The sequence below is a fragment of the Macaca fascicularis genome, chromosome 15, assembly GCF_037993035.2.
Source record: "Macaca fascicularis isolate 582-1 chromosome 15, T2T-MFA8v1.1".
In the NCBI taxonomy this organism is placed as follows: Eukaryota; Metazoa; Chordata; class Mammalia; order Primates; family Cercopithecidae; genus Macaca; species Macaca fascicularis.
The window spans coordinates 40,034,703-40,095,650 of record NC_088389.1 but is presented as its reverse complement, the minus strand read 5'-3'; the positions used below and the strand labels follow the sequence as shown (position 1 = coordinate 40,095,650).

Sequence of the window (60,948 nt, the reverse complement as noted above, 5' to 3'; positions counted from 1 at the left end):
TATTTCCCAGCAATCTGATTCTCCAGAGTTAGTCCTCAGAGCAATCCTACTTATGTCTCTCACCCTCTCATTGATGAATTGATCATGTAAGATATGCCCTATTGATTTAAAGGAATAAGAATTGTTTGATGCATTTATTATTTTCAAAAATGTGTATGTTGTGGTTCAAAACTGATGTAATTACTATGTGCCAAGTACTCATCTAGGCATTAGGTATGTATAAGTGAACAAGCTAGAGCCCCTGCTCAGCACTGATAATAGAGTGGGCAGAGAGGGGTTAAATGCTCTGTGGTGAGGGCTATGAGAAGAGCAAGCACTGAATGCTAGGAAGGCACATGAGGGGCACATAAACTCAAGTGTACTGACATTTAAATTGTGACATACAATTTAAGGCTGAACTACCAGGAGGAAGGACTTTCCAGATGGAGAAATTGGCATGAGCACAGGTCTAGAGGTGAGGAGAAGCAGGGCCTATTCATATGGCATCACATATGTAATTCAATGGGGCAGGAGAATAGTGGGAGGTGGAGAACCAAATAGGGCCCAGATCAGGAAAGTCATCTGGTCACATTAGGGAATTTGAGTCCTGTTCTGGGGATCCCATGAAAGAGTTTAATCAGAGGAGTAGAGGGGCCATATTATGATTTTTAAAGAGACTGCCAAACAGCATTCTTCAAAGAAACATAATGCAAGCCACACATGCACGCTGCATATGTAACTTTAAATTTTCTTAAACATGTAACTTTAAATTTTCATAAACCACATTTCTTAAATAAAAAGAAAAAATAATTTAGTTATATTTTATTTAACATAATGCATCTAAAATATTATTTGAACATGAAATCAACACAAATTTGTTAATGAGGCATTTTACATTATTTTATTTGTTGTAAATCTTCGAAATCCAGTACATCTTTTGAGCTGACAGCACATCTCCATTTGAACTCATTACATTTCTAGTACTCAGTACTCATGTGTGGCTACAGGCTATGAGGCAGGGCAGGCCTACAGAGTGGCAGATAAAAAAGAATTTGGAGTACAGAATGGCTGAGAGTAGGGTAGGGCAAGACTTGAAGGAATTGTGAAATATAAGGCCCATTGTGGGACAGACTCAGGCCCGGGTAGGCTTACATTGAGTCCGTTCTGGGCCATAACTCCAGCTAGGAAGAAGCTCAGCTGCTGAGCAGGACAAAGTGTGGGGCGGGGATGGAAGTTAACAAGATGTTTTTGTAATGCCCACCTGAAACTTGCCTCAAGAAGGCTTCTTGTTACATTGTCATAGCAAAAAGAGGCAGCAAAGGAAGGAACAGGAATTAGTTGCAGAAGTAGGCAGGCAGGCAGGCAAGCAGGCAGCAGCTAGAAGGGCTATCAGAATAAAAAAAGAGCCAGGCAGGGGACTTTGTCTCAGGGCAGACCTTCAGATCCTAGATGGCAAGAATATGCCAGGGAATTATCTAGAAAGGAAAGAAAAAAAGGTAAGAAGCAAGGAGGGGAAAAAAAGTAATAAATTTTTTAAAAGATTAAGTATTTATGATGTGCCAAGTCATGCAACCAAAATATAACCAGATATAACTATGTGAAACCACTGGACTCTCCCTCCCCTAAGCCCTGTAAATTATCTTATATAAAGTTACCAGTTCCCCACTGAAGTCCGGCTATGGTTATTGGAAACCAAGCTGTTCACTGAGCTTGCAGCCCTCATTTTACTAAAGTGTAAATTCTGATTTCACAGGCCTTCGATGCTTTCAAACTCTCACCTTGCTGTGAAGGGAGAAGGGAACCACCATCTTTCCTCTGTGTTGTTTTCGGGTAGAGAAGACCGCACAGCAAAGTTGTACAGTGGCAAGGGAGTTGTAGTTAATACAACATCTCTTATTTGACAGGCACAGCCCTTTCCTTCCTGGTGGGCTCACATGGTAACAGCATGCCTTGGCAAGGGCAGGTTTAACTAAGAGTCACTACCCTCTTGGCAAAATCGCAGCTCTCCACCCACTTTCAGATTCTGTTACCCAATCTGGTTTCTCTTTCAAAATTCTTTCTTCCCTGAGGAATTTTTTCTCTCCGAAGATCCATAGTTCCTCCTTATGGTTTGCCTGTTTCCAGTGTATACCTTCCCCCACGCCCATTGGTTGTATTTGTAAACATTTCAGGGGACCCACAGCTTCCATGCAAATTGGTGGATCCAAAGAGAGGCTGCATGCCTGGAAGCTGCAGTAGGTCCCTCAATTTCAAGTGTCAAAATATTTTTAACCCCAGTTCTGCCACAATGAGAATACTGCATTTTTATTCATTTAGTTAACTCACGTTTTTCTTTTATGCATGAGAAAATGAAGGCTTGGGATTAACAGGTAATATATCTGTTGCTAAGGGGTGGCAGCGCCTTGATTCAAAACGCATTAGTTTCCTATTGGACAACTCTGTCTTGGTGTTTAGAAAACATGAAACAATCCAAGGATCCAGCCAGCAGAGCTGTGGCACACAATGCATAGAAAGTCTAAGCAGCTAATCCAAGGCTCAGATCAGCACTGTGCTTCAAGTCCAAGACAAAGAGAACAGTGACGGCGACACAGGATTTTGAATCTCAGAGTATTCAGCTGGAGTTTTATAACCGTCCTTCTACCCGCTGGAATGAAACGTAGCGGGATCATAATTTAGTAACATGGTAGTGAGGGTCTCAGCTGGCCTCAGATGCCAGACTCTCTGGATTTGAATCCTGGCTCCGCTATTTGCTGTGTGGACTGGGGACAAATGCTCAATCTCTCTGATCTTCAGTTTATTTGTAAATACGGATAAAATAGCACCTACTTTGCATACTTGAGAATATTTGTTAAAATTTTAGAAAAAAAAAATGGCCGAATGCTCGTGCGACACAATTCTAAAACAAAGGAACAAGAGTTAATACAGATTTTACAGGTTAAGGGCAGTCCTCCATAAGACTGCCCTTACTTTGGGCATCAGCCATAAGCTCGGGGATTGCCAGCTACCCATGTTTCTGACCAGCTGGCCATAAATTTAGAATTCTCATTACCCCTTCAGGATTGATAATTAGATAGAAGAACTCATAGAACTCAGGAAGCTCTATGGTTATGATTATGATTTTATCATAAAGTACCACAGGTCAGAACCAGCCAAATGAAAACATATATAGGGTGAGGTCTTCGAGAGCCCAAACACAAAGCTTCTTTGTCCTCAGAGTCCATCACCCCCCCGCATAGCAATGTGGAGCACCAATCAGGGAGCTCACTCAAATTTACGTAATCACAGGGTTGATCTTTCTGGCATGGCCAGCCCCCATCCTAAACCTATCTTGGGACTCACCATAAGTCACCTTGATAGTGTTTCCGGTATTGGTGGTTCTTGGTCTCGCTGACTTCAAGAATGAAGACCCGGACTTGAAGCGGTGAGTGTTACAGTTCTTAAAGACGGTAGTAGGGAGTTTGTTCCTTCAGATGTTCAGATGTGTCCGTAGTTTCTTCCTTCTGGTGGGTTCGTGGTCTGGTTGACTTCAGGAGTGAAGCTGCAGACCTTCACGGAGAATGTTACAGCTCTTAAAGTTGGAGTGGACCCAAACAGTGAGATGCAGCAAGATTTACCGCAAAAAAGCGAAAACAACAACCCTTCCACGTTGCAGAGGCGAACCCAACCGGCTTGCCGCTCGCTACTCCCGCAGCCTGCTTTTATTCCCTTATCTGGCCCCACCCACATCCTGCTGATGGGTCCATTTTACAGAGAGCTGATTGGACCGTCTTGACAGGGTGCTGATTGGTGCATTTACAATCGTTTAGCTAGACACAGCATACTAGACTGAAAAGTTCTCCAAGTCTCCACTAGGTTAGCTAGATACAGAGTATGGATTGGTGTATTTACAAACCTTGAGCTAGATACAGAGTACTGATTGGTGCATTTACAATCCTTTAGCTAGACATAAAAGTTCCCTAAGTCACCACTAGGTTAGGGGATATGCCATGGGGGACTGAAGTGCTCCTCAAGTGCCATGGACACTGAGGCTGAGAAGGCGCCCAGAGCGAGCGCTGGTAGCACATTGTCACCTCTCAGTAGCACATATTCAAAGTGGTCTGAGGAACCCACCATGAATAAATTCCAAGGGTTTAGAGGCTCTCTCCTAGAAACCAAGGACAAAGGCCAGCAAAATTCTTTATTATGTAACAGCCTGGTATCTGGTAAATGCTACGTGAATATTAATACAAACCAAGGTTTGACAAGCACTTTCTGTAAAGGACTAAATAGTAAATACATTTGGCTTTGTGGGCAAGATAGTCTCTATGACATTCTTTTTTTTTAAAAATGTAATTATATAAAATATAAAAAACATTCGTAACTCGTGCTGATCCTTAATATAAACAATTGTTAAGTTAATGTGTTATCAATTAATATGGTATAGTAACAATTGTTATATATGATACATATTTAATAAAAACGCATATAGTATATGATGAGTACTTTTATTATTACGGGATTTTTGTTGCTGTTGCTGCCATCATTACTATCAAAACATTAAAACAAAAGATGAGTTTTCAAATGATGTAGCAGTGAATCTTGCGAGAATTTAGCCAATAATCTCATTTCAACTATTGCAATATTTGTCATGTGGCACAAATCCAGCCACATGAAATTCTGGGTTACAGTCTGAGATAGACTACTTCTGCCATAGTTTAGAAATGAAATGTATAAGGAGAAACAATTTCTGTTTCATGCTTTGTCTGACATTTTATTGCTTGTCTTTTTGTGTTGGTTCACTGAGTAACTTCATCTAAAAGGGAATGACATTTTACAAGTACTGTCTATATTGTGATTTTTAAAAAAGTTATCTGATTACTACTTTGGCTGAGAGGTTCTTCCCTTCTGTCTTTATCATTTTCCAAGAATGCCTCTTTGGACTCACAGTTTCCTGCTGAAAGCCATTTTCCACTTCGCTCAGGTGAAAGGGGAGATAACCATACTGTTTCAGGCTTATGATTCCCAGGGGTAGAATTTGTGTGATAGGAGCACTAGTGATTGCTTACCTCAAGGTTCATATAAATTAGCATTAATAATGAAGAGGGAGAAAAAGTATGTCTTTGAGATTAAGGGACTGGTCAAAATTTTGACATGGGACTCTCTGCAATATTGACTAATGAGCAAGAACCAGGGAAATCATTTTAAAATTTTAAACCAGTTGTTTTTTAATTCATGTGAATGTCAGTCTCATTTCATTCTTAAATATTTGCCCTCCTTTTCAGGAGCAAGATTTGCTGCAGGAATGGACAAATTACGTGGCATTTGTCTAAAAGTGATAGGTCTAATTATCACTCTAAAATCCTAAAATGTTTTTGAGCTTCCACTAAAAAGTCAAAGGCAAATAATTCATACTGATTTTTAAATTGATTTGAGGCCCCATTTCTCTATGCTGAGCCTGGGAGTGGGAGGATAAAACAACTAAGCAAAAAGAAAAAGACTTTCCTTCACCAGGGCACCTCTGAGCTTCTGGCAGTTGGGCAAGAGAGTTGGAGACAAACAGAGAATGCAATATGGAAAATCAATGATTTTCAGAAAAAAAAAAAAAAAAGCAAAAATCACAGAGAATGGTTTGTACTCATTCTGATTAAGCAAGAAAGATATAGGTAGAACCTAAAAATAGGTGTTTCTGAAATCGCCTATATTTTGTAAATGCAGCTTAAAAACATGTTTAATGCAGGCAGTTCTTTCTTAACCCCAAGCATGTGATTCTATAGAAATGAGAGTAAGCATCATTTTAAAAGTGATGCTTTTAAAATGCTTTTGAGGCCTCATTCACATGTTTACTGCATTGAGTACATTCTGTGTTGAACCCTGTGGTGATATTTTTTGCATGGCATATGAATATTTTAAAATGTACAGAACCACTCTGGAGTTAATGTGGTTTATAAAAATGACTTTCTGTGAAGAAGGGATTTTTTAACCTGAGAAATAGCTGGATAGATATCACTGAAGACAAAACACCTAATGTTAGTTAGGATGAGGATGAACCAGGGCATGGAGTTGTGGGTGTAAAGTTGGTTAAATCAAAGGCAATTGAGAGCAAGGAGGATTTCTCAAATCTCTGTTGCCTGTGTATGGGCTGCTGTCTCTATCTGCAGTGTCCGTTTTCTCTCCATTTCCTCAGTCTATTGCTGGTCAACATAAACTCGTCCTTTAAGACTCATTTCAATACTCCCCTTTCAAGGCTTTTCCTACAGCCTCCAGCTGGATTTATACATCTTCCTTTTACTTTTACCTTCTGTTAACAATCAGTCCCTGCTTCTGTCATAGTGCTTACCACTGTATTGTATCTGTTGATTTTCTCATATTTCTCCTCTAGCCTGCTTTCAAGATTTTAACCAATTGTGCTATATAGTCAATGCTCAATAAATATTAGGTGAATGAATGAATGAATGAAGCACTAGATGGATGAAGAGATTCTCCTCCTCCTCCTCCTCCTCCTCCTCCTCCTCCTCCTCCTCCTCCTTCTCCTTCTCCTTCTCCTTCTCCTTCTCCTTCTCCTTCTCCTTCTTCTTCTTCTTCTTCTTCTTCTTCTTCTTCTTCTTCTTCTTCTTCTTCTTCTTCTTCTTCTTCTTCTTCTTCTTCTTTTTGTTTTGAGATGGAGTCTTGCTCTGTTGCCTAGGCTGGGGTGCAGTGGCTCACTGCAAGCTCTGCGTCCCAGGTTCACACTATTCTCCCGCCTCGGCCTCCCAAGTAGCTGGGACTACAGGCACCTGCCAGCACGCTCAGCTAATTTTTTTGTATTTTTAGTAGAGATGGGGTTTCACCATGTTAGCCAGGGTGGTCTCGATCTCCTGACCTCGTGATCTGCCTGCCTAGGTCTCCCAAAGTGCTGGGAATACAGGCCTGAACCACCGCGCCTGGCCAAGGATGAAGAGATTCTTCTAATGCCTTGGGTAGTAGTCTGAATTTTGGTAATATGAAAATAGTATTTCTACTAATGGGTTCATATATATATTCGTATATATACATGTATATATATGATAAAAAGTTTAAGTTTAAGGTGTATTGATTCTCAAGGTAATTGATCTGTATAACATTAAGAATGTGTTTTGGACAAACTGAATATTGATATAAGCAAAGTTTGTACTTCTCCATGTTTATTATTATTTTCTTGGTCCATCCATACAATTTGTACCATCCAGGCCTTCTTTTCCCTGTCAATGTCCACTTCTTAGCTTTCCAGAAGAGTTTTCTTTGTACTAGTGAATAATATAATGTCATGTTGCTGTTCTCAAATGTCTGAGTCACAAGAGTATGTTGACATTCTGAAGCCTATTTTCACATTCCTAGAGTTCTGGATGCCAGATAACACTAACTTTTTTTAAAACTCAGTAGAATATATCTATATAGAGTGTGTGTATGTATACACACTCATATCAGAACATATATACACACATACATACACACATGCACACACACACGTCTGATACTTTGTATTTGCTGAGATAGAAGTTTAGCAACAATTATGTAGTGTTGGAAGATGGGGGATTCAGTCTCTGAGACAACAGAAATGTTAAAGCTAGGCTGATCATGAATGCAGTTAGTAATGAGGGGATCAGGAGAGAGGATTCAAATATCAAGGCACCTGAAGGCATTTTCTGAATTTTCCTGCCTCCAAAAAGAGAAGAAAGAAAAAAAAAATAGTGGATAAATTTACAGGTCTATGGATATTGGATGGTAGGAGAATTCTCTTTAAAAAATAATATTTAATACTAACAGTTTTCTTCTCTTCACTGAGCCTCAATTATGTTATTTATAAAATGGGAATAAACACTTTTTTGTCTGGAGTAACTTATTGATTGAAGATGAGATCCAATAATGCATTTGAAATCATTTTGTAACCTGCTAGATGTTATATAGCTGTAACTGGTGGAATTATTTACTCAGTTCCTGCTCTCTGTCAAGAAAGCAATAACTGAAATTGTGTTCATATAATAATAGATTTCTGCTGTATTCATGTAATAATAGATGCCAGAGGGTTCACAAACAATATTGTTCCTAACACTAGGTAAGTCATGCAGGGCAAGTTGGATAAAATTAACAAAGCATCAATGTGAAATGAAGTGCTTAGAGACATGCTAAGCTATCTTGCTTTTTGTTCTTTGGTGATGTAGATAGGGAAGGGCGGAATTAAGCCTACTTCCAACTCCTGCTTCCAACTCCTGCTTCCTGATCTCTAAGAGACATCGACTACCTTTGAGTGTGAAATTTCCACAGCAAGAGAAAACTTAATTGAACAACCAGGGGAGAATCCTCCAATCCTTCTATCCCTTCCATCCCTAAATTGGAGTGAAATGTCAGAGGACAACGTTGAGATTCTGATTCAAGTTATGAGTTATTTACATCTCCCAAAACATCATCATATGTACAAATTTTTTCAGGTACTTTTAAGAAACTTGTAGGTTTCTTAGGGTCTTTGGAAACCAAACTAATAGGCTCTATATTCTATTATAACTAGACCTTTCACTTCTGATGAATGGAAGCCACAGTATATTTAGTGCTTCCTACATGCTATACTAAACATTTCCATGTATTATATCTCATATTATTCTCATAACAGACCTAACAGGTAGGTTCTATTATTTCTCCCAGTTTTCATGTGAGAAAACAGACTCAAAGCAGCACAGTGATTTATCCAGGATCACACAAATAGAAGGCTGGGAGTTGAACCAGAATTAATGTTTCTAAAGTGAACACATATAACCGGGGCATTTTCTGAAATTGTATTAAAATTCCACATTGCTACCAGAGTGGTATAAGTGGCCCCACCACAAGCAATGAACAGTGTAAGATGAAGTACCCTGTTGCCCTTGACTCGGGAAGACCTTAGAGTTACTGCCCTGCCCAGCCACACTGCCCACAGTAGCACCACCAGGCACAGATGTGGAGCCCTGCCCTGGCTCTCCCCTCCTTCAGCTATGAAAAGAGCTCAGGAATGCTACTGGCTTTATTAGTTGTTCCTCTCTAGGGATGCGTGACAGCCTGTAGAGTTGTGGCTATGGGTTGGGAGTGGCAAAGCAGTCAACCTCTGAATGAGGCGGGGGCAGCCCCTTTGTCTCTGAGGGGCCTGCAGGTTGCAGGTGGCACTAATTTCACATGAAAGCAAGGTGTTTGCCAAAGGAAAGACAGATGGTTCCAGTCACTAGTTATTTATTTCTATAATTAGTTGCATGCTGTGATCTCAGGTCTTGAAGAAATTGCCACTTCCTATGGAATTCCTCGCATTATTAGAAAGGAAATGGAAATTGTAAGCCGAGGAGCAGATATGTGTTAAATGGTAACTCCCCAAATCCCTGGGCTTGCAGCTATGCTGGGAGGAAGGGCATAGTCTGGAGAAATAATCTGAATGACCCAAAGAGACTGAGTTTTAAGTCCAACTCTAGCACGAACATGTGTTTTCACATAAAATTCATCTTTTCTGGTTTTTATGTTCTTCATCTAATAAAGAGGAATATTTTGGGAAGAAAGTTGAACTATGAATGTGATAGATTCCTGTTGGCTATATAATTGGACGCATGAAACATGTTAAGATTTCAAAAAATGATACTTGAATCCAATTTATTAGACAAAATATCTAACTAGCTTTGAACAAATGACTTTACCTTCTCTGTATCTGTGAAATGGAATAACTATGTCCACTGAACAGAGGTGTTATGAGAATGGAATGAGCATATACATGTAACTTTTCTAGGTCAGTGGTTGACCCAAAGTAGCCAGTCAATAAATGGGCTTAAATATTATTATTTTAATTCAGTGGAGGAGATGGAAATCTAAAAACAAAATATTTATTTAATGTGACAGAGAATAAGTCAAATGCTAAGTTGGTCTAGGGGCAATTCATTGAAGTCTGTTGATAGTCATTGATAGTATTGTCTGGTCATTGATAGCACTGTCTGGTCTATTTAGCATTGTCTGGTCTATTTCAAAATAATTGACTTTTGTTCTCTAGAAATTCTCTTGTAATGGTTCCAGATTTCTGTGACTAGCCTTGTGGATTCCTGCTTGGACCCAAATTTTCTTTTGCTGTATTCCTGAGCCTTGAATTCTCCTTTAAAAGTAGGATTAAGATGCAGAACACGTTAGTATCTGTATTTCTCATATGCTCTTCGGAATTAGCACCTCACGCACCCTGAATTAATCCACAGCATTTGTATATGTAGAGATAAATTGAGTGAAAAAAGACCATCTTCTTTTAATGCAAGCCAAGAAAGAGAAGATGGACTCGTAAGATAGCAAGAGCCTGTCTGTTCATGTATTTGTTGATCTTAATTGATATATTAAAGGCAGTTGTTCTCTTAAGGGCTTCAGGCACTCAGCATGTATTTCCTGCAAAATCTCCCATTAACTCTGTGTAGTGCAAGAGAACAAATATAGTCTTAGTAATAGCATCTTAAATATGTATTATATTCCATCATGCCATGTATATGTTCTCATTTAAATCACAAGAACCCAAAAAAGTGGGCACAGATACAGGAAGTAGAATATTATGATGATACAGATCATATCTTACCTCAAACTCACTATGCCTAAGTTCTAGCTACCCTTCTCCCTAAAATGTTCTGTGGCCCTACCTCAGTTAATAGCACTCCCAACCTTCTTATTGAGCAAGCAACACATTTAAGCCATCTTTGACATATATCTCTCCATCTATGATCACTCTGAGAACAGTTTGGAAAATGGATTGGAGAGAGGGCAAAGTAAATGGAGCTGGTGGGGAATGATCAAATAGGAGGGTATTGCAATGTGTAACAATGATTTAGATGAAAGGTATTAGCAATGGAGATGGAGACAAATGGATGGAATTGGGACATATTTGGAAAGCCTAAGTAGTGTTACATAGGATTCCAAAGCTAGGATATGACAAAACTTGGCATGTAACTTTAGTCTTTGAACCTAATTCCTGTGTAATTTATTCTTGCCTGCCTTTAACTGAAGGCATACTTTGACCAGAGACTTTTCTTTTTAGGTTTTTACATGAAAAGTGAGTCTTAATGATAGTATCCACCTCACTGAGTTAGTGTGAAGATTAAATTAGGTAAGACATATAACATGTTTGGAACTTTGCTCAAGGCATAAAAGCTTAACAAATACATGCATATAAGTATATATTTCTATTTATTATAATAGTAATAATAAATATAGGTTAAGAAGACAAAGCCGCAGAGGAAATAAGAGCTGCAAGATTTCTCCTGCCCTGCTGCATCTGCTTCATGCTGTCTCTCATTTCATTGAAGCCAGAACCCAGATCGTCTGAGTCTTCAGTCATTGCCTCCCACCTAACGCAGATGATGAGAGAATATAAAAGGTCTTCCATTCTGCTCAGTCCTCTAGGGGGTGTGTGCATGTGTGTGTGTATGTGTGTGTTTCAAATTAATTTTGAGAGATAAGCAGACATGCCGCCTTGATTCGTCCTTGGACAGAACCTTCCTTTTCTTGATTGAAGATTTATTTTTTACAGCCTAAATCAGCAGGTCAAAGAAATTTTTTGACAGGGAAAATACTTTGCTGTGACTCTCCATGAATCTTCTTCCTCCCCCTCCCCTACATCCCCTATCTCTTGCCCTGTGAATATCTGTCTTCACAACTTACTGAGGTCTCATATCTGTCTGCCCATGGCCTGTCACTGACCTGCCAGCCCCCTCTCTACGTCTCCCTTCTGCAGTTCCTTTGATTCTTATCCTGCTAGAATGTGGAGTCTGGCTCTGCATTTGCTTTCAGGTCTTGACCTCTCAAACCAAGATATGAGTACCCACTGGGAGAATTAGGGAGGTGTGCAAAAAACAGTGGGGACGTAAAGCCCAGGACACCTTGCCAGAATATCACACCGCTATAATTTAATAGCATTTAACTTGAAACATGCATATTTTTAGTGAAAGAAATTTAAAATGCCAAGTGTACCATTTACCAGTTGTGTGACCTTGAGATATGTCTTACCTATCTAATTGCAATCTTATTCTGCAATATACCTTCTGAAAGTAAATAAACGTGTGACGCACTTAGCACATTGCCTGGCACAGAGACTTGCTTAAGAAGTACTGAATTTTATTTCTATTGTAACATTTATCTAACAATTTGCCAATTACACATCAGTAAAATGAGGTTCAGAAAGGGGTATTTGCCCCAAATCATAACTGACAAACGACAGCCCAGGAACTTGAGTATCGTCTGGAACCTGGTTGTTCTAACTCCCAAAGTTATGATCCTGACCACCACTAAGCTATATATCAAATAAATGGCATGCTTGGGTAGTAGACACTTAGGGTTTTGCTCAAGATCCCCCTATATTATGGATTCACTCCTTTTGCTTTTAAGTGTATGCAGCCAAGGAATAACCTGATTTTTTTTTTTTTTTTTGAGATGGAGTCTTGCTCTGTCACCAGGCTGGAGTGCAGTGGCATGATCTCCGCTCACTACAACTCTGCCTCCTGGGTTCAAGTGATTCCCCTGCCTCAGTTTCCCAAGTAGCTGGGATTATAGGTGCGTGCCACCATGCCTGGCTAATTTTTTGTATTTTAGTAGATACAGGGTTTTACCATGTTGGCCAGGATGGTCTCGATCTCCTGACCTCATGATCCACTCACCTCAGCCTCCCTGAGTGCTGGGATTACAGGTGTGAGCCACTGCTCCCAGCTGGAATAACCTGATTTGTAATGTCTTGCTTCCTGTTTTCCTTCATGCAAGATTCTAGGTTAGTTAAGCCAAACAGCCATCTAAACAGAGGGCTTTCTGTGAGTCAACAGCCCTCCCAAACATGAGATTTGGTAAAGCAAACCCCTCCAAGCTCTGATCTCATGGTTTTACCTCTCATTCTTCTTTTGTTCACCATGGCACCCTTTTGTTAGCCCCCTCCAATCCTTTTATATTGCAACCCCCAGTTTTGTTTTTTCTTGTGTCTTCCCTTGATAAGCAACACACCCTCCTTTATTTACTGCTGTATTTCTATTTGTCCTGTCTGGAGCACTTCCCCTCCCGCCTAGAACTACCATTCCTTCTTCTTTCTATGCACTCCTCCTGCCTCCTAGAATTACCATCCCTTCTTCCTTTCTCTTACCTAGACACACAGTTTCTGCTTCACCATGAATGACACCTCTAGGGAGCTTCCTGTAATTTCTGTATCCTTACTACCGCCAACTAACTTATAGGCACAGTTAGGCTGGATTTTGTATCTGTCTATGTGCTCCTACCTCACTGACTTTCCTGAGTCTAGCAATTGTCCCTTTATATTATATCTGGTGACCAGTTTTTATTTCCAAATAACTTCTTGAGTCTAGTGATTGCATTTTATTCAAGATGAATTTCAGGCTACTAGCAAAATATCTGACATAGTAGGTCCTCAGCAAATTTTTCTTCAATAAATAATTTTAATATAATTACTATTAGCCAAAATCCTCCAAGAAGCAGACACGAAGATAGAATTAAATGTGGGAAAGGCAGAATGTGCTTGGCGAGCTATCAGACATGCTGCAAATCTAACCCCATGTGAAGGAGATAGAAAAGGAAACATCCCAGACTGCCACACAGCTTAACGGACGTTCAGACAAGGAGCCTCTTGCCTGTCACGAATGATCCAGCCTTAGCAGCCCTGCTGTGCATGGTCACTGGCTGGGAGCAGCCCATGGAAGGCTGGCCCAGGCAAGAATGCAGGGATGAGCCTCAGAGCATGGTTGCTAGGGCCTCTGTCAAATATTTTCCTTGAAGGTATTCTCATGGTGGCCACAGATACTAAACTGAGGTTATTATGCATTTAACCACATTCCTCTCAATTATGCTTTTATTCAACTAATATTTACTGCATGGATCTTTTATGTCAAGAATAATACTGTAGACAGGTGTATGGAAGTGAAATAAAAGGCACCTTCCCTTAAAGAATTTACATTCTAGCAGGACACTTACACGTACATACACATATTACTACGGTGCACTTCTCACTGTAGGATAGAGGTCACCCAGGGTTCTGTGGGAGCATGGAGGAGGAATGAACCATGCCAAGTTTGGGGGAGATGGAGAGAACAAGGTACAAGTGAAAGTGACACTTGTGGTGAGTCCTTCAAGGAGAATTTGGAATTCTGCAAGAGGCAGGCAGAAGAAGAGCATCCAGGCAGAGAAACAAATGAAGCCTCAAGAAGTCTCAGCTTCCTGGGAATGTAACTATGATATGACGACTATGGGCAGTGAAACTGGACACATGGTCAAGGGCCAGACTACAAAGGACCTACAACAAGCCAAACCCTGAGCTAGCCCTGGTGCCTGAGTCCATTTTGTGTTGCTATAAGAATACCAAAGACTGATTTGTTAAAAACACCAACTATATTTCTTATAATTCTAGAGGCTAGGAAGTTCAAAGCCTTCCACCTCGAGAAGACCTGTAGTCACCATGAGAATACCTTTGAGGAAAATATTTGACAGAGGCCCTAGCAACCATGCTCTGAAGCTCATTCCTGCATTCTTGCCTGGGCCAGCCTTCCATGGGCTGCTCCCAGCCAGTGACCATGCACAGCAGGCCTGCTAAGGCTGGATCATTCATGAGAGGCAAGAGGCTCCTCGTCTGAACCCCCATTAAACTGCATTGCAGTCAAGAGGCCATCTTACTGCATCATCCCATGGCAGAAAGTGGAAGAGCAAGAGAGCTTGAGAGAGCAAGAAAGCAAGAGAGATTCACTCACTTTTATAATAAGCCCACTCTCTCAATAACTAACCTACTGCCATGATAACCATAATAATCTATTCATCTGGGCAGAGGCTTCCTGACCTAATCACCTCTTCTTAGGTTCCACCTCCCTACACTGTTGCACTGGGGATTAAGTTTCTAACACATAAACTTTGGGGAACACATTCAAATCGTAACAGCTGGGGACACAGAAAATTCTCATCACTGACCTGAGACTTCAAGGTATTTACACTCTACTGAATGAGGCAGGCAGGCAGCTCTGTTAACAGATGGCAGCAAACCAATATCACAAATATACGAGAAGCAATGATATTTCCAAGGAGGGAATAATGATTGCTTCTTGTATGTTTATGATATTGGATTGAAATCCTGGACTGAGATAAAGAGAGGAGAAATCAGGAAAGGTTTGCGAAAACAAGAAGTGAAGTCCCAGATTTTATTTATTACCCTCCCCTTTGGAGCCTGAAATTCGGTCCTCTTTTATAGAGAAGAGAAAATTGTGTTACAGGTGCCAGATATCTTTGGTGGACCCCCAACTTTGTTTGGCACCATTGACATCAGATGTCACTGCCAGACATCAACTCACTATGTAGAGAAAAACATTCATGCCCTTAATCCTGACATTCACAGTCTCATATGGCCTGCCCCATGCCTACCACTCTATCCCATCCCACCCACTTCTCTTCCCTCTCTCCCTCTCCCTCTCCGCTTCGGACACACTGGCCATCTCTCAGAACCTCAAACACACAAAGTTCTTCTGACCCTAGGAATCTGACTGCAACCGCTGCCTCTGCCTGGGGTGTACCTTCCCCCATAACTTTGCAACAATGACTCCTTGAGATTAGGGTCTCAGTTTAAACAGAGGTCATTCATGACCACACCATGAAGAGTGGCCACCCAGTTTCTCTCCATTCCATCAGCCCAACTTATTTCTTATCATGACACATGACCTGCTAGTATGTTTTTTCTAAAATGTTTGTGTGTGTTTGATTATTGTCTACTCCTCTCACATGTAACTACTTCGAAAAATCTTATCCATCTTGTTCACAGCTATATCTGCAGTGCCTCGAAAATCACCTGACTCCTAGCAGGCAGTCACATACACTTACTGCATGGATAAAGGGATAAATACTGGAATCGATAGATGGAGAACTGTCCTGGTTTCCCAGGTCCTCTGCTCTTCATGCTGTTTCTAGGGGCTGCAAGGAGGAACAAAGCAATCACCAAAGCACACACTTGCTCATGAGAAAAAGCACACTTTGAAAAATGAAGTGTTCCCTGTCATTAGCTTTCAGTCAGGCTTCCCATCAGGAAACTTTTGCATCAGATGTGATTGGACCTTGAGGGGGGACGCCTGCCATGCAGGTCCTGGCCCTCCTGTGAGCTGGAACAGATGGTTCCTTCACACACATCTAAATAAAGCTGTAATGGTGCTGGCCCACAAACATGGCACAGGTGAACCTTTCTATACAAAAAGGAAAGTGTTTCTTGGATGTTATGTAAAAATCAATTTCTACAGCGCCACTGGTTTTCATTTTAGGCACAGTTTATCTTCTTTTTTGGATATCTCATCAATAGACTGCTGTTCTTCCTAGTCTAGGCTAGTACGAGTATATCTTTAGAATACCTCCCTGCCACCCCACAGAGATATCCGGCACACTCTATTAGGGTTATCGTCTTAGAACATCACTCCCATAATGCACCCCTCTCCCTCAATATCTGAGTAATGAGTCACCTTCGATTATCTGATCAAGATAGAGAATCACTCACAACATGTCTGTAATTAGGCTGTGTTCCGATTAGGGAGTTGAAGGCATAACCACAGCCAATGCCTTACACCACAGGAAATATCTTGGAGCGATAAGTCAACTCTTTAGGAAAAAACCCTCACAAGACAACAACAGCATAGGAAAGAAATGGAAAAGGTGGCACTGCACAGAAGAAGATACTATGATGTACGAAAATAAAGGGTAGATGTTTGTCTCTTCCCCACCACTGAAGTTGTGAGAATTCAAAGGAGTAATTTGTAGTACCCCAAGGGACCAAGAACACAGATAAGGATGTGTTAATGTTCTCCCAGCTCATTTAATTTTCTTTGTTTCTCCCTGGACTTAAGTTTCGGGAGCTTTGGAATTATGTCTCTATCCCCCTGTTTATATCCCCATCACTAAGCAGAAAGTGTAGGGCTTAACAAAAATTTTGAAATAATAAACATAATAAATAATGGAGGTGATGCTCAGGTGAAAATTCTGAGATAAGAAGGCAATAATGCCATGTCAAGAAGCACCATGTGGAGGGCAGTGGGAAAGATGCAAGGAGATGCTTCGCCTCTCAGCAGTGAGTGGCATGGATGCCTTTCAAAGGTGAGACTTGGGGAAAACAGAATTTTAGGTTTTTACCTTGCACTCATTGCAAAGACATTTTATGTAATTTTTATTTGTTGTTCGTTATAGGTTATGATTTTAGTAAGACCTTGGCAGTTCTGTGTCATTATATCCCTGGGGGAACTACAGGATGGCATGTGGAGGTGAGTGGGTTTAACGTATGACAATTAGGACATTATTTCATATCTTCATGTAAAATCATTACATTATTTTTATAAGGGAGGAAATTCCATTATTCGCAACAACATGGGTGAACCTGGAGGGTATTATCCTAAGTGAAATAAGCCAGCCACAGAAAGACAAAACCCACATGTTCTCACTTACACAATAGAGCTCATGGAAGCAAAAAATGGAATGGTGGTTACCAGAAGCTGGCAGAGGTGTAGGAGGAATGAGAAGATGTTGGTCAAAGTGTAGAAAGTTGCAGTTAGGAGAATAAACAAGATGTATTTAAGGTGATGAATATGTTAATTAGTTTGAGTGAATCATTCCATATTGTATACATACATCATAACTTTATTTTGTATCCCATAATTATATATAGTTACATATAAGTATAATCTATCAAAACTGACATTTTTTTCTTTTTTTAGAGATGCAGTCTCACTATGTTGGCCAGGTCAGTGTTGAGCTCTTGGCCTCAAGCAATTCTCCAGCCTCAGCCTCCCAAAGTGCTAGGATTACAAGTTTGAGCCACCATACCCGGCCCAAAAATAAATTTTAATTTAATTTTTAAAAAAGAAAAAACAAGTCAATATCACTAATCATCAGGGAAATACAAATTAAAACCATACACAAAGACATTCTATGCAAGTCTTATGCTTAGAGAACTTGTAGATGAATATTAACCCTTATATGAGAAAGAGGAGCTATTTTAGTAACTAGTATGTGTTGCACCCTAATGGATGGGTTAAATGTGTCAGTCTCATGCAATTCTCTCAGGAAATATGAGAAATAGGAACTAATTTTGCTATATTACAAAGGACAAATTTGGACCTCAGAGAAGTAAATTAACTCTTCCATAAACATACAGAAAGTACAGGTTGTATCTGAGACTAGAATATAGGTTTCCTCATTCCCAGAGAAGTACTATTTTTCTTCTCAATCTTACATCCAAAAAATATTACCAGTAGATGGAACCTAACATCCCCCTTCATATGTTACTCAACTATATTTTTATGGCCCTTACTGGCCCAGATTTTCCTGTCTTCCAAGGCACATTGACAGATATTTGAAACACAGATAGCAAATACCTGGTATGTGTTTTATTTCTCCTACCTACATAACAATTAATCATGGAGTGATGGAGTCTTACTATCAGGTTCAATGTAGCCTCAGAATCCTTCTTAGCACATAGAGCACCAAATTTTACTAACAATTAATAACAATTTGCACACCTAGATCAAATTTATTGGCTCCACTTGTTTGGATATTTCTGGGAGATAGTAAATATATTAGAAAAGGTATAAGGCTAGAAGTTAGAAAACCTAGCCGGGCACAGTGGCTCACACCGGTAATCCCAGCACTTTGGGAGCCTGAGGCAGGCAGATCACCTGGAATCAGGGGTTCGAGAACAGCCTGCACAACATGGTAAAACCCTGTGTCTACTGAAAATACAAAAATTAGCTGGGTACGGTGGCACGTGCCTGTAATCCCAGCTACTCAGGAGACTGAGGCACGAGAATCGCTTAAATCTGGGAGGCAGAGGTTGCAGTGAGCTGAGATTGTGCTACCACTGCACTCTATCCAGCCTGGGCGACAGAGAGAGACTCCGTCTCAAAAACAAAAACAAAAACCCTACATATTTCAAACCCACAAGTTACCACTCCTAACTGGCTTTAGACAAGTCACTCCATTTTCTCTGTTCTCCAGTTTCCTTATTTGTAGGAAGAAAGCTTGAAAAAACAACCTAAATTCCCTCTTTCCACCAACATTTTGGAAGAGACAGAAGTACTTAGCACAGTTTACTAGTCCTAGGAGGTTAGTTAACTTGATAAACTTATCACTGCTATATTTTTAATGAATCCCTCTACCAAATATGTTTGTTCTATTTGGCAACATTCTTATACTTCAAAAAGGTCTTCAAGAACATAATGAGTATACTCAAATAATGGGCTCTGAGGGTGGAATTTCAGTTTTATGGAGCGTGATACTCTGTGTAGGAAGGACATGGGGGTTCTTTTCTCTTTTCCTTCCAACATAAATTACAGAGAAGAGAGAGGGCTTCAGGGGTATGGGAATTCAGGTTTCATATCATGTGTTATCCTGTGAGCAAGAATGAAATGGACTCTGTTGACATTAGTGGACTGAGAGTTTTAACTCCAGTAATCTCCTCTTAATCCAAGAGTAAGGTGACTTTATACGTGTAGATAAGGGCAGATACTACTTAAGGAGGGCCTGTGTGAGCAGAGATAAAGAGCATCCTCAGAGCCATACCCACTTGTAAGTCCAAGCCCCAAAGTTAGCATTTATCTCTCTTAGACTCCTTGACTGCAGCCCACCCATTGGGAGACACTGAGGTTTGCAAGACTTGCATGCTTAATAGGTTAGCCAGAGAACACAAGTGGCTATTTAAATTTCAATTAATGAAAAATTAAATAAAATTAAAAATTCAATTCTTCCTCCACTTTAGCTGTATTTCAGATGCTCAAAAGTCAGTGGCTAGTGTCCATCATATTGGACAGCATAGATAGAGAAAAACGCCATCACTGCAGAAGGTTCTATTGGGCAGTGCTATTCTATGTGAAGACATATTTGTGATATTTTGGTGCATGAAAGTCCTGAAAACACTTTTTGCACTGGCAATAGAAGGTGGCTTCTTCCTCTCCAAGCTGTTGCTCAGTGCTGGATAGCTGAGTATGGGATGTGTAGAACAGAATAAAGTTAGTTTCCTGTCCCACTTCACCCTTGCTCATTCTTGAAACTGTACAGCAAGACTTAAGAAGCCTTAAATAAATATATCACACGTATATCCTCCTTTAAAATGATGTGCTTGTTCAGGCATCATTTTAAAGGATCATTATGTAGCTGAATGAATGATAATGTAGATTAAAGTTTTGCTTCTAATACTATTAACTAATACTATTAACTCATTATTTCTGTCAATTATCAATAAATGCCCATAAGCTTATATAACATTGTAAATAATCTCATTATCCACATTTATCCCCACATTTATCCTCACCTCTTACTAAACTAGTTGTAAGTTCATTTCATTTCTTCAGTAATATTTTGATCTAGAAAGACATTTAATATATTTTCAGGTTTTCTACTGGTTAGATACTGTGGGCACATTTCTTCCCATTTATATCTCATTTTCATTTTCAACCTGAACCATTTCTCCTTCAATGACCTCAGTCAGTGAGGTCTCCTATTTTTTTAGCAGCAGTGATAATAATAAAGCTGAAAATTCATTTGGAGGAACATATTCTGGACACTTGATCAATAGAGTAAAAGATTTTTGTTTACTATGTCTTTCCCCTTCTCCATGCACATTACAGCAGAAAAGAACAAAAATTGTAACTCTGATGTTACAATGATATTCCTTTCCAAGGCAATTCAACAAGACTATGAAGAAGCTCCTCTATGAGAAAGTTGTATTTTGAGTGAGCTGAGTCACTAACAAAGGCCAAGAGGAAAGGACTAGGGAGAGAGCTTTTACCAAGCACCATCATGTGTTAATGCTAAGAATAAACTAAATGCTTCAATCACTGAATAATGATGGAGGAGAGTGAGCCATTTGTATAGGCATAAGAAAAACCAGGGAGACTCTTGAAGTCCCATAGAAAATTGCAGTGAGTGGACCCAGACTTTCCAAAGCTTTAACTAGCTTTTGAGAAGTCAATTGTAAGTCTACGCTGCAGCATTCAGTGAAGAACTTTTTCTCTTTTAATCCAAATGTATTTTCATTTAAACTCCAAATCTTGGAAGGAAAAGATCTTATTAGCAAACTCCATGTTTTACTCACATTACCTAAATACTCTTCTTTCTCTCAAAACCTTGCTTCAATTTGATGCAGTCAATAACTCAGATAATTGCTTTAAGTAAAGAAAGTTTCAGAGATGCAGATTTCAGTTAACATGGTCACTGGTAAAGACAGCCAAATTCTTGTTAGCTAGGGAGCTTGAGTTATCATGAATTTTAATAAATAACATGGATAATAATACATATCAGACATCAGAAATGTTTGAATTTTTGTTGTTTTGCTATTTTCCCTTGCTTTTTCTGAACCTTGAATACAGTGGCTTATACTCCTCCCTTCAAAATACATCGCAATCAAAAAAAAAAAAAAAAAAAAAAAAGAAGTACATAGAAATCTTTGCTCTGTACAATGTCCTTCTCTTATATTATTTTATTTTGTATCTGTGTTTCTAAGACCACAAATTTCCCATGCCTCTTTACTCTCCTGCAGGCACCTGAGTTTTAATGCATCTTTATAAAATGCATCATGCTATATTATATATGATTATGTTTTAATTTATATAATTATAATGGTCTAAAATTAATTCATTTCATTAAGGAATGTTTTCATAATCAAGCCATGTTGTTATTGGTACATTTAGTTTATAGCCTCTATCTGCTTCATAACATCCCAAATTATTCACATTTTGTCTCTCTATTCTCTCAGTAATAGCCATCTAGGTCATAGCTTGCATTAATACAAACAACACCAAAATACATATCCTTGTACATGTCTGTTATGGACTTGTCTCTGTAATATTATTGTCTCTGTTAATTATGTTAATGTTAATGTCTCTGTTATGAAAATGTCTGTCTAATACATGCCAAGGAGGGAGATCTCTGAGTCACAGGACATATTTATACCCAATTTTATTAATTATAATCAGACTATTTTTGATAGCATTTTATATTCTCATCACTGGGAATTAATATGCCAGTCTTACCCTACGTTTGCTCACAATTGATATTATGTCCCTTTTTGCTTTTTTTCTGCCAATCTGATAGGCTTAAAGGAGTTTGTAAATGGAAGACAGAAAATTACATTAATTATGCATACAAATGTAAAAATTCAATGAAATATTGCTAACTTTATTTGAGTCACAATATATAAGTTAGAATTCTTTGGTTGCAATCAACAAATTGATTCTGGATAAGTTTTATTTTTAAAGTAATCAAAGTAGAAGCTGTGAAAATCAGTTTGAAAAATGATAGAAACTGAAGAGAAATCTAGAGATTGGGGTAACAGAAGACAATGGATAGCTTCTTTAGGATTCTCTTACCAGAAGGATGACCTCTCACTATTGCCAGTCTTAGGTTGGGTCACCACTCTAAGGAGTCATATCTCAAAGAGAAATTGATTGGCACATTTTGGGATATGTGCACAAGAATAGAGCCCTTTTATTGATGACACTATCAAGTCTGAACCCAATAGTACATGACTCAAGCAAAATTGGAGTACTACTACCAGAATAATAAGGAACAGATGACGGAGTTTTAAAAATAAAACACAAAGAATACATACAGCTTAAAGAGAATGTACAAATAATGCTTAAATGAGTTAAATGCAATTTACTGAGTGCCTACAAAAGTCTCTATGCTTTGAGAATTCAAGGTAGACAGTCTGATATCTGGAGAACTTAAGATCTTTTTGAGTGGCATGTAATATCTAATAAAACATGCTTGGTAAAGTGATATGATTCACCCAATCTAAGTTTTAATTTTGTAATAATGAGTTTATTAATAATTATTAATCAATGTTTTTGTATTATCACTATTAGGGAGGAACTGTGGGCTTCTTTTATTTGTGAAATAGCCTCTTTTTTGTAGATTGCCCACCCATATTTGACTTTAGTCATAAACTCTTTCCAACCAGAAGGGTGAATTTCACAAGTCTATATAGATTAGATGTTTATATGCTTCTCAGGACAACATGACGAAACAAAACATACAAACAAAATGAGCTTTGATTTAGACATTTGTTTAAAGACAAAGGGGAGCACAAGCTGTTACTAGACGGTTCTATTTGATTGATAGGCCATGAGCACCTAATCCTGAATAACAGAGGAAAATGATATAGGAACTGTGGCTTAATGATCTCTGAATCACCATCTCATAAATGGCATGCTCATCTCTGCTTTATTCATGAATCTCTTCCTAATCTAGGCAGACAACTGTTGATGAAGGTCCCAGGATCTGGTCAAATGAGTTATGTATCTGGAGTTAGAATAACTCTGTTATTTAGAGCAATGAGCCCTTGAAAAAGACACTTTACCTTCTTTACAAGCTCAGATTCTCTCCTGTGCTCTACCTTCACTGAGGGCTGCTGGGAGGTGCCAATGAGTTAAAGTGGTTTATTTTGCTGACAGAACAGCAAGGACTAATATTAGCTCTGACGATAAATGTGGGTTCTTAATAATGAATTCAAAGAGTTCCCAGTATGATTGGAGATCATGATGGTCACATGTGGCATAACACAAGTAGAATGCATGAATACAGGTCATTAAATGACATCCTGTAAATTATGAAAGACTTAAGAATTAGAAGAAGAAATAGTTGACCAGGCACAGTGGCTCAGGCCTGTAATCCCAGCACTTTGGGAGGCCGAGGGGGGCGGATCACGTGGTCAGGAGATCACGACCATCCTGGCTAACACGGTGAAACCCTGTCTCTACTAAAAACACAAAAAATTAGCCGGGTATGGTGGCGGGCGCCTGTAGTCCCAGCTACTCGGGAAGTTGAGGCAGGAGAATGGCGTGAACCCTTGAGGCTGAGCTTGCAATGAGCCAAGATGGCGCCACTGCACTCCAGCCTGGGCGACAGAGCGGGACTCCGTCTCAAAAAAAAAAAAAAAAAAAAAAAAAAAAAAAAAAAAAAAAAAAAGAAGAAGAAGAAAATAGTTGCAGCTGGATTAGATGAGATAACTCCTTGAGAGAAGGGATAATTGTATTAAGCCTTTAAATATTGAGCAAGATAAGACAGAAGGGGCAAAATAAGAGCAACGACGTGGGGCAGAGCTTGAGGATTTTTATGTCCATAGCTATTACAATTAACAGTTTATGTCAGCTGGTGAACATAGATGCTGTCTTTAGAAAGTATACTGTTTTCAGTTTATAAATGTCTCTCCTTTGTCTAGGAGAGGCATTTATAAATCCATGATCAGATAGAATAAATTCATATTCTCCTAAGAGAGCTTCTTTTCCCATCCTACTTATCACCTGAAGTTCTCATGAAAGCAAGGATAGAGGTGGGGGAGTGAGTTTTCTTTGTATTGTCAAATAGATACTTCCTGGTGGGTTAGTCACCTCAGACTGACCTTCTCCAAAACACTTGAAAAGAAGATTTGTAAGTCTGAACAGATTGCCTAGATTCTGGCAAACAGATTGCAGGAAAAAATAATATCTAGCCTTAAACTTAGAAGGGAAAGCTGGGCATGGTGGCACACCTGTACCACCAGCTACGCAGTAGGCAGAGGTGAGAGGATCACTTGAGGTCAGGAGTTTGAGTCTGCAGTGAGCTATGATTGCACCACAGCACTCCAGCCTCGGCAACAAAGTGAGGTCTTATCTCATAATAAAATAAGTGAGTAACTATGGTTATGATGAAACAAGAGTCAGCACCCTACATATGGTCCACAGGTCGAAACTCAAAATTCCATATTTGTATCATATGTAAGTGTGGAGTCTGAATTTGTATCATCCATGTCGTAGTAGAATACTGAGATCAGAAACTAACATTAAAAAATACTGGTTGAGGACCAATGAACACTTTGATCTTCAAAATAATCAAATGAAAACCACTTTATAGCCACCTCCAAAACCACTGTTCTTGGGCTTCCATGAAGAAAGATATTTTGGTGATGATAACAAAAAAAGAAAGAATATTGCAAATCAATCCCCTTAAAGGAAAGTAAAGAAAATAAAAATATTGGAGAAAGAGCATCTCATGAACTTGAGAAAAAAGAAAAATCTGAGAATGACTATAAGGTAAGTATAATTAAAATAAGCAGAGATAATAATGGAAACCACAATAAAATTACTGAAGTCTCTACAAAATGAAATCATTACATTGAAAGAGAAACAAATTTTGCCTTGAAGTGAACAATTTAGTCTTGAAATTATGAAAGCAATACACACAAAAATAAAATGTATAAATTTACTCACAAATTTTAAAATTATTTAAGCAATCCGTGAATATAAAGAATACTATATTTAGTGTGTAAGTTGTTTTAATCTTATATTTTGATCCATAGGTTATCACATTTAAAACACACGTGTGTGAAAGAGAGAGAGAGTTTTAAATATAATTTAATTTATGTCATATTAAGGTTTTATCTATACTTTGAAGTTTTTATGTAACAGCAATTGATAGTGAATACCTTCTGATATTAGCTCATATAACATTTGCTCATTTGTTTTAAAAATTGCACAATAATTTATTTGAATTTTCTTCTATTGATAAGCTGTTACTCCTTCTTGATATTATAAGCAATATTGCAAAGATTGCACAACCTTTTGTGCACACATTTTGCGCTTTGCTAAAGGCGAATATACTGGAAGAATAATTGTTTGTCAAAGAATATGCACCTTTAAGTTTTTGATACTTACAAATTATCCGCAAAAAAAGTCACTCATCCTACCTAGCTGAGGAAGATCCAGTTCATATCTGTCTTAATCAGGTTGATTCTGACTAAGCTTTTCTAAAAAAAAAAAAAAAAAAAAAGGAAAGGAAAAAGAAAAAACAAAGAAAAAGGATTCCAGGGCCCAAAGTAATTTGAGAAGATACCAAACCAAATAAACTTAAAGGCTTCCAGCTTTGGCAGAGTTGACGGTGATTGAAGAATGAAACCAGAAATCCACTCTTCTCTGCATCTCTGATTGAATATATGTTATTTAAAAAAACTACAAAGCAAGCTTTCTCAAAGGTGCCTTTTAGCATCTACCAGTTAATCTATCAGCCTCATGTCTTTGGACTTTTCTGCCACCTCCTGTGCTCTGCTCTGTTCAGTAAGCTCCAGAGAGCCTTCTCCCTGACCATTACTACCAATGTACTTTGAGTCACGCACCTGCATCTCCTTTTTCAGACACAAGGGACTCCTGCTTGGCCATTGTGGATGGTTTCACACTAGCTAAAGCCAACCAATATCCCTCTAAGGAGTAGGTCATCGAAGGTGGTTTAGGAACCAATAAAGGATGGCAAATCACTTTATGGAAATTAGCTATTAATTATTTATTCATTGACAGTTTGACTGCAATCCAGCAGGTGACTTGATAGGATGAAGATGATTCGATTAGTGGATTTTTTCCTTGTCTATAAGACACTTTCAGCATATCCCTCCCCAAATCCACCTGAAATTACCTAACTTAAAGTGGCTATGAGAAAGAACTAGTCCATCTCCTCCAGGATGGGCAATCTTGGGAAAAAATGTTGTTATTCCTTTATTCATGTATTGAATGATTCTCTTCCTCTGCTGATGAATTGTTTATGGAAGAAACAGGAAAAATGACTAATTAAAAAGAGAAAAAACATAAAATAATCTGATATGAGGTCGTACTTTAACCTTTCTTCCTTCACCGATTTCCTGGAAGGAAGGCAGTGTGGTATTATGAGAAAAATAAATAAATTTTGAGCAGGCTGACCTGGGTTTGAACTAAAATGCCACCAGTTCTTGGCTGTATGACCCCAACAAATCAATTAACCTCTCTAAACCTCAACTTCTTCGTATGCAAATATTGGGATATTAAAATGTTGAATGACATGAAGTGAAAATATAATGTGTGTGCCTGGAAAATTGTCAGATTTTATAAATGACAAAGAAGATGGTCATTATGCAGCAAACTGTTCTTTGAAGTATCCTAGAAAGCTAATCTCCCACTATCTGGGGTCTGAGGGCATTTGGCAGTTTACAAACTCTCCACAGGCCCATTTATATATTGTTTCACTGAAGAAGTTTGGAGTGATTAATTCAGAAACTACTCAATAACCTTATCAACCTCCCCCCAGTATTGAAAGTCTTCTTAAGTAAATGGACTGCAAATTCAAGTTTTAGAGACACAGAACTTGCCTCTTTTTCCTTTAACTTGATCATTGGAATCATGGACACGAATAAAATAAAATTGGGGGCCAGGCATGGTGGTTCATGCCTGTAATCCCAGCACTTTTGGAGGCCAAGCTGGGAGGATCACATGAGGTCAGGAGTTCTAAACTACCCTGAACAACATGGCAAAATCCCATCTCTCCAAAAAAAAAATACAAAGAGCCAGGTGTGGTGGCATGTGCCTGTAGTCCCAGCTACTTAGGAGGCTGAACCAGGAGAATTGCTTGAGCCCAGGAGGCGGAGGTTGCAGTAATCTGGGATCACACCACTGCACTCCAACCTGGGTGACAGAGTGAGACTCCATGTCAAAAAATAAATAAAATAAAATAGTGTATGTAAGAAATCCTTCCTAAGCTCTGAATTGCTCCTCAAATATAATTATGATAATAATAACATTCCAGCATCTTAGACTTGTAAGAATCTGATTATGACTAATTATTAAGTGTCTACACATAAGAAGTAAAGAAAACATGGGCAATAATACTCTAGCCCTTAGCTTGATATATTGGTTTCAGTTTATTCCCTAATTTAATATTTTACGTTCTACTACCAAAAAACCGGGTGGTGATGGTAAATACTTTTTCCTTTTTCTTTTTTCTCCACTATCTTTTTCTTCCTTCCATCCTTTTGATCTCCTTTTTCTTTCTCATGGAGTTGAAATTGTTTTGTTAAAATCCAAAAAGGGGCAAAAAGAACAAAATAATTCAGTAATTTTTGGCTTGTAAAACATTTCACACTCATTTTTGTTCATGATCTAACTTATTCCCATCTCTCTAGCCTAATCTTCCACCATTTTCCTATGCAGGCTATTTGATTTGCAAGGATAGAAAGTGTTCCTGGTCTATCAAACATTACATTGTAATAGATCCCTCCCAAGCTCTGAACTTATATAGGCAGTAAACTTCATTTCAGGTTCCCTGAATCTCATTAATGGTTAGTTCAATGTGAAACGCAACGTCCAGAAGGAGACAGCATCTGCGGACCCATGTAAAATCTGAGAGAAGAGAAAAGGCAATGTCAATCCCCAGAGTGGGGAGAAATTGTGAGAAATTTATACTGTTTAGTAGGGCACACGCTCCCACCCACCTCCTATGACGAATGAGGATTGGAGCCGAGAATACCTGCTCCCCTACTGTTCTTCCCACGTCTGAAACCTGTCCCATGTCTCCCTTGGGGAAAACAAAGGAATCTGAGATTTTCATAGAGAGGATAGACAGACGAGAGTGAGAGAGCAAGAAAGCAGAGAGAGAGAGTATCAAAAGAAAGCAATAAGAAGAGACATAATAATCAAGACAGAGAAAAGCAGGCAGAGAGAAAGAGAAGAGATGAAAAGCCAGAAAGAAAAGAAAATTCAGAGGGAGGGAGGGAGAGAGAGAGAAGAAGGGTGAGGGAGAGAGATCACAATATAAAATAAAGAAAAATAGAAGCATTTAGATTTTGGGGAAAGATGATAAGTGCTAATGTGAAGGGTCAAGGAAAATAATACTGTGTCAAACTTGACATCAGATTAAATTAGAAAACTTGGGAGGAAATCATGGTAAAATTAAACCTAATGGAATAGAAAGAGGAGGAGAAGAGAGGGAGGCACCAGACAGATGGTGATCGGGGCAGAGGGCAATGAGGGATTGAGGGGAAAAAAGCTAACAAAGGCACAGCCATGAACTTAAAACTGGAGAAGAGAAGCTCCTGAAGTCTCTGGAAATGCTTGTGTCTGAGACCCGAGAAGCAGTGTAAAAAGAAAGTAAAGTCAGATACACACCCTGGAGGGTCTTGGGGCTTGGACAATGTGTTTAGCTGCATCATGGGGTAAGGAGAAAGGAGATCTGAACTCTGAGACTGGTCCTCTCATTTATGAACAGTGTGACCAGGGAAGGTTGATAAACACTGGAGATCTTTGTTTCTTTGTCTGTGAAAAGTGATGGAGAGCCTAGGTAGGCTGAAATGGTTTTGAAATCTTGCAGCCTAGGTGGAGCATCCAAGATGGGTGGAAACTCAGGATGGGAGGAAGCTCAGGTTTGTAGACAGCATGATAAACTTAGCCGTGATAAGAGCCCTCATGTCTGGAAAGCCCTCGCCAAAAAGGGCTTTGTAGTTGACACTGGAATAGTGGAAAGAAAGCTGGACTCTCTGCTTTGGTCTCTGCCAGAAACTAGCTAGTCCCTTGACTGGACTTTGCCTCTCTTTCCTCATGCATGCAATGTACATATGGGTTTCTGTGTAGGGGTGAGGAAATGGGAAGTAGATGAGTTGAACCAAATCTTAATAGACTATTCAAATGCCTCTAGGGAAAAGGCAGCTTGTAGAGAGGCCAGGTGGGAACTGAGGAGAACCAGGAGTGTCATGCCCTTCCTCAAAGAGGTGGTTTATCTGACTGTTCCCAATAATATAGGTTCATGAGAGTCAAACGATACGAGATCTTTTAATGTTTTCAAGAGAAGCTTGAATACCTGATTTGCATGCAAAATGCAATGGCTAAACAAACCCACAGTGAGGATTTCAACCTAACAGAATATGACTGGAGCCACCAGGTTGCAGCATGCAACATCGAGAATACATACTATTCGACATGGCTATTCCACGTTCTCAGATTCTGGGATTCTGTAATATAGGGAACAGTGAATTCTTAGGTAAGAAAATATAAGAAACAAAAGTAAATGATAGAGGGAGTGAAGGAGGAAGATGCTTAATGCCATTTTCTCTTCTAGCTTTGCTTTTGCTTCCATGTTTAACGGGTTTCATCCTCCCAATTTCAGTCCAAAGCTACTAGAAGCAGTGCCCCTTTAATGCCACTCACGTCCCCTTCTCTTCTATCCTTGTCTACGTCCTTTCCCTCCTACAGCCTCTCCCCATCCCATTTTTAAGTCCATCACTGTTTCTCATTCTATCCGTCTGCATTTTGTCCTTGTACCTCCAGACTCGAAGCCCTGGGGTGGCACCACCCCTGGTATCTGAAGGCAAGTGAATTCCTACTATATGAGAAGTTAAAAGTATTTCTGTAGTGGGGATATTTAATCATTTGAATCCTTGATAGGAATAGTTCTTTTTATGTCTTCCAGCAATAAATCCAGACTGTATCTTATCACCAATCACAGAAGAGAAGAGAATTAACCAGCTGAGAGTGTGACTAGAAATGAAACCCACAGAAAAGGGAGCGAAAAAGAGACCACTTTATCTATGTGCGCACAAAGCATGGTAACACGGAATCAGTGAGCAATGGGGAAGAGCACTCTTCTTGAGCACTCCTTCCTCATCAATCTGCAACACCTCTGAAAATGCTTGAGCTTTGTCCTTTTTCTGAAATCATCTTATTTTTGCCCCTTTATCATTCTTACCCTCCCTCCATGGAACTTTTTGATTATTACCATCTTCTTGCTGAGACAGATCTCCTTAATCACGTTTTCTTGTTTTCTCGCTTTCTCTAGCTTCTGCTTCCCTCTCAAAATGTTTTGTTGTTGTTTTTTGCTTCTCCACTAGATAGTACACTATGTACAGTCAGAGGAGTGTGTGCCTCATTCACCACTGTATCCTCTGTGTTTATGGTATGCATGACACATAGTGGGTACTCAGTATTCTGCCTAAACTTGTCTCACTATCATACATACACAGGCAGAATAGTACATTGATGATCTTCTCACCTTTCTCTCTCAGCTTATCAAGAATATACTGTGCTTCTAAAAATGCTATATCTAACATACATGGCTTTCCCTTTCTAAGCCCTTTAAGGGCAGATGCCAAGCCCTACATTTCCTCTACTACACTGGAACAGTTGTTAATTTGTAATGGAGACTCAGTTTTATACTAAATTTCCTGGGATTAAAATTGCTTGGATTCTAACCCAAGCTGTTAACCTCTCATCATCTATGTTTGCTTGACCAAGGTATTACAGCTCTCTGAAGTTCAGTTTTCCCTTCTTCAACATGAAAGCCTAGATAATTGATATGGTTTGGCTGTGTCTCCTCCCAAGTCTCATATTGAATTGTAGTTCCCATAACCCCCATGTGTCATGGGAGGGACCAGGTGGACGAAATTGAATCAAGGGGATGGTTTTCCCATGCTGTTCTCATGATGATGAGTGAGTCTCAGAAGATCTTATGGGTATATAAGCATCTGGCATTTCCCCTGCTGGCACTCATTCTCTCTTGCCTGCTGCTAAGTAAGATGTGCCTTTGCTCTTCCTTTGCCTTCCACCATGATTGTAAGGCCTTCCCAGCAATGTGGAACTGTGAATACATTAAACTTCTTTTTCTTTATAAATTACCCATTCTTGGGTGTGTCTTTATTAGCAGCATGAGAACAGACTGGTACTATGACCTTTCAAATCTATTTACATCTTCAGGTTTTTTTTTTTTTTTTTTTTTTTGAGACAGAGTCTTACTCTGTTACCCAGGCTGGAGTGAAGTGGTGTGATCTCAGCTTACTGTAACCTCCACCTCCCTGGTTCAAGCAATTCTCCTGTCTCAGCTTCCCGAGTAGCTGGAACTACAGGTACATGCCACCACGCCAGGCTAATTTTTGCATTTTTAGTAGAGGTGAGGCTTTTACCATATTGGTCAGGCTGGTCTGGAACTCATGACTTCTGGTGATCCACCCGCCTTGGTGGGTGCTGGGATTACAGGCCTGAGCCACCCAGCCCAGCCCAGGTTTTCTAATTCTATTTGAATAAGTTTTAGTCTGAACTCCAGATAATTCCTTCTAAGAAAGCTAAAAGAACATATGGCTCTGCTCCATTGTTCAAAAGTGCATTGTTCTTAGGACCAGAAAGAGAAAACAAGCTTAAATGCAATGCACTATTAAGTCATGACATAACAGCAGTACCTCACATAAATATCCTACTGGGAAGAAATGCTGCCATAAGCAGCAGAGAAGGTGAAACTGTGGAGGGATGTAGGAGCTGAGAAGACATCAGAAACCAAATCTACGGCCTCTCTCGAATCATGTTCCTATTGTGGCATTCCGTCTTAAAGTGAAACCTTGAACAACAAACCTTGACAATTTTCTTTGGGATCAGACACTTTAGGATTGGACAAGAGCAGCTTCAGATGAGAAAGTATGAGTCCAAATTGGAGAAGAATTAAAAGTAAGTTATTTCGATATGGGCAACATAAAGTAAACTTTGTTGAAAAGGAGATTACAAGTTGGAGTTTCAACCTCCATCACCCAACACAAGAGTAAAAACCCTGCCTCCCTCCTTATCTGCACTTTTGTAAAACTCTTTTTCTTTTCCATACGTACATTTCTCTTTCTATTTTTCTTGTTTTCCTCTCCTCCTGTCTTGCAGAGACTTCAGCATGTTTATTTCTAATACTTGAAAAAAATGAATTTTTTTCAGATGCATATTCTCCTTTACTGTCAACACACTTAAAAGAATGTGTTCAGTACATCAAAGATACCAACTAATTTCAGAAAAAGATAATACAAAGTAGACAAATGCATCTTTCCAGATATGTTTTTCTTCTCTGATTAGAAAAAAAAATGCATATAAGTATGCAATGATGCATTTCAAACCCTACATCTCCTCAGTTATTTTTTCTTTCCCCAGTCAATATTATCTATTTTCAAAGTGACACTTCTTGTGATAGCAAGAAATCAAAATCCACTCAAATGGGTAAAAAGGTAGTTTTGCTATGGTCACACAATGGATTATTATATATCAACTAAAGCAAACAATAAACAATAAATAATATGCACTGCTTTGACTTATAAACTGCAAAATTTAATGAGATTTTACTCTGGTTTTTCCATCCTGCCCCAACTTTCCATTCCACCATAGCACTCAGCAGATCCTGTGAGAAAAATCAGCCTAGCATTTGGGGCACTTCTAGATTCTGTTCCCTCATGCTAACCCATGTGACTGTAAAAAGTTCCACTGCTTTTTTTTTTTTTTTTTTTTTTCCTATACTTAGAAAGGTCTCTCTGCCTACTGCAAGCTTTATGCCCAGCCTGTGCATAGACTCAAAAAATGTCCTCAGTGAACAATGCAGCAAGTCTACTCACTTAAGAAGAGCTCTTTTCTGTTTGGATTTTAGTTCTTCCATACTCCTTACCTAAACACATTTCTGATCACTTTTTAAAAATATATTACTTTTGTAGCATTTGTCTCCCACACCCAAGTGGTTCCAGCAAGAACAATAGTTTGCTGCTACTTTCTACTCCTTAACCAGAAGTAGAAGTATTATCAGGTTTGAGTTTCAGTTCTTCCACTTACTAGCTCTATAAACTTGGGCAAAAATCTATGAACCTCAGTTCCTCATCTTGAAAACTGAGATGGTGAGCACACCTCCTCCACAGGGCTAGTAGGAAGTTCAGTGCAATACTGTATGCAATAGCTTCTCAATGATGGCTGGCATATGATAATAATTTTTTAAAATGTCATCTATAGACTTATTGAGACAACCTAAAAACTTATTATACAACCGAAAAACTCTAGAAGTTTAGGAGCCTGCTCTAAAGTGAGAGCACAAAATTGCAAACATCAAATACAGAATAATAATATACAGTTAGAAAAAAAAAAAAGAACTCATAATCAACTCAAATTTTTAGAGTCTCCAAATCGAGAAAACAATGTAAATCTGTTTTACAAAATAATTAACTTTCTGACATACTTCTGTAATAACTTTTTCTTATTTTTTTCTTTTGACTTCATTTGATCATGTCTTTTTATGACAATGCTATTATAATATTCTCTAAAGACAGAATAAAAGTAATTTGATCTTTTCTCCAATAATGTTGCTTACAACTTATTTTTCATTAAAGATAGTTGAGAGAAATGCCTTTGGGAACTTTCACTAATTATTGTAATAGCATGTAAATTTTGTTAAGATTGTGGTCAAATTTGTGCAAATCTTTAGAAAGTTTTTTCATATATGAGCTATGAAATTTAAAAGAATTTTAGATTGCTTTTTAAAGAACTTAATCTATATCTTTTGAGTTTACAACATTAAGAACATTCCTGAAAGCCATTTCTACACTAGAATGACTAGAGATAACTTATATATGTACAAAAGTGTCTCTAAACCATGTAAATGTATTTTACTTAAAGCCAATCACTGTGTATCCCCAACTCAACTTCCCATTATCCAGATTCCAGAAATGTTCATGCTACACGTCATCATCTGTCTTAGTCTGCTTGGGTTGCTATAACAAAAATATTGTAAGCTGGGTGGTCTATAATCAACAGATTTTATATATATATAAATAGATATATATAATTCCAGAAGCTGGGAAGTCCAAGATCAAGGCACCAACAAATGTGGTGTCTAGAAGCAGCCTGTTCCCCCTAGATGGCACCTTCTAGCTGACTCCTCATATGGTGAAAATGACAAGGCAGCTCTCTGAAGCCTCTTTTATAAGGGTTTTACCCTCATGACCTCATCGCCTCCCAAAGGCCCCACCTCCTAATGCCATCACCTTGTGGGTTAGGATTTCAACATGTGGATTTTGAAAGGACACAAATATTCAGACCAGAGCACCAGCCAACATGAGAGGATACCTTACATAATGAAAGTCAGAGTGGAAAGGGCTCTTTGAAACAACTATTGTTACATTTTACTCTTGAAAATTTTACAGTGAAATATATGACCATGTGAAAAATGCACAGAGCCTTAGCTGAACTCATGCAAGAGTGCAGCACTGAAATTTAAGCTTCGGGAGCTTCTCAGTGAACCCACTTTGCTTAGCCACTGTCATTCATGACATTTTCTTCCCTGAGGGAAGCAAACAGATCTTCTCACGCCTGCTTCACCCAACCTATTCAGACCCTGCCAGCTTCTGGTTTTTTTTTTTTTTTTTTTTTGCTCTGCTGTTTGTACTGCTGCAGTATTTTCTGACGTGTGTTTCCTGAAACACTAGTCTCTAGATCTGTATTGTCCAATGTGATAGTAACTAGCCACATGTGGCTATTTAAACTTACATCGGAAATTAATTTGAATAAAATTTAAACTAGTTTTTTAGTTGTGCTAGCCAATTTTCATGGGTCTAGTAGCCACATGTGGCTGGTGATCATTATGTAAGTTAGAGCAGATATAGAACATACTTATCACCACGGAAATTGGGAAGTTCTATAGGACAGTGCCACTCTAGATACATCCAGCAAATATGAGTTCCAATATTGGTACTGCATTGGGAGGTACTGCATTCAATATATTCCTGTGATATTAAAACATGAAAAAAACCCATGTAAGTCAGCTTTTCCTAAAGCTACTGAATGATTGGATTCTTCTTACCCTCTGTCACCCAGGCTGGAGTGCAGTGGCATGATCTCAGCTTGCTGCAACCTCCGCCTCCCAGATTCAAGTGATTCTTCTGCCTCAGCCTCCTGAGTAGCTGGGACTACAGGCGCCCACCACCATGCCCGGCTAATATTTGTATTTTTAGTAGAGATGGGGTTTCACCATATTGGCCAGACTGGTCTTGAACTCCTGACCTCATGATCCGCCCACCTCGGGCTCCCAAAGTGCTGGGATTACAGGTGTGAGCCACCACGCCCAGCCCTTCTCACCTTCTTTTGTATTTTTATTTTTGTTTCGCTTCTTTGTCATACTGCCTACTGCCTTGCCTCGCAACATGAACATAAACATAAATGAAAGGAAATCTGTTAAATGACTTCCTGGAATAAAACTGTTTACATTCATTATATCATGTAGTCCTCAACATAATTCTATATAGATAAGGTAATACTTGTTTTTTACACAAGAGGAAATAGGGTTTTCTGAGTTAAGAAACTTGCTTAAGTTCACACAACAAATAAGCAACAGAACTGGAACCTGCCCCCTGCGTCCTTGGCAACTCCCTACTCTTCTTTCTTTCGTGATTGACTAAGTCTTAGTGTGGATACTGTTGTAGGCCATACAATCAATCTGGTGGGTGGCATCTATGTTTTGGAGCGGCCTCACGGAGCCCCAAACCAGGTCTTGATGGTTTTCTTGGTGGTGGTGGTGGTGGTAGGGTAGACAGGAGGAAAAGAGGTAGTTTTGGAACAAATTTAATGTTACTAACACATTCTTACTCTTTTTAAATGTTTTACAATTTATAAAGTATGTGTGCTTCCAGATGTAATAGCATTGGATCCAATTTTATGCAGTAAAGTTTAGAAACTATTATATTACCACTCTGTAGCCTCATATCATAGGAAGTGTCCCTGAACAGGTTGAAACATATAAAGGAGAAACCTAAGAATAGCAATGCAATTATGTGCTTTAAAAAGAAAATTTTAAAATTCTAAATGAGTAGTCTGAAAACTTGGAATTGGTCTTGTCATACCAATGATTCTTTGGTTACCCACTCAGAGACAGTGTGGGATGGAATAAAGCGTGTGATTTACCCCTAGGATTGTTGCAATCATGGCCATCTCTTTGTCTTGATGTTTCTTATCAGGACCTGTAAGAAATCCTGGACCCAAAGGGAGAATTATAAAAAATAGATGGTTGGATGGCAATATTTCTCAGGTTTTGTTCACAGAGAAAAATAGTGAAATTACAAGTACATATGATTAAAAGCCTAAAGACCAGATTATGTTCTGCATCTAAAATATTCTAGTCAATAAAATTAGTCCAACTTGTTAAAAATTTCTGTTATTTAACAAATAACCTCTTTCTCTCTCACACACACATACACACACACACACACACAGATATTCTTGTCCTTCAGGCTTGAATGTTTATCCCTGGAGAGTGAAGGGGAATGGTATGTACTATGAGGAGTAAAGAACTATATAAATGTGATAAATCTTTACTATTGGTATTCCCTTTCCTTCTTCTCTTTTTCTCTTTGGCACTAGAACTCAAATCAACACTGTCAGGAAGGCGGATTGCCTATGGGCAAAAAGCCCTGGTTACATGGAGTTTTAGCATGACCTGTATTTGACACAACTTGCCTTGGGCAATAAGTTTGGCGATGACCAATGCAGTATGTCTCTTCAAGCCCATAAGGAGATTTTTTTTTTTTTGAAAGATGGAAATTGCTCCTTTTGTACCATCTGCCTACACTGGAGCAGTTTTGTTATTTGCAAGGTTATTTATCTAGGGAAATATGAAATTGCCAAAAAAAAAAAAAATGTGGCACTGTCAGATTGAGAGTGAAAGGACTCTGTGTGTGTGTGTGTGTGTGTGTGTGGTGAGAGTACGTGTGTATGTGCTTTTACAAGAGGAGACATTGTGATTCCTTTGTTCTAAAGGGCAGTTCTCCTTAGAAGTGGCCAATCAGTCATTGTCACTGGGCAAGGAGAAGGTGGGGGAGGTGGTGGTGTGATGGGGACATGCCAAGTTTGCCCAGAATACTCATTGCACAGGACGATCCCCACAGCTGTTGTGCACCCAATGTAAATATGGACAGCCCCATTCATCACAGGGCTCCCTTCTGTAGCACACATCCAAAGTACAGCAATGATTTAGTGCCTGCAGCTGGAATTACACTACGTTTCTCCAAAACAGTGGCGTTTAAAAATTAGGAGGTGGAAACGGAGAGGAGGCAGGGGTTAGAGGGAGGGAAGAACTAATCTCAGGTTTCTGAGAAGAGGGGAGAAGAGCAACAAGGGTGAGCACTCCAGTGGACCACTCCTTTACTTTACCTTCAGTTTTCTTCTCAAATTCATTGGCTTTTTTGTAACTCAAGCTCAGACTTTGGAACCAAACTTACCTCTGCCTCACTGTTTGCTGTAGCCCTAATGACATGTGCACTGTGGGACTCAAGACTTCCTCTTTATAAGATGTTGATCCAAATCTTTTGGAAACTTCTCTGAGGACAATGTACAAACCCAGCAGGACAAGAAAACAAATAGCTCAATTTTTTTCTAGATATGCGTATTTATCATTCATTCATTCATTTAACAAGTAGCTTGTGGCATCTACCCCATGTGAGGTTCTCTGCAGATTACTACAGGTACAGTACAAAAACAAAAACAATATTAAACATGTTCATGAGGCACTTATATGTTAGTATAGGCAACAGACTCACAACTTAAAATATGAGTTTTTTGAGGCCTGGCACATGTAATAGATGCTCCATAATTGCTGAATGTCAGAAGAGAGAATGCTACCAAGTTTTGTAAAAAATATACATTTTTTTTTCTTTGCACATGTCATAAACCTTTTTTAGAAGAGGTTATTTAAATGGAGATGGAATGAATACTATTTCAGGTTCCCCAGAGAAAATGAGTTCATAAGAGATTTGGAAAGGTTTTCAAGCAGGTGGCAGCACAATCAAAGTTGTTCATTAGAAAAACAAGTAGACCGCAGATGTAGTGGGTGGACTAGAGAAAGGAAAGGGTAGGAGATGCAATTCTCTAGCTCATTTGGATAGCCTGAACAAGAGATAGTGAGTACCTGCACTAGAGGTGTGGCAACAGGAAATGAGAAGGTGAGGCATTCTAGCACCGAATCAAAGATATAACTTATAGAACTTTGTATTATTTTTAATGTGAAGTTACTATCTCTGAGTTCCAAACTGACCTTCTATTCTTTTTTTTTAATGCTCTGATTGGACTTCTAAAAATACACATGTTTTCTGATACCTGACTTTCTAAAAGTTTTTGCCACCAAAGACCCCTAGAAGACAAGAAGGGACTTACTCATTCTTACTTTGATTTTCATTCTTGATGGAAACGATCTAGAGATGATGCTTTACGTGGGCAGCCCACTTTGGTTCCAGATTCCATCTTTTATTTATTTTATTTTATTTTTTGAGATGGAGTCTCTCTGTCACCTAGGCTGGAGTGCAGTGGCATGATCTTGGCTCACTGCAGCCTCCGCCTCCTGGGTTCAAGCAATTCTCCTGCCTCAGCCTCCCAAGTAGTTTGGACTACTGGCATGCACCACCACACCTGGCTAATTTTTGTACTTTTTTAGTAGAGACAGGGTTTCACCATGTTGGCCAGGCTGCTCTCAAACTCATGACCTAAAGAGATCCACCTGCCTCAGCCTCCCAAAGTGCTGAGATTAGAGGCCTGAGCCACTGTGCCCAACCCCGATTCCAGTTTCTTTTAACATTCACATTGCATGCTCTCAAAGGTACCAATGTGAGGTGGCCAGTTGCTCCCTTCTCAGTGATCAGAGCCCCAACTTTGTGGAGCATCTTCTCTGACATTCTAGGTTATGATAACTGCTAACTCTTCTCCTTGTTCTTCCAATTCTGGGAATAATAGATGATTCCTAAAGTCATTTAATCTGTTCTCCAACACCCTCCTTCCTCTCCAGCTCTCCAACACTTGCATGACCAATTCCCCATATTAAAAATGTCTCTTAAAAATACCTGGTGTGGCATCTGTTTTCCTGTCATGAACACTGACCAATGCAAAGTCATTAATTATTCCAAGTCTGGTCCGGGGACTTCTGTAACATGCAGGCTGTTATGAAGATAACAAAGAAAACAAGGGTGAGCAACGAATTTGATTTGAACACAGTGCTTATGATGGGCAGATAAAAATATGGCTCTGAAATTGAAGAGAGGTATTATAGTTTGGAGGGTACAATATAGAAATGATAAATATATAATAAAACAATAGCCGAAACTTTAGAATAAAGGAAGACGCTCTGAAAGACACATGCTACTTTAACAGTGTCACAGAAAAGTAAAGCAAATACTGAAACCGCCTCAAATAGTGTAGCGTGTTGCCTTTTTCATCTTTGATTTAGTTAGGACTAGCAGCATTACGATGTGGAATTGTGTGAAATGTGCCCTCTATATTACAGGGTGTGTCTCGAAGGCTTCTAACACTATATAAAATTAAAATTAAGCCTTCATGCAACCCTTTTCTCATGTTATTTAGTCCTTCCTGCGTCCTAGAAGGGAAAGTTTTCTCTGTGTTACAATCTCCATGTATAGGTTGATTTGCATTTTCTTATCAACTACAAGAGCTGAAAATCCAAATTAGCCTATGTTTATTCAAATCCAAATGATATATGTGTCTGGTACAGCAAATAAATCAATATTTCAGAATGAATTATTTGCATTTTAAAAGACTTTAGATGAAATATATAAGTATGTAGGGTAGGATAGATTATGGAGAGCCTTAAAAGCGAATCCAAGAGTGTTGGACTCTCAAAAGCCTTTGGATTGTATATCAGGTGCCCCATTCTGGAAAAAATAATCTGGCGATGAGGATCTATCTGATTGTGTAGAGGAGGAAAAAATTTAGAGAACCATTCTGAAGTAGTTGTGCACACTGGCAGATATTTGGGAGACTGTCGTAGTAATCTCTAAATTAGGATTATACAAATAGATATTGAAATTAAGCAAATGGTAAGAAAATTTGAAAAAAAAGTATTAGAATAGCTAAGTGAAAAACTTTCTACAGCAAATTAAAAGAGATAAATAGGTCAAGCATAACTTGAAGGTTTTAATGCTGGCTAACTAGAAAGAAAAAAAAGTAAAATTTGCCTTTCACTAAGTCTAGAACTGGTTTGTTGAGAAGCAGATTTTGTCAGAAATAGAAATTGAGTTCAGGCTTGCAGATGTATTTTGAGTTGATAAGCTGATAGGGATGAATCACAGTGGCAAAGTTCAATCAGCTATTGGAGATGCATAAATCTATTTGTTTTTCAGGAAGAAATAAATGGATTTGTTCAAAACCCTTGTTAAAGAGGACTAGTGAGGATGTGTGCAATTTCTCCAATATTCCCACTTAGTATTAAGATTAAAGGAGAGGGAGAGGGAAAGCGAGAGATCTCACTTTTAGTACTTCAAGAAATTTGTTGTTTCAAATATTTTTTTACCCCTAAGTAAATTCCATGAGAAATTTTTTTTTGTTATAAGAGACCAGAGCAGAGCAGTTCTGATTGATGTGGGAAAAGAGGACCCTTGAAACCCCTTTCTGCACAGTGTCCTTTTGCAACCTATCACTTGTTACTGCAAGGTAGCTTCTGAGGCTTTGCTGTGGAACCTAAGTCTTCCCAGAACCACTGAGGTAAGCCTAGTTTTATACAAAAGATATCAAAGACCAGGGACATGAAGTCACTTCCAGTCATCTCAGTGGAGCTATAACAAAATCCAGGGGATATCCAACACTTTCTGACTCCAGTGCCATCACTTCCTATTCCCCAGGATGCACTGAGTTCTGCAAAACTATAATTTTCTGTGCCAGGTGTGTGCTGTACAAAGAACATGATACCTTCTACTCACAAAACACTGTTTGGACCACTGTAAGCCAGTTTTGTTCCAAGAACCATCTCCTTGCCAAGATTTCAATCAATGCCACGTGTTGCCTAAAATAGTAATAATAGCTTAAGCCTTACTGGTAGGGTTGCTTCTCTGGAAAGAATTTCATTTGTGTTAAATGACTAATGAAGGTTATCTGGAAAGACTGTCTGGGTGACTATTAGATAGATGTTTCCCCATGCAGTGGTGGAGCCGAAACAGCAGCGTAGAGTAATGGAAAGTACACTGAACTAGAAGCTGCAAGACCTGGATCCAATCCCAGCTCTCCCTTTACCATATAAAGAACTTAAAAATAATTAGCTCTCATGTTCTATATGGAGATCTACTCATGTGGAAGGGAGTATTAAATGATCACCCAACAAATGTTTCACACAACACATTTTGAACTTGATATCAAACCTTACATCTTTGTTAACAGAGTAATATGAAACTACAGTATAATATCAGGCCCAGGAGCAACCTTGGAGATCATGTGACATAATCTTTTCATTTAAAATACTTAAACAGGGATTGTCTACAAAAGTGACTGGCCGTACGTAAAGTTGTGATTTAGTAAATGACTCAGAGCTAACATTCAGCTCTTCTTTCTTCCTTCTTCTTCTTTCTCCTCCTCCTTCTTCTCCTCCTCCTCCTCCTCCTCTTCTTTTTTGAGACAGAGTCTCACTCTGTCACCCAGGCTGGAATGCAGTGGTGCCATCTCAGCTCACTGCAATCTCCGCCTCCCAGGTTCAAGCAATTCTCCTGCCTCAGCCTCCTGAGTAGTGGGGACTACAAGCACATGCCACCACGACCAGCTAATTTTTGTATTTTTAGTAGAGACGGGGTTTCACCATGTTAGCCAGGATGGTCTAGATCTCTTGACCTTGTGATCCACCCTCCTTGACCTCCCAAAGTGCTGGGATTATAGGCGTGAGCCACCGCGCCCAGTCTCTCTCTCTCTCTCTCTCTCTTTTTTTTTTTTTTCTAGAGTCAGAGTCTTGCTATGTTGCCTAGGCTGCAGTGCAGTGGCACAATCCTGGCTCATTGTAGCCTCTAAACCCTGGACTTAAGTGATCCTCCTTCCTCAGCCTTTGGAGTCCCTGGATAACAGCACTTATTTGACTTTCTAGTCTAATGGTTAAACCCTAAATGAAAAGCCAATATTTGTGCTAATGCTTTTTAGTTCATTTGTTTAGCTTGTCTTGAAGACTCACAATGGGTAAAATTCTGAGATCTGTGTTATGAATAAGACAATGATCAAAATTTACATATTATTATTTTATGCAAGGCATCAGAAGTCAACACAGACTAACTTTAAAAAGTGCGGATTTTGAAATAATATTGAGTATCTCATTAAGTCCAAACAGTTGAATGACTAAGACTTGGAAAAAGTGGAGAGCAGGGAAGTTTAGGAGACTTAGAGGAAAAGAGAACAATTTTCTCTCTCTGATACTACAATCAATATGGATCATCTGTCTCTCTTTTTGAGATTGCAACTTTCCAGAAGAGAGAATCTGACTGTTCCAATCAAGTCAGCTTTTCACTCCAGGATAAAACTGCTATGGCCAGAGGTACGCTAACAGATAGTACAGATATAGCAGTTGGCTCTGATACCCAGGAGATCCCAGGGATTAAAAATCATTATGTCCTAGACCACCCTTCCATAAAGAGCTATAATTCAATAAAACACAGCACCTGCCTTTAATGGATATGCTGTCTAATTGGGTTGCGGAGTATATAAAAGGAACTGTAGCAAAAACCAGGGATTCATATGAAACCAGAGAAGCAGAGGAAAATGGCTAAGTTGGCTCAAAGGGTAGAAGAAGCTTTTTGACAAGGAAATCAGGATTTTCATACACTGTTGTTTGCTCAAATTTTCCCATTACTTTGAATGCCTGAAATTTAAGTAAAAGGTGTTTTCAACTGTTCTCCAATTTTACAAAAAAAAAAAAAAAAAAAAAAAAAAAAAAAAAAAAAAAAGGAAAATTATTCTGCATATGTAACATATGAGAAAACAGGCATAATGAAACAATCCCAATTTGCAAAATCCATGTTTCTAAACCTATTTTGAATGGAAAACTTCTTATCTAACCCTCTAGAGCAATGCAAGAAAAAAAAAAGTGTGTCACATGAGTAAGACTGTAAAGCAATGGGGAGAACTTACCCTATTTAGCAGAAAATGGGGTTGTGACACAAATGCAGTAGGTGGTGGACCCAAAGCACTCCTGAAGCACACTCTGGATATCACACTTGGTGAACCAGGAGGACCTGTGAGTAGTCGGTATTAGAGATGTGGCTTCAGACTCCGACTTAAAATAAGGTGAATGGTTCAAGAATAAGGGATATGCCGCTCGTGATCAAATAGCTAAAATTAAGTGGAGCTCCCAGTCTGGACATAAAGCATGTCCTTCCATTCTGATTCATAAAATGAAAGTTCTGGAAGAACTAGGATCATTACAATATCTTACTATCACTGTGGTTTCACTTCCATCTTTAATCCACCCCTCACATTGTGAAGAACTTGCTTCTCTTCTCAAAGCCTTCCATTGTGTTGACAGGGCTAATTAAATAGTCTAAATTGCTTAGACAATTTTAAGAATTACAGTAACTTATTCCAGTTTCTAAATATTTTTTGGTCTCCTTCCCACTACATTTCTCTGTGAATACTATATTTTTGCCACATTTTGCATTTTTACACTTTTATGTTGCTCATGTTGATCTCATGGATGGAAATATTATTCTATCATGTTTTAGAATAATCATTTGAATGTTTCATCAAGAAGCTATTTCCTTGATTCATTGCAATCTATGTGTGCCAACTTGCTTTCTTAATTTTGGACTTTTCTGTATTTTATTTTTTTTGTTTCTTGACCTTCAGTGAACTTTATTCTCCCTGAGTAGGGACTGGGTATACTGCAGTGAAAAGAGAAAGACACTTGGAATGCACCACAGATTTGCTATTACCTGGAGGGATAACCTTGGGAAAGACAATTTCTCTGAGCTTTCTTCTACTTTTGTAAAATGGGATAATAATATCAGCCTCTCAGAGATATATGCAAATTGCACATACAATTGTGTATGGTTTTAAATAAAACTGGCATGTAATTGTAACCACTGAAAGTATTTTTTAAGTTCTTATTTCTAGCTTGTCCAGGCCTCATTTGGTTGAAGAAGAGAAGAAACATATCAACTAACTTAAAAAAATCAATGCCTTCCAGAATCCTAGAGAGTTTAAGTAATAAAACTGTTAAAAGAGAAAAGATACAAATAAGCGTCGAATGCAATATGGCAATTGATGTAAATTCCACCAGGAATATCTTCACCTCTCATTTCTGATTCTTGGTGCATTTTAGGATAATGCTCTCTACATAAAAGAAAATATGGACACAGATATCCAGACTATCTTACAGTTTCAGTCACAGAAGAAATCAATCTCTGAGTTAAAGACAAACTTGAGAAGAACTTTGGCCTGACATGGGTCAAGTGCCCACTCTTGACTACCAATAACTTTGGCCAGTGGAGCAGAAAAAGCAGAACATGGTGCCCTCTTCTCTTGTTCTGTAGAATAGAGACACATTCTACTAGAATAGATTTCTTAGAAAATAACACTATAGATATCCATCAAAATATGCATAGACTCACAGGGTCTCTTACATAAAAATCTAATATATACTAGAAGTAAGCATAGCAAGGCAGATGAGGTATTTAATCTTCTGTGGGGATTGTTTTTTAGAAAAGAAATTTTCATAAAAAATAGAAGCCTTTGGACTTTCATAACTATGAACATTGTTGTAGAGACTGTAGTCATACTCATCATCAGGAACTCTCCCTGAGAAGAGATTATTTAAGTGTTTAATTGCACCCAGAGTACTTCTGTCCGAACCATCTCTCTACATGAGGCATTCTGTAGAGTGCTTTGGCTACTCAAATTCCCGGGCTAGGCTGGCCAACATGAAGACTGTATTTGATACAGCTTTTTCTCCAATATGTAGTCAATGTGATTTGAGTTAAATTGCCAACATTATTCTCTTATCCATATTTATACTTGCTATAGGCCCCCACCATTGATTCTTCCTTAATTGTAAAATTGAAGTATAGTTCTGATGGGAGTAACTAAATCATGGTGGTGTAATAAATAAATATAAATTTGGGTTCTAGCTCTAGCTTTTTAACTGACTGGTTATGTAGTTGAGGCTATTTTTTTTTTAAATCTCTCAAAAATTAAGGGTCCAATTTATAGAATATTTTGGATGAATCTAAAGCCAATTCTTGTTCATCATTGAAGGATTCTATGGTCTCTTGGTGTCCCTGTTTGGTTTCTGGACTTTATAGTCTTGCAGGGAAAAGTTATGTGTACACATATTTAAAACATTCTCTATATTCCAAAAGCTGTGAGGCTGGAAATACAGATAACTAAGAGCAGTTTTAATTATAGATAGCCTCTCCATTTTTCTTTTCTACCTCTCCTTAACATCTGGCTTCATTCAGTGGCTTGAGAGAAGCAGCTAGATTAAAAGAAAAACAAAACCAAAACCAAAAACACAACCTACCTCTACCGAGTGCAATCAATGGACATGAGCTATCCCTGGAGCTGAACACCTGCTCCATTTCTTTTCATCTGTATTTTCTCCATCTGTTCTAATTATATCCCTTTCTTGGGAGTAAGAGAACTGCTACTGTCTGGTGCCATGTAAGGGTGAGAAAGGTTAATTAACACTGAAGACAGATCCCAATTGCCCCTTCATCACACCCCTGTCCATATGCATTAGACCGTGAAGGGGTGCCCACCTTTCCCATGACCTGGTGCTGCTCATGAATTTGTGTCTGCTCCTCTTAGTCTCTTACATGACTCCCTTCTTTCTGAGCTATCTCCAGAGCATTGAATCCAAAGGCACTCATCCATGCTAATGTGGCAAAATGCCTTAGTCATACGGAGAGGGTATGTCCTAGTGTGGAAAAAAGCATATAGATCTGCCTTCTGCAGCACTCTTAGATCCAACCAGCAGTAAGAGCTGTGACCCAAGTGAGTTAAGAGTTAAGTTCATTTTACTCACACAGTGGCTTGAAGAGTTAGGCAATGCTATGATCACTTTGCAGAATGAGGGTAAGAGACCTGAGATAAAGTAGTTTACCAATCGTCACACAAGTAGCAAGAAAAACATATACACAAACATACATGTAAATGTATACATATACATATGTATACATATATATGTATACATATATGTTTACACGTGTGTGTATATGTTTGTCTTGCTACTTGCATAGCAATATCACACATACACATATATATGTGTGTATACAAACATATATACACACCAATATGTGTAAACACACATATGTATATACATATATATGTGTTTACACATATGTGTGTATATATGTTTGTCTTGCTACTTGCATAGCAATATCTCACACACACACACACACGTATTTGTTTAATGCTAAAATGCCTCTACTCTAAATTTGAAAGCAGGGACTTTACTATAATTCACCACTGAATTCATAGCACCTTGCAGGTGCATGATTAACAATTATTCAGTAAATGACTTCAATAAAGATAAATTATTATCTGTGTTTATTGATATGAAATCATATTTACAGAGTACAAACACTGCATTGTAAGGTAAAGTGAACATTACTGGAAAAGTAGAAGGCATTGCTAAAGGATTTTAAAGTACATTTAAGAAGGTAGCACAAATGCAAAATTTAATGTTCAATTATTCTTTCATTTATTTCTCAAATATATATTAAATATCTACGTGAGGAAATGTACTTGTTGCTTGATCTGAAATAATAAATAAACTCATGTTTTTAAATCCACAAATGTTGCCTGCAGACATATACAACTAAAGAGGATAGTATGCTATCAACATACAAAAGATGAAGAAAAAGATGTAAGTAGAGCTACAGAAATAGAGAATAGGTAGGTACCTTTGAATCCATTGCCTCTCTAAGTCAAAAATGGCATCCTGGAGAAAGAGGTGTCTAAGGACACATAGATGTCACTGAGGCAATGAAAGTTAGGAGTACGAATCATTTCAGTAAGAAAAAACAGCATGTGCCCAGAAATGAAAAATAATAATAACAATAATATAAATTATTTAGTATAGCTAGCTGGTAGAATTTGAGGTGAGAAATCCTAAGAGATAAAGACAGGCAGATAAGTATTGACCCTTCCAGATTTGCTATTCAAATGTGGTTCTAGAACAAGCAGCATCAGCATCACCTTCAAGGTCAGCAGGTGAGAAACTTAAGACACATAATTTAAGGAGGCACTCTCTCTCAGGTTCATGCAACTATAGGATTGGCACTAGTACTGCCCTGACAGTGAGTATCTCTTTAAATTTTTCACCTGGGAATGTCTCACTTAGCTCATCCTAGTCCTGGGCCTGCACCCCAAGTCCAGTGAATCAGAAGCTATATTTTAACAAGATGCCCAAGTGATGTGCATGCACATTAAATTTGACAGGAACTGCTCTCAAGAGTTTGTAAACCATGCTTGAGTTTACAGATTGTCCTGGGAACAATGGCTATTATGTTCCAGGATTTAAGCAGGTGGAGGTTCCTGTTTCATTTATAAAGGTTTCTCTGTGGCCGTGTGGATAGCATGCTAAAGCAGGCCATGTCAGGAGTTAGAGAAGCCGATTAGGAGGCTGTAATACTGATCCAGGACTGGAAGGGAAGTCAATTTGAGGGGTGTCTGACCACATTTAGTGAGTGGTTAAAGTGTGGAGTAACAATGAAGGAAAAATCTAGAACACCCAGTTCATGGCTGTAGTAACCAGGTGGTTGGGAGTACCACTCACTGAGGTAGGGAAAAAGAAAAGAACACAGGTAAGGAGAGAAAGTGATGAGTTAACATCTGGAAATGTTAAATTTGATAAATTTTAGATTATCCAGCCTGATGTATGGGTGTCCAGCTCATGAAGAGAGATGAGACACAAGTATGGATCTCAAACCTGTCATCCCTAAATGGCAATTAAGGCTGTTGAAGGAGAGAAAATGTTTAGAGAGAATCTAGAGAATAACAGGAGTTAAAAATGTTTAAAAATGTGAAATACAAACCATTAGGTAATAACTAAATAATTATTTTCTTTTTGCAAACACTTTTCACACCCAATATATCATTTGAATACATAAACTTTTGGGGGAATAGTCAAGGCATTATTATTATTCTTATTTCACAGATTCTAGGGCTTGTTAGTTTTAGGTTGTTTTGGCTACCAAATTATCCAGTTGAATACACCTAGAGCAGTTTCAATTGTATTGCAAGGCATCCAGTTAAAAGAGAAACCAAGTAGAATGTACTGTAGGTTTAATAGGAATAGAGAGAAATTATATAGACCAGAGTGGTCAGAAAAACATTCATGGAAAAAGTGTCCATTATTTCCCCAAGTGATACGGGTCTCTTGGGATCTCACAAGCTAGATATTGGTATTTTGTGTAAATACAAATATTTACATTTATGTAAATATTTAAAAAAATGTAAATATTTGTATTTACACAAAATATTGGTATTTACACAAAATACCAATATCTAGCTTTTGAGTTGATATTTATGGTTTCATATTTTAACAATTAGTATTATTAGTAAACATTTGAGAGTCCCAGATAATTATTGATAAAGAAAAACAAGTGCTTCACTGTCTACTCAGTATAATTGACAATTTAAAATGACCCAGGCAGATATTAAGAACTGGTTGCTTTTAAATCTTAAATGACAATATCTTGACAGAAACACTCTTTAATCATCCTATCACTTCAGGCCAGACTAATTATGATGGCAGAAACATGTACGTTGATGGAGAATTGTGGCTAATAATTCTACCTGTGTTAGGCACTTTCTGGGACATGAAAAAAGATGTAATAACTGATTTACTATGAGAGCCATGATTAAGAGAAAGCTTTTGACTCTATTAATCTCACTTCCAATTCTTAACCTTGGGTGACTCAGAATCAGCTATAACAATATTCTCTGTTCTTAAAAACAGTTTCCATTTTAGTCACAGAGAATTTACAAGCCACATCCTCATCCTTTCCAAGTGACCTAAGGTTCTGAGAAGCTTAATAATCACTATTAACAATTACATGATTTGTTGTAATTTTTAAAGTACTCTAACCTGTAATATTTTATTTGAGAATCACTAAAGTCTTCCATGGAGGGCAAGATGGTAGAAAATAAAGTTTATAGAGGTTGATCCTTGCTCAGGTTAAAACATTAATTAATAGCAATAGTTTTAATATAAATAATTTATTATGAGCTTACTATATGCTAGGAATTGAGCCAAATGCTCTACAATCATTATTTTACTTAATTCTCACAATGAGCTAAGTATTATTATCCTGATTTTACAGATAATAAACTTAAACCTTGAACAAATCAAGAAAGTTGTGCAAAGTTATAGAGAATATATAATGGAATTGGGTGATGATGCTTGTTCCAGCCTACCATGATACCTTCTTCTCATGAGTAATTGAGTCTTCATTTGTCAAGTGCCCATTACAGCAAGGTTACCATTGGAGACACTGAAAATTTATAGATAATTTTATAAATAATAGATAGAATATTAGAATATCAAAAATTAAATAACTCAGATTAAAAGATTATTTAAAATTTATACAAAATATCATTACGGCTTCCCTTTCCAAGACATATAGTTCAATGGGGATTTATAAAGACAAAATTCCAAAACAATAAAGTAATTATTGTAGTAGAGACAGGAATCTAGGGGAACCTGGGACTCAGAGACTCCATTGCAGAAAAGGGGGACAATCAAGGCAAGTCTTGCCAAGGGTAGATAGGACTTTTTTCAGTCCACAGAATGAGGAACCAATTCCAGGCAGAGAGGTCAACATATGAAAAATATAAATTGTTCTTATAAAAGAATAATTCAGAGAAAAATAAAGAAACAATTTTGGATAGTTGCACCATGGTCATAAGAGCAAAACGGAATGCTGATAGAGGAAATAAGTGAAAATGGATTATTGCACTTTCTTTAGTTAAGGAAATCATTAGATATACTAAGCCAGGAAATGAACGTGGAAGCCTGTTTCCTATAGAGCTAGTTGACTTCTCAGTGAGCAGGACTGGGTTATAGAGAGGAGATGGCATGGAAAGTGGTCTGCTGTCCAAGAGAGGATGAGAAGGGCCTGACTTAAGGTCGTGGTAGTAGGCACAGAGTTTAGGTCACATGCTTTGAGTCTGGATAAATAGAAGTGCCTCAGTCTCAGTGTCAGTAATAGCGATATCTCAGCAGTGCCTTTTCACACTGAACTGCTTTTAAATAAAAAAACAAGCAAACCATTATTTTACAGATCTTTTTCCCATTGCATATGATGTTTCCCCTGCCTAGCATGGCCTTCCCTCTGCTTGTTTATCCTAATACAACCTACTCATCCTTCAAGCTTCAGCTCAGATATTACCTCTTTTGTAATCTATCTTCCTTCAACTTGGATACCAACCGGCTAGCCTTCTTAGAGCAAGTCCCAATAAATCTAATTTCTTTATTACTATGTTTCCAAATGTATTTTGTTTTTATTGATGTTTTCCTGGATATTTAAGCTTTTCTTGATAGATCGCCTAATTGGAATCACCTTCTTTTTCTCCTAAGTCCTGTGACACTTCCTTTGTCAAAGGTGCTTATCATGGATTTAATAATTTCAAAGTTACTTGTTTCCATACCTTACCATGGCTGTCATACAAATACCTAGAGAAGAGGGTAAGTGTCTGATTTATTTTAAATTCACCACAAACCTAGCTCAATATCTGAAGCACAGATAAATATACAATGTTGATTGAAAAATCAACTGCTATTATTTATTTCCCGCCTGAACTCAATACAGAACTTAATTCATGGTTAGAAACATCTGATATCCACTCCCATGACACTTCTTAACTCCTATTATAAGACTCATCATTGAATATTGAAACTCACATCTAAACTCTGTTGACTCTATCATTATACCCACTGTACAGTTTACAATGTTTGAAACTCCACAAATATTTATCTAATTAAGGAATAGACAAATAATTCATTAATAATGTTATCTCACTGTATATGACACATTTTGACTTCCAGATCTTTTCTTTATCCTCTACACAAGAACATGTTTGTATCTTTGCATTATCTGCTCAGCAACTTTGGCTCTTGAGTGCACATTTAAAAAATTCAAAGAAACCCATGAGAGCTCTATCCAGTCAAAATGGACACTACAACATCCATTTTGTCCTCTTTCTGAGCTATATTGTGAACTCTGAAAACACAATTTCCAAAGTTGGCATTTCCATGTTAATGGACTCATCTTACAGGCGAATTGGGTCACACAGGCTAACAGGTTCCACACATAGGTCTGGAAGGGTGAGAGTCCTGTGGCTTTTTACCATTTTCTTCCCAAATACACATACTGTGTTTAGAATGTCCAGTGAAATTCAATGGATATTGATTAGTAAAACTAAGAGAAAAGCTTTCTGCTATCAATTTTTGCTAACTTGAAAACACAGTGCACTGTGGTCGTATTAACTGGGTTAAAACATATATTGGAATCAAATTTACCTGTGAAAAAATGGGAAAATTACTGTGAGTGAGGAAGTTTTAATAACAACCTAAACACAAATAAAATGCCTTATGTTTCTTCCTTATCCACGCCACCACATCAATTGCAAACTTCTGTTCTAATTCCACCATCTAAACAACTCTCACATGATACTTACTCCAACTGCTGCTATCCTGTTTCAGGGTCTCACCTTTTCCCCTACACTGTCAAAATGAGGTCCTCATTCATCTCCTATGGACAGTGTCTCCCATGACTTGGCATATGTTTCGATAGTCTCCCTACAACCTCCAGAATGGCAATTCCACTATCTGTGTCCAATCAGTCTGTGCAACTGCTCAATATTTGATAACGTCTCCCTTCAACTGTAGCATCAAATCTTGCATGTATGTGTTGGGAAGACAAGTATCTCAGCAGCACCTCTTCACACCAAACTGCTTTCAAACAAACATACAATTATTTTACAGATCTTCTTGCCATTATATATAATGTTCCCCCTGCCTGGTGTGGCCTTCCCTCTGCTTGCTTACCCTTACTCTACTCACCCTATAAGCCTCAGCTCAGATATCTCCTCTTTTGTAATGTTTTCCTGCATTACCTCACATAACGAAAGATGTAAATACAATTTCAGTTTTATGAACCAGTGATGGTAAAACATTGTGTGCATCTTTATATCCCCACTTAGGTGCTCGGGTATTGGAGTGGAAGAGACCCTGTCTTTTCAATTCTTTGTCCTCTGTGCTCAAATGCAAGCGTGAGCTCAGCACAGAAACCTTGTAACTATTTGCAGAATGATTCTATTCACATCCCTAGGCTAAGAATGACTTACGTGAAGAAATGATCCCAGTTAGATGCTCCTGTGCCAATCGTCTCCATCTCTAATACGACAAGCCCTGAACATCCATTATTCTATGATTCCATGGTGGCTCCCATATTTCAGCTGATACAAAGTCAACCTTCATAGAGATGGCACCTCAGATCTGATTTGAGCACCAAGAAGCCATAAAAAAGAATTAGTCAGCTTAGGAAGATAATTGATAGGTGTCAAGTGTCCCTTTGTATAAAAAGACTTTTGCTTCTAGACTGATTGCCTGAGGGCTCAAGAGACTCCTAGGAGACAGCCTGGATGCCTTTTTCTTACACCCTCTGAATATCTGCATTTTTCTCCAAAATTAAGGTACCAAGGACAAGCTTTGAGTGAAGTGATGGCCTCAGGGCTAGTGTATTTAATGAGGAATCTTCTTTTCAAGGGTTGTCTGCTGATACCTTGTGCTAAGCACGCTGGCCTTGAAGTGATGCGATTGTGGTGTACCCACTTAAATTTTAAAAATATAATTAAAAAAACTTACGATTTACAAAGACTTATTAGTTTTACAGATTTTTGACAACTTGATTTGCTCCCTCTTAATTAGTTAATGGTTAGTTCAGGCTGTGACAGCCTCCAGCAAGGCTTATAGCTTATACTTAAGGCTTATAGCCCCGAAACATAGGCTCTAAGCAGAGAGTGGCTGGGCAGAAACATAAACAGGGAGTAATGTGTGTTATCTAGAATGAAAGTCTCTTCCCTCCTCCCTCTATCAAACAAAAAACTGTAGAATGTACTTGTTTTTCCTACAGATTGGGAAACTGACACTCTAAAAATAAAGAATTAGAAGTGGCTTGCTCAAATTCATGAGCAGTGTTTATTGCAGAGTTAGAATGAGAATGCAGGTTTTTGATTCATAGTCCAGAGTCCATTTCACACAACACTATGCTGCCTCTTGCAAAAGTCATTTGTTAAAAAACAAGGGGATAAAATGCCAATTTGAAGCTTAACAGGATAATGCGGGGGGGCGGGGGTGGGGGGGGGGGAAGGAAAGGCTGAAGGAGCAGCCAAACTTGTTGATTAGTATTGTTTAATGCAGCTACACACCCATGTATACCATCCCAGCCCACTCATCATCGTTTTCCTTTCATGCAGCCCTCATAGCCAAAGAATCAATACATCATTAGCCTGCACGATGTTGTTTTCTTAGTATTAGGCAAACTCCTGGGAACATTATCTGAGTCATAATGACAGGGGTTGGGCTGTAATAAAAGTTTTGAATTATGCCACATTAAGAATTGTCCCCCCCGTGAAGCTAGCAAGCTGATCAAATATTCCCTTGTGTGGCTTCAGATACAACCATCAAATATTTAGCATGGATTTCGGCTAATGCGCTTCATTTATCCCCAAGATATTCTTCTAAAGCAAAGAGCTGGGATTACTACCCTTTAAGAGATGAGGAGAGAGATCCTTGGAGAGATTAGCTGAACAAGACGTGCATCCTGGAATAGCGAAATCAATCCCTTAGATCCCTTTACTACAATAGCCACTCCCTGCTTCCTTTGGTTCCAAAAACTGGTAGGATTTTTAATAATTCTTTTCACAGACTATCTCCAGCTGCTCTATCCCCAGCCAGAGAGCTCATGACCACTAGCTGGCATTAAACCTCATCATTCTCTCCCCTCCACTACCAGTCCCGAATTCGCCCCTTCCCAAGCCTCAGACGTACCCTCTCACTCAGCCTCCCCTGGTCCTTACCTCCTTCCTCTCCTTCTCCCTGAATGACTCATTTTGTTTACTGAGCTGAGAAGCTAATAGAAGGCAGCAGAATTTAAGCTACCCTGGGACTTGCTTTACAGGCTGACAAAATCATTCTTTTCTCTCTGTGTTAAATATTCATGGCTCTCAGATTTTTAGATACAAAGGTACATTTTGTTTTAAAATGTGCTGATCCAAGACATACTGGTTTGCATTGATTTCTTCCGCTTTGCATTTCTATTGCATTGGAAATAAAAAGGTCCTCATTCACTTCTTCTGAAATATGGACCTGAATTTATCTTGGGTTTCCTTTTTAATTTGGTTGCTATTTGATGAAAGGGTTGATGTTGGTAGACATTTTGTGTGTTTATCTGTTTTTCTCTTTTGAAATTGCATACATACACATATGCAATCATACACACATACAGAGATAGAAAAATCACATCATCTTTTCTGTGTACCTCAGCCTAATGTTAATATAATTTGAAAGAAATTTCAACAAAGGTTTGATCTATTACAGATTCAAATATTTGCACTTCGGTGAGGAAATAAAATAGAGAGATTTACAGAGGTAAAAAAGAGACTTAGCCTGGGACAATTCAGAGACTATAGCACATGAAATGTGAGCAAAAAACTCTCCATTTTGAAAGATGAGTGAGAGGAATGCCATGCCTAAGAACTGTGGAAAGAGAATAAATGGGATTGGGTGGGAGGAAGGATTAAAATTCCCGATTAAGGCAGGTCATTTGACAAAGTCTTAAAGTGTATGATGTAAATGCACAAAAGCATAAGGCTTTCAGATTCTGGAAGTTACTAGGGGATTTTTTTTTTTTTTTTTCTCAAGCTGGTCTTACATAAAAAACCATGTGATAGTAAAAGAAAAAACAACCTGATGATAAGGAAAAGCTGAATTGATTCTTATAGGAAGGGAATATATCATCTTGGCAGACTCAGTGAATTTTTGAAGTGAGAAAGATAAAATTAGAATATTTATAAAATTTAGGGGTCTTTCAATGAAGTGATTTGATTAGGATTGGGTAAGAATTCAGATATAATTGTTTAGAATTGGTGAATACTTTCGTTGGAAGAATCTTTTGGGGCTAGCTATCATTTGATGCTATAGAGGCATTTAACCAATTGGTGTTTATTTAAATGATCTACTTGTGAAGATCCTGGAATGAACAAGAAAATCATTTTCAAAATTTATTTTCCTTGGCAACAGTTTCTTAGAATTGTAAAGTCATGCAGATGAAAGCAATGGATTACTAAAGTGATGTTTAATGTAGACAGTAAATTGTGTGGGTGTAGATGATTTGGGATCTTAAATTTAGACTCTCATAATTAAGACACACCTATGAGTTTATATAGTCTAGTCTCAACTCCATTCTTTAATTCTCTTACAACATGCCACCCAAATGCTCATTCAGCCTCTTGAAAATGAAAACCAATGCAAAGTTCTAAAGTCTCTGGCAGCAGACATTGGTAGATACCTACTGGAGTTTTTCAAAATTAATGTCATCCAGGTATTCTTTGGATCTCCACTTCTCTTTCCTTTTTGTTAGTTAGCTCAGTAAAGACTAGCTTCATTGTCATTTCTCTCTTTTATCATAACATTTGCTTATTTATTGCACTAAAACCTCATCACACGACTTTCTCAAATTTTTTTTCAAACTCCTCCTCACTCTACTTCATAGTCTCTATGACCACTTCCATTTTAGCTTCCCCAAAGCTATCAACATAATTCTCTAATGTTATCTGATCCAAGTATCTTAGAGAAAGAGATCTAATTGGTATAGCTTATGGTTTATACAAGATCATTTCATGGGTCTCTGACCAGATTGTACCTGGGCTATCTTGGGGAACAGGTGCCCGACTCTGATCAGTTAAGTGTAGCAAGGATGAGAACGGTATGGAATCTTCTCAAAAAGACTATTCTAAGGTTATTTCTATGAAAAATATTATGGGCAGAAAATTTTTATAATTTTTTATAAGAAAATAATAAGGATGTGAACATCATAGTAAATGTTTACATCAGAGAAAATTACCTGCTTTGACTATCCTGGGCATTGGTCTTGGAAGGCATTATGTTTTCAAAGATCCCAATATTGCTTGAGATGAAATATTCTTAATATGAAGTCTAAGAACATGAATACACATTAAGAGCCCATAAAGACAGTAAAGTTACTTAGAGCATTATGTGTGACACCCTGAACAGCTTAGCAGTTACAAGTGGATGCAATATCTCTGAACACAATCTTTTTCTTTTCAAGTGAAGTATTTTTTAGTTTCTTCTCTTATTCTCTCAAATACATTCTTTGCCCTTAGATATCTTATTTATATCACTTATAACATTTACAAAAATCAATTATAATTTTCAATTTTTATCTTAGTAATTTTTTAAAATTTATTTTTTAATTAACAAAAATTATGTAGACTTTTTTTTGTACATCATATTTTGAAGTATGTATACACTTCAGAATGGCCAAATCAAGTTACCTAGCATATGAACTAGCTCACATACCATTTTTGTGTGTGTGTGTGGTGAGAACATGTAAAATCTACTCTTAGTAATTTTCAAGAATATAGTACATTCCTATTAACTATAGTCACCATGTTGTACAATGGATCTGCTGAATAGAAGGCTCTGTAGATTCTTCCTATCTAATCAAAATTTTGTAACTTTTGACCAACATCTCCCCAGCTCCTGGTATTCACTATTCTACTCTTTGCTTCTATGAGTCCAACTATTTTAAATTCCAAATATAAGTGAGATGCTGTGACACTTCTCTATTTGTGCCTGCCTTATTTCACTTAACCTAAAGTCCTCCAGATTTATCCATGTTGTTGTAAACAGCAGGGTTTTCTTTCTTTTTTTCCTTTTTTAAAAAAAAGGCAACAATGAAGTCATTTAAGTACATATAACATATGTTCTTTATCCATTCATCCATTGATGACACTTACATTGATCCCACATCTTGGCTGTTGCAAATAATGGTACAATAATCATGGAATTGCAGATATATTTCTTAGACAAACTGATTTCATATCCTTTGAATTTATACTCAAGAGAGGAATTACTGGATCATGTGGTAGTTCTATTTTTAATTTTTTGAGGAACTTTCATACTGTTTTTCATAATGGCTATACCAATAGTGTACAAGGTTTCCCTTTTCTCCACTTCCTTGCCAACCCTTGTTATCTTTTGAGTTTTTGACAAAAGTTTTTCAAACAAGTGTGAGACTGTAGCACATTATGGTTTTGGTTTGCATTTTCCTGAGGATTAGTGATATTAAGCATTATTTCATGTACATTCCCTCTACACCTAGTTTATTAAGAGTTTTTATTATGAAATGATGTTGAATTTTGTCAACTGCTTTCTCTGCATCTGTTAAGAGGATTGTATGTTTTTTTGTCCTTCATTCTATTAATGTGGTATATTATACTTACAGATTTGTGTATGTTGAGCTGTCTTGCATTTCTAGGATAAATCCTACTTTATCATGGTGAAACATCCTTTTATTTATTTTTTAACTTTTCAGTTTAGGGGTACAAGTGCAGATTTGTTGCATAGGTAACCTTGTGTTATTTGGTTCACTGTACAGATGATTTCATCACCCAGATAGTAACCCTAGTACACATTAGTTATTTTTTCGGATTCTCTCCCTCCTCCCACTCTCCACCCTCTGGAAGCCCCAGTGTGCGTTGTTGCCCTCTATGTATCCATGTGTTCTCATCATTTAGCTCCCATTTATAACTCAGAACATGTGGTATTTGGTTTTCTGTTCCTGCATTAGTTTGGGAAGGATAGTGGCCTCCAGTGCCATCTGTGTCCCTGCAAAGGACATGATCTCATTCTTGTTTATGGCTGCATAGTATTCCCAAAGGAATATAAACTATACTATTAGAAAGCTCCTTCTAATGTGTTGTTGAATTTGGTTTGCTAATACTTTATTGCAAATTTTTGCATCTATGATTATCAGGAATATTGGCCTGTAATTTTCTTTTCTGGTAGTGTTTTTGTCTGGCTTTAGTATCAGTGCAATGCTGACCTCATAAAATGAGTTTGGAAGTATTTCCTTTTCTTCATTTTTTTCAACGACTATGAGAAAAATTGTTATTAGTTCTTTTTTAAGTGTTTGGTAAAATTCAGCAGTGAAGCTGTCATTTCCTAAGCCTTTTTATTTTTGATGAAAGACTTTACTTTATTATTGACTCTTTATTTTTGATGGAAGACTTTATTATTGACTTAATCTTCTTCCTTGTTATTGGTCTGTTCAGATTTTCTATTTCTTTATAATTCTGTCTCGACAGACTGCATGTATCTAGGAATTTATTATTTTCTTCTAGGTTATCCAACTCGTTGATATATAATTGTTTATAGTAATGTCTTCTGATGCTTTTTATTGCTGAGGTGTCAGTTGTAATGTCTTCTCTTTCACTTCTGATGTTATTTATTTTCATCTTCTCTTTATTTTCTTAGTCTAGTGAAAGGTTTGTAAATTTTGTTAATCTTAAATAAAACTCTTAGTTTTGTTGATCTTTTTATTGTTTTTTTCTAGTCTCTATTTTGCTTACACCTACTATGTTACTAATTATTTTATTTCTTCTACTAATGTTGGGGTTAGTTTGTTCTTCTTTCTCTACTCTCCTAAGGTATAATATTAGGTTGTTTACTTAAAATCTTTTCTCTATTTTGATGTAGGAAAGTACGTTATAAATGTTCCTCTTAGAACTCCTTTTGTTGCATGCCTTAAATATTGATATGTTGTTTGTCCATTTTTTTTGTCTCAATTCCCACATATTTGTGAGTCTTCCAAGATTTCTTCTGTCACTGATTTCTAACTTTATACCATTGTGCTAAGAAAACACACTTGACATGATTTCAATCTTCTTAAATTTGTTAAAACTTTTCTGTGGCCTAGCATATAACCTATCCTAGAGAAGTTCTGTGTGCTCTTGAGAAGAATGTATATTCTGCTTTTTTGTGTGGAATGTTCTGTCTGTGTCTGTTAGATCCATTTGGTTTAGTGTGGTTTAAATCCAAAGTTTCACTATTGATTCTGTCTGAATAATCCGTCCATTGCCCAAAGAGGAGTACTGAAGTCCCCAGTATTACTATATTATAGTCTGTCTCACTCTTCACACAAGTCTATTTTATCTGATGTAAATGTAGCTACCACTGCTCTCTTTTGATTTCCATCTACATGGAATATTTTTTACATTCCTTCACTTTCAGTCTATGTGTGTCCTTATAGGTAAAGTGAAGCTTTTGTAGGCAGCACAATAGGTGGGTCTTGTTTTTATACCTTTAGTCATTCTGTATCTTTTGATTTAAAAAATTCATTTATATTCAAGGTAATTATTGTTAGTTAATGACTACTGCCATTTTGTTAATTGCTTTCTGGTAGTTTTGTAGATTATTTATTCCTTTCTTCTTGTCTTTCTGCCTTTCTTGGTAATTATTTTTTTCTAATGCATACTTGGATTCTTTTTATTATTTTGATAGCTACTATTTTTTTCTTTATGAGTTATGTAAGACATCTTATTGTTTTAATAGGCTATTTTGAGCTGATAACAACTAACTTTGATCTCATTAAAAAAACTCAACATTTCCTCGAATTTTGTGTTTTTGATGCCATGACTTACATCTCTTTAAATAGCATATTCCTTAAGAAATTATCGTAACTATTATTATTTTTAACAGTTTTTCTCTTTTAACCTTCTTAGTAAGGATTTAAGTGATTTACATCCCACCGTTTCAATATTAAAGCATTCTGAATTTGACGGTGTACGTACTTTTATCAATGAGTTTTATACTTTTCTGTTTCTCTGTTGCTAGCTAGCATCTTTTTCTTTCACCTTTAAAGACTGCCTTTAGTATTTCTTGTGAGAAAGGTCTTCCTGGTGGTGATGAACTCCCTCACTTTTGTTTGTGTTGGAAAGCCCATATCTCTCCTTCTCTGAAGGATGGATTCTGTGGGTAAAATAATCTTGATTGGTGATTTGTTTTTTTTTTTCTCCAACACTTTGCATATATCAACCCAATCTCTCCTGGCCTGTAAGATTTCTGCTGAGAGGTTTGTTTCCAGTGGTTCTGAAATTCTCATATATGTGATATTCTTGTTTTCCTTTGTGGCTTTCAGAATTCCATCTTTATCATTAATTTTGACAGTTTGATTATCACATGACTTGGTATAGTCCTGTTTGGATTGGATCTAATTAGATATCTTTAACCTTTGTGTACCTGAATATTTATATCTTTCTCCCAATTTAGAAAGTGTTCTTCTATTCTTTCTTTAAATATCCCTTTGTCTCTCTCTTCTCCTTCATTAATTCATATAAATCAAAAAGCCTTGTCCTTTTCATGCTTTCCCAAAAGTCCCATAATATTTATCCATTCTTTTTTATCCATTTTGATCTTTTCTCTTCTGATTGTACATATTCAAATAACCTGTCTTCAAGTTCTGAAATTCTTTCTTCTGCCTAATCAATTTTGCTGTTGATGTTCTCTATTGCATTTTTAATTTTCTTCATGGTATATTTAGCTCCAGAATTTCTGTTTGATTTTTTAAAAATA

At 37.8% G+C, this 60,948-nt stretch overlaps 1 long non-coding RNA gene across 1 annotated transcript; it reads right to left on the bottom strand.

The window, feature by feature from the left end:
- Positions 1-884: 884 nt before the first annotated feature.
- LOC135967546 (uncharacterized) lies at positions 885-39,467 on the bottom strand. Its single transcript, XR_010581721.1, has 3 exons — positions 39,371-39,467; positions 3,319-3,525; positions 885-1,454 (listed from the first exon to the last, which is right to left on the bottom strand). It is a non-coding gene; the product is annotated as an uncharacterized lncRNA (long non-coding RNA).
- Positions 39,468-60,948: the final 21,481 nt, after the last annotated feature.